At 31.8% G+C, this 69,649-nt stretch overlaps 4 protein-coding genes and 1 long non-coding RNA gene across 8 annotated transcripts; 2 read left to right on the top strand and 3 right to left on the bottom strand.

Annotated features, from left to right (window-relative positions):
• Window positions 1-5,958: 5,958 nt before the first annotated feature.
• Window positions 5,959-6,447, bottom strand: LOC137822185 (uncharacterized). Its single transcript, XM_068627086.1, has one exon. The coding sequence runs from the start codon at window positions 6,445-6,447 to the stop codon at window positions 5,959-5,961; it is 489 nt and encodes a 162-aa protein (XP_068483187.1).
• An 11,925-nt stretch (window positions 6,448-18,372) lies between these two features.
• Window positions 18,373-19,213, bottom strand: LOC137822184 (uncharacterized). The gene is made up of 3 exons (XM_068627085.1): window positions 19,147-19,213; window positions 18,894-19,063; window positions 18,373-18,783 (listed from the first exon to the last, which is right to left on the bottom strand). The coding sequence occupies exons 1-3, from the start codon at window positions 19,211-19,213 to the stop codon at window positions 18,373-18,375; spliced, it is 648 nt and encodes a 215-aa protein (XP_068483186.1).
• A 6,237-nt stretch (window positions 19,214-25,450) lies between these two features.
• On the bottom strand, window positions 25,451-27,224 carry LOC137822835 (uncharacterized). Of its 4 annotated transcripts, none has more exons than XR_016515323.1 (4): window positions 27,015-27,224; window positions 26,304-26,886; window positions 25,822-26,179; window positions 25,451-25,737 (listed from the first exon to the last, which is right to left on the bottom strand). It is a non-coding gene; the product is annotated as an uncharacterized LOC137822835 (long non-coding RNA). The 4 variants fall into 4 exon arrangements; XR_011083003.2 differs by having other exon boundaries at window positions 25,822-25,864; window positions 26,043-26,886; window positions 27,015-27,223; XR_011083002.2 differs by having other exon boundaries at window positions 25,822-26,886.
• Window positions 27,225-42,676: 15,452 nt separating this feature from the next.
• On the top strand, window positions 42,677-46,056 carry LOC137823160 (transcription factor bHLH143). Its single transcript, XM_068628309.1, has 4 exons — window positions 42,677-42,881; window positions 43,240-43,842; window positions 43,952-44,106; window positions 44,217-46,056. Exon 4 carries the CDS (start codon window positions 44,234-44,236, stop codon window positions 45,317-45,319), a length of 1,086 nt encoding a protein of 361 aa, XP_068484410.1. The 5' UTR covers window positions 42,677-42,881; window positions 43,240-43,842; window positions 43,952-44,106; window positions 44,217-44,233; the 3' UTR covers window positions 45,320-46,056.
• A 9,974-nt stretch (window positions 46,057-56,030) lies between these two features.
• On the top strand, window positions 56,031-66,940 carry ASG2 (transducin family protein / WD-40 repeat family protein). The gene is made up of 20 exons (XM_068624806.2): window positions 56,031-56,244; window positions 56,448-56,516; window positions 56,955-57,032; window positions 57,408-57,542; window positions 57,623-57,733; window positions 57,887-58,015; window positions 58,824-58,939; window positions 59,022-59,139; window positions 61,117-61,222; window positions 61,961-62,106; window positions 62,236-62,403; window positions 62,531-62,641; window positions 63,946-64,057; window positions 64,265-64,587; window positions 64,867-64,957; window positions 65,594-65,689; window positions 65,781-65,851; window positions 65,936-66,063; window positions 66,429-66,509; window positions 66,683-66,940. Exons 1-19 carry the CDS (start codon window positions 56,173-56,175, stop codon window positions 66,505-66,507), a joined length of 2,259 nt encoding a protein of 752 aa, XP_068480907.1. The 5' UTR covers window positions 56,031-56,172; the 3' UTR covers window positions 66,508-66,509; window positions 66,683-66,940.
• Window positions 66,941-69,649: the final 2,709 nt, after the last annotated feature.

Below are 69,649 nucleotides of genomic sequence, written 5' to 3'. Positions count from 1 at the left end.
AGAGGGAGTGAGATAGCCTTGCGGACTGGCCATATTTAAAATCTTCTTATCATTCACAAGCTTAGAGATACCTTTACTAAGAACTTCCTCCGCAAGACAGAAAAGTAAAGGAGACAATGGATCACCTTGTCTTACCCCTCGACTGCAGGGAAAAAAACCCACCAAACTACCACTTATTCTAATAGAAAGCATAGCTGAACGAAGAATTGTACTAATCCAACCGACAAACGAGGGGTGAAAACCGAAGCGTTTTAAAACTAATAATAAGAACTTCCAAGTCAGAGTGTCAAAAGCTTTATGAATATCAACTTTGTAAGCCACATTACCTCCTCTAACCTTTTTAGAAAGCATGTTAATAGCTTCAAAAGCAATATCAATGCAATCCTGAATCTGTCTACCCTGCACAAACCCATATTGATTAGGAGAAATGATTCTAGCAGCCACAAGTGCAAGCCTATCCGCCAGTATCTTGGAAATAATCTTAAACTTGAAATTAGCAACAGCAATTGGCCTGTAATATTTAATGGAATCAACACCATGAACCTTAGGAATAAGAGATACCACATTACTGTTCATTCCAGGGAGAACCCAATTTTGTTTAAAAAACTGTTGAACAACATTGCAAACATCTATCCCAATAATTTCCCAGCAAGAATGATAGAAAACACCACCAAAACCATCAGGACCAGGAACGTTATTACCGTTAAGATTAAAAACAACATTTTTTATTTCAGAAAAATCAGGACATTTAATCAACATCATATTCTCCTCGGAGGAAATCATCGCAGGAATATAAGTACCAATAAAATCTTCCATATTATCAGTATCCAGGACATTAGAAATAGACTCAGCATAAAGATATTTACAAAAGTCCAAAATATGATCCTCAATGATTTTAGGATCCTCCGTAACCTCATTATCAATCTGTAGACGATGAATCTCACTAGAATTATTTCTCCTTTTGACCACAACATGGAAAAAAGCAGTATTTCGATCTCCATCCTTGAACCATAACATCTTAGCCCTTTCTTTCCAAAACAAATATTGACAGTGAAGAGCATGATCAAGCTCCTCCTTAACAATCTTTTCTTGACAGAGAAGTCCATCACTACCAGACAAACTAGCAGTCTCTAAGCTTTTTTAAATACCAAGAAGGATACCCTGCTTAAGAAGAACTTCATTGTGAACATTACCAAAAGAATTTTTATTCCAGTCTCGGAGCTCAAGTTTCAACCTTTTTAACTTATGTTGCAAGATAAACATAGGACAACCAACAACCTTATTAGCCTAAGAATCATGAATAAGCATCGAAAAGAAACGAAAATTGTTAACCTTTCACAAAGAATTACTAGCAAGACTAGCAAGAATAGGGGAATGATCAGAACAATTTTTAACAAGAACCTGGTAAGTACAAGAATCTCATTCATCCAGACACAATCCATTACATAAAGCCCTATCCAGTCTTTTATGTATTCTATGCAACCCTCTCCTTCCATTACACCAAGTATAACAAGATCCAGTAAAAGGCATACAAGAAAGATCATTAGTATTAATCCAGTCAAGGAATTCATTACAAGAAACTTGATTAGGAGTCACCCCCCTTTACAGTAATCCGTCGAGAGCACAACCAAGTGGTGTTCAAGCTTTGAAGATTCCAAACCCTTTGAAGGATGTTGAAGGCTTTGCTGTGCTTGCTGTTGCTGAGCTGTCTCAGTTAGTATATGGGGTAGTTTGAGTTTTGTAATCCATTATAGATTGAATCCAAAGCATAGGCATTCTCAATCTTTTAAAAGAAAAGTGTTTTTCAAACTAAGTGAAAAACAACCGATTGTTTTGTCGAAATAATCGATTGTTTTATACTTAGATTTTTTTAGAAAAGATTGAAAATTGTTTTTAAAATGGTTGAACTGTTAAAACCAAAACAACCGATTGATTCGAGGAAACAACTAATTGTTTGTTTTGGTACCATAACAAAAAAACTGTTTTAGCTTTGACTGAGCATTAAATGTTTCTAACTGTTTACGCTCCAGTCTTTAATGCTTTGACCAATCTTTAAATGCAATGAATAAATTTGTTAAGATTTGATAACAAACATCTTTGAATAAATTCAGAAAAACAGATTTGAGTTTTAAGAACAACAATCTTTTTTGAACGCAAGTTTCTGATTTTCAAAGAATTGAGTTTGCTTAGAGATTGAGATTGATCAAAGAGTGTGAGATAGGATTTCTGCTTGTATTGATTTTAGATTTTCTTCTGTAACAAGTGTAATCCTTGTATTTGTTGAACACAGTTTCTTCTGTGTGTTTGCTGAGAAGTGTTGTGTGTTCTTGAGGGGATCAAGATCAGCATTCTTAGTGTTGGTGTGTTGGCCAAGAGAAGTGTGTGTCTTGAGGGGATCAATGTCACTTTCTTGGTTGTGTTGTAAGTGATCTAGGTTTGATTGCTTAGTGGAATTCCTCAGTGGTTTCTGAGAAGACTGGATGTAGCTCTGGGTTTAGAGTGAACCAGTATAAACATCTGTGTGCATTCTCTCTATCCTTAATCTCTTTAAATTCATTTTTGATATTTGTTTACTGGTATAAACAACCGATTGTTTCTGCGAAACAACCGATTGTTTTTCTGGTGCTGTTGTTTTTGCTTATTGTTTTGGCAAACTGAATTCCTTATCAATTGTTTCTTGAGATAATTTCATTCTTGGCTTAAAAGTTTTCGAAAAATCTCTTTAAACAATTCACCCCCCCTCTAGTTTAAAGTCATCCATTCTAACAAAAATCTCCCAGAATACACCGAAGCCCTGTGAAGAAACTAAAATCCCTCCACAAAAATCGTCTAGTCAAGTATGTGTTAGCTCCATAAACACCTGCAAAGCTAAAGCTTTTATCATGCAGAAGACAAGTTACAGAGATAAATTGATCATTAACTAAGAAACTTTGGACAAGATTAGGAACCGACAAACACCAAATATTAGAAACTTTATTAACAATAGGAGACGTAGCCACCAAATGCATATTAACAGATTTGAAAAGGACGTCGAAAGCATTAGTGTACGGCATCATGGGTTCAACAAGAAAAATCAGGAGGGGTTTATGTAGTTTAAGTAAACTAATCAACATCTCCACAATTTTGTGGTTTCCCAGTCCTCTGACATTCTAGAAAAATGAAGAGACCTTCATTGCGACGTTGTAGAAAGAACTGCCTTAGCAGTTTTCCTGGATTTACCAGTCCCCTTAGGTGGTCTCCCTCGTTTTCTTTTAGTGCGAACTGTTTCCTCCTCATTATCACTGGCATCCTCCTCCATCTCTTTGGAGTCAGCCCAAAATTTTGAAACAACCTGATTTTCAATATGATCATAATTAATTCCAATAGGCAGAATAGTTGATGCTCCAATATGAGAATCACCTCCCACATCTGTAGTTTCCAAACCATCAAGAGAAGAAAAGTGATTTTGAAGGACCAACGATATTGCTTTAACATTATAAGTGTCTAATTTCAGTAATATTTCATATTAAAATATAGGCACTTATGAGGATTTATTGCTAATTTACATATAAAATAATCCTTAATTTATGAATTTATACCTTTTTACATTTTTTATGATCTTTATTTGAATAAAAATATTTTATTCCCAAATTTAGTGTTAATTGCAGATTTCTAACAAAGATTGGAGATTTGGATTAAAGATGAATGATTTGAGCTAAAAAGATAAAGATAGAAGGTCCCATAATGGAAAAAGATGCAAAGAAAGATTGGGCCTTTTTTATGTTTTATCATTTAGCCCATTAGCGCGAAACAATAAACAACCTAACCCTAGAAAACTAGGATAAATAGAGGGCTAGAGGCTCAACCTTAGTGTGCTAGATTGAGAGGAAAACACCATAGAGTGAATTGTAGCCCAATTGGGAGAATGGAAGGTACTAGAAGTATGCGTGGCTAATTCTACCCTTTGGGATTGAGAGTAATCTGCTCAAACTCTTATGTATTGAGGTGATATCTTATATATTAATATTCTGTTCTTGATTGATTATTGATATTGTTGTTTTACTTTTAATTTTCCGTGACAAATTGAGAATCTTAAGGTATTTTCAGGGTTCGGACCTAAACAAAAATACTTAACATATTTGAGTGTTAGGAATAGACTTGAAATGTTAATTGTTATTAAACGTCTGCACTTCGTTCTAAGTTGTTCTTATAATTATGCGAGGGATCGATAGTTAGGGGACATTCTTAAGGATTTTATATGCGAGGGATCAATTTCATCTTTCTCACTCTCAAGTATTTTGATTAGCATGTCAATATTAAATTCTTTGATTGAAATTGATGCCCGTATAAAAATCATTTATATCGATTCCTCGCATATAAAATACTTAAGAATGTCCCCTAACTATCGATCCCTCGCATAATTATAAGAACAACTTAGAACGAAGCTCAGACGTTTAACAACAATTGTTTAGGTCCGAATCCTAAAAATACCTCCCGGTCAGATTTAAGATTCTCAATTTGTCACGGAAAATTAAAAGTAGAACAACAATACCAATAATCAATCAAGAACTGAATATAAGATATCACCTCAATACATAAGAGTTTGAGCAGATTACTCCCAATCCCAAAGGGTAGAATTAGCCACGCATACTTCTAGTACCTTCCATTCTCCCAATTGGGTTACAATTCACTCTATGGTGTTTTCCTCTCAATCTAGCACACTAAGGTTGAGCCTCTAGCCCTCTATTTATCCTAGTTTTTTAGGGTTAGGTTGTTTATTGTGTCGCGCTAATGGGCTAAATGATAAAACATAAAAAAGGCTCAATCTTTCTTTGCATCTTTTTCCATTCTGTGACCTTCTATCTTTATCTTTTTAGCTCAAATCATTCATCTTTAATCCAAATCTCCAATCTTCGTTAGAAATCTGCAATTAACACTAAATTTGGGAATAAAATACTTTTATTCAAATAAAGATCATAAAAAATGTAAAAAGGTATAAATTCATAAATTAAGGATTATTTAATATGTAAATTAGCAATAAATCGTCATAAGTGCCTATATTTTAATATGAAATATTACTGAAATTAGACACTTATCAAACATCCCCAAGATATTTAGCCTTTCGAGGGGAGGTATGAGGCGACTGAGATGGTACAGTCACAATAGCAGAGACCTCCACCTTAGGAACTAGTGCATTAGTATCTGCATGTGATTTAACCCTCCGAGGAGATGTAGTACGCAACGGAGATGGTACAATCACAGGAACAGATACCTCCACATGATCATCAATAAGAGTTGTTGAATTTGACTCTGAGGCCTTAGCTTGCATAACATCAAGTGAATCCAAAGTGGGAGTGGACAACCCCTGCTTGGGTGAGGACCTATCATGATCTGAAGCATCCTCAAGAGGAGGCATATCTGCAAAATCATCCTCCCTTCCACCTGTTTTATCTGAAGCAAGGTGACCTAAGGGTGACCTTACATTAACCCCACCAGTAGCATCAACTTTCAACTTATCAATGAGGCCTTCCACGAGTTTCGTCTCTGGATCTTTTTTCCTGTATTCTTTACGTTGTTTAGGAATCACGGTCCTCCCTTGTTCCCGTTCATCAGAAGATGTCTTCTGAGAAGGTTTATGTTGAGGTCCAAGAACACGACCCTGGTCATGTATCGCCCGACACTGAGCAAGCTCGTGCCCAATCATCTTACAATGAGAGCAAAATGGAGGGAGTCATTCATATTTCACACCAGCTACAAAAGCAAAGTCTGGACGTTCAACCAAGAGTTGATCGAAAAGAGGGGACAGTAGATCAATATCCACCAACACTCTAGCAAACATACCCCTATTCTTTGTCATAGTATGCTCATCCAAAGACAAAGGACTACCAAGGCCTCTAACAATGGAATATATTGTCCTTAGTTTCCAATACTCCAAAGGCAAATGGTAGATTCTAACCCATGTCTGAGCTTTGGTACTCTTCATGTAGGTGGGACAAAGTCTTTTGTCCAGGCAAACAATCTCAATAAACCAGGAGATAACTTCAGGGAACCCATCCCGAGGGCCCATCGCATGTCTTCTATAGAAGCGAACTCAAACTCATAGAAACCCTTTCCAAGAGGAATTGCTTTCCATGGTCCAAGAGCTTTACACACCGGCTGCAACTTTTTAGTTAAATCCAGGTGTGTAAGAGGTTTATCCCCCTTAGATAGAATAATCCGACCATGGAGATGGGTTTTGCAATCCTCAAGACCAGCCAAGTAATATGCCTCATCAATCCGGACAACAATCATGTCACCCTTAATACAAGGAGTAGGTAGCCGGGACAAAGGAATGTCACATGTATTTCCCAAAGCCTGAGCAAAAGTCTTCCTTTGACCGGATATAGAATATACTTTTTTATCAGGACATACTTCCCGATCCATCAAACAAGCCCATGGAATGAGGAAACTCGCAGAGCCCTTTGTCATTTTAGAAGACTAACAAGTTGTCGCCAAGAACTTACACAAGACACACGGGATAAAGATGGTAGTACAATCTTTGTTATTATTGGTGAAAAAATTACCTTATTCGATACAACTTGTGTGCAATATTTTAAAATTACACAACAAAATATAACATTTAAAAAATAAAGAGATTCAACTTTATAAATAAACAAACAAGTATTTAATTTCACCTTTTGGGTAGTTTAGAAATAGAGATCGCATGTCATAGTTGAATGAAATTGACCTTGATTTAAATAAATAAGAGTGTTGGAGATCCCACATCGACTAGAGATTAGAGTCTTTCATTGTATATAAGTGGGTGCAATCCTCACCTCATTGAGCCAGTTTTATGGGGTTGAGTTAGGCTTAAAGTCCACTTCGTAATATGGTATAGAGCCATTTCGAATCTATCCTAGCGAGTGTTTGTGTTGGGCCTATCGTGCCACCCGCTATTGGGCCGCTATCGGACCACCCATAATATATAGTCTCACGCACGAGTTGGTAGTCTCGGCGTGAGGGGGTGTGTTGGAGATCCCACATCAACTAGAGATTAGAGTCTTTCATTGTATATAAGTGGGTGCAATCCTCACCTCATTAAGCCAGTTTTATGGGGTTGAGTTAGGCTTAAAGTCCACTTCGTAATATGGTATAGAGCCATTTCGAATCTATCATAGCGAGTGTTTGTGTTGGGCCTATCGTGCCACCCGCTATTGGGCCGCTATCGGACCACCCATAATATATAGTCTCACGCACGAGCTTCTATCTATCACTCTCGGCGTGAGGGGGTGTGTTGGAGATCCCACATCGACTAGAGATTAGAGCTTTTCATTGTATATAAGTTGGTGCAAACCTCAACTCTATGAGCCGGTTTTATGGGATTGAGTTAGGCTTAAAGTCCATTTCGTAATAAAGAGAAATCTCCAACCCCCATTACTTAACTAATCCTCATCAAAGTACCTTGAGCAAATTTTCTTTTTCTTTATTTAGAGAGAAAGTTATACTTAAGTATTTTAGTCTTGAGAGAGTTAAAGTTTATACGTATTTAATAATTGATGTATGGATAATATTTAATATTGTAGTGATTTTACTTTTGTTTTTTATGTGAATTGATGTACTATAAAAAGTAGAAAATTTAAATCATAGAGTAGAACTTAGTTTATTATCCATGTTATTTGTGTGAGTTATAAGTATAGCATGCATAGCTTTTAACTCAATAATAAGATATATGAATAATTGTATCTTAAAATTTTACTTTATAAAAAATTATGATTTGGATTGGTATTAATGTAATTTTATATATTTCAGTTATATTTTATTTTTAGGTTACAGAGTTTTGAGTTTCATATAATGAAGAACAATGATCGATTCACACTTTTACGTTAATTTAACAATTAAATATATTATTGTTTTATTTTAAAATTTTGTTTTTATATATTTTTCATTAAAAAATATAATACTTTATTATTAAAAGAGGTTGTAAAATAAAAGTGAGAAAAAATTAGTATGAACTAAATAAAGAATTGAATCATGATATATTGAAAATCTATTTTTTTTTCTATATCTACCTACCATTTTTAATTATATTATTTTAATTATTTTTCAAATAATTTAATTATAATTTTTATATATTTTTTAAAACTGTCATATCAAGAATTGTGTTGTTATATATGTCTCAAACTATAATTTTTTTCATAAAAGAACTATAAGTGTTTTTAAAAATAATGGGACAAATTTTTGATTTCTGTATAATTGATGAAAATATTTTCTACTCAATAAAATATCATATGAAATGTTGATATGCACTTAGCAAATTTATTTTCACTAATAAAAAACCTATTAAAATTTTACTCATCAGAATACTTATTTCAAGTAAAAATAATCTACGAGAAAATTTGATAAATTTTGCTTAGCAAACTACTTAAAACAACTTGCTTTACTTATTTAATTTTTTTATTTAAGAGGTTGTGTTGTAAATAGTTTAAATGCATTTTAACATTTATAAGAATATGTTTATAAATTTTATATTTTATGAGTTGAACTTTTTATTTAATATTTTTTTTATTGAGGAGAATAAGATTTAATAAATTAGTAGTTATTAAATGTTATTTATTAAAAGAATAATACCTTTTTTTATTAATAATAAAAATATATTGAGTGACAATATTTATGAATGAGATATCCAACTTTTACTGATTATTTAAATATAAATGCAAATATAACATGGTGAAAATTAATGAAAGTTCATTATACCACCTTATAAAAAGTGAAAAGTCTTTAAAAAAATATAATAATTTGTAAAAACTATTGTGTCATATGATTGGAATTAAGCAAGAATTCAATTTCAATATAGTCTTTTTATAAATCATGTAGTATTTTTGATATTTTTAGTGTCTATCTCTGACAATAATGGATATTTTTAATTATTATTATTAAATAGTTATCATAATTTATATAAATTATTTTATTATTGTTACCTTGTTTTGTTTGATTACTTTGTAAAATGATCATACATTTACAATTTTCAGACAACAATCACTTTCTCTACTTCACAATTTAAAGTTTTTTAAATTGCATTACTTGAAATATATTTATGTAATTTATTCTGTAAGCCCATATATAATTATATTTGTTTATGTATGTAAACATTATTTATATATATATATATATATATTATTTTTTTATTTGTTTATTAAAGTTAAAGCAGTCCATTATATTAATACTAATGTTTATCTCTTGAGATTTACTACCAATATTTATCAAAAACTATTATCATATCTATAAATGAAGTATAGTGAATAATATATTATTTTCTTATATAAATAAAATTGTATTGTTTTTTTTAATTAAATCAATTATTATTTTGTTGATATAAATCTAAAATCATTTTTTTATATGTACTAGTTGATTTAGATTTTTCATTAAATTATAAATTAATCTAAATAAGATATGTGATATCACATTCGATCTAAAATCACAAAATATATTGTTTAAAATCACAAAACATAAAGCTTGTGAGTCTTTCTTTTTATTTGTTACCATCTTATTAGTTTATATCTATTATAAAACTTAAACTTCACATTTAAATTCTTTACAATAGTTTATAATAAAAAAATATGATTTTTAAAAAATATACTTTAATATTTTATAAAATAAAATCAACTTCTATGCAAAATAATTATTTTATAGCGAATAGAAATCAGTTACGTTTTGTTTGAATTGAAATGAGGATGAAAATATAAAATTAGATTATTTAGATTAGTGGAGAGACTAGATAGTAGATATTAATGAAAAGTTTGTTGTTGTATGGATTAATTGACAAAATTTAAAAATAAATTAACTGAGAAATTTATTAAATTATGATTTTTTTTATGCAAAATTTAATAAAAATAAGTAAAAATAAAAGATAAAAGATAATTAATTATAAAATAATTATTTTAACAAATTAAAATAGTATAAAAATTATATTAAAATTTTTAAATAGTCAACTATAATTACATATTATTTATTTTTCACATATCAATGTAAAAAATTAGAACATAATAAAATTAATTTATAATTTAACCTATTAAATTTATCTTTTTTATAAATCTAATTATAATATTAAAATAATTTATTTTATAAAATATTAAAGTTGAAATTAGTTTATTATTTATTATAATATTGCTTATGGGTTTAGGTGATTATAGGGCTTTATATTAGGCATGTAAAAATATTAAATAATTGAAGGAATATACAGAAATGTATATTTTATATGTTTTTTTACCAAGTGTGGTACAATATATTTAATATTTTAAAAACGGTTTGTTATTGTAATCTTGGACGCAACATCTAAGTTTTTTTTTTGTCCTACAACAACTGTAGCATAATCACAAATTTGGCTTGGATGTATTTGTTAGCATTTTCCCTTAATGTAAAACTTTTATTATATGATGGTACATATTGATTACACTTAAGCAGTAGTCATGAATTTCTTAAAATTGCTGGCATTATCCATACCTATAAACGAACATTCTTTTATGTTTTTATAGCTGTTTGTTTAATTTTATGTCCCCACATTACCTCGAAAACAAATAACCTATACAACCTATTTTTTCTGTTTGTTCACTTGGCTGTTGGATAGTTTGGTTCCTTATCTGGGTAGGCTTACCTTGGCTTTTTTTTAGGAATTCGAAAGGATATCAGAGCAAATGATACTCGGTAAGCCACTTATTTTTTTTTTAGCATGCGATAGAGAAAATTATTAGCAATTAATTGTTTACCTGAAATTTGCAGAGCTTTTTTTTTTGTTTTTATCTAATTGACATCTTAAACACTATACTATCCCTTCCCTTCCCATAAAAGAGCCACCATCTCTCCCTCATATAAGACAGGAAAAATAACTTAACTAGAGATATAATTTTGATATATATAAAAAAAATTGCACCCGCTTTCCGCTCTCGCACTCTCCAATTTTTTATTGCATCTATTGATATATTGTGATAAATATAGTCTACATAATAGTTAAATTTACGAATATCACGTAATTTAATTTATAAATGTCATGCAATATGATAAATTTACAAATAATAATTTTTTTAAGTAATTTACAAATGTCATGCAATATGATAAATTTATAAATAATAATTTTTTTTAAGTTTACAAATGTTCTTTAAAAATATCATGCAATGTAGTTTTTATCTCTTTTATTTAATTATAAGTAAAAAGTATATTAAACAAATTTAAATTTATAACCTAATAAACATAATTAAATTAAAACAATTAAGTCATTTTTAATACTAGTAAATCACTAATTTTAATTTGTAGTTACTAATATAAAATTTAAAATAAGGAATATAAATAATGAATTTTGAATATGAAAAAACTGTGTTTTTTTCAATCAACTTTAAATTTTAAATGTGGAGTAGTTTTTGTCGTGGAACGTTTTATTAGACGTGAAAACAAGTGAAAGAATTTTTTTTTTCATATCTTCCTCTTAAAATTTATAGTTTTTATCTCTCCTTATTATTTAGTTTATGCCTTTTTGTTACTTTTTATTTATTTCATATTGTAATTCAATTTTATATTTTTCTTATGAAAATCAAATAAATCATAATACTTAGCCATCTATTTTTTTAATCTTATAAGAATATTCAAATAAGAAAATAATAAATAAAAGTTGTAAATTTTTAAAGATAAAAGAATTATGAATGATATGTTTTATATCATTTGATTATTGTTGTAATTTAATTAATGAAGATATTTATTAACAATAATTTTATTTCTTTTGAATAATACGCAAAAAAAAAAAAAAAATCTTGAATATCAATCTTTATTTTTATTTAGTCTTCTCTTTAAAAAATAATTTAATGTTTTTTTCTTTAATATATATATATATATAGTTTGATATTTAAAAGATACAAAATATATATATATATATATTTTATTTAAATAAATATAAATACATATATAATAATATATAATAATAATAATAATAATAATAATAATAATAAAAATACACACGTACAATAGCATTGTTTTCCACTAGTTTAGCATTGTTTGAATAACATTACCATCAATAACAAAACCTATGTAGGAATGTTTAATTTAATCTGCTGCGGTTGGTTTTCATGTCTTCCTTATTCCTTTTTGCAGGTTTTCATGTCTTCCTTATTCCTTTTTGCAGGTTGAAGATGACAACCCTAATGTAGTATGGAGTGTTAGTGAAGATGACACTGAGACAACATGATTTTCGGAAAGATACCTCTTGTCTTCACAACAAGAGTGTCAAAATATTCTTGTAAGTGGTTTAACTCAGTTGTATTCATACTTAATTGTTTTGATGCAATTGATCCTTGTCTGATATGAATATGAGTTGAAATATAAATTTAAAATTTACAGTTCTTCCATGCATATATGTGATATGGGAAAACTGATTATCCTCCATTCCTGTAATATTTGATTTTACCAAATTACCAATTGAGTTACTGAGAATAATTCATCTGCTATTAGAGCATCTAAAGCAACATGTAGATTTATGTTTGTCTCATCAATGAGTTGATTCTTTTTCATTAAAATGAAAACATCCATTACAGTATTTTCACTAGGTAGCTTCGAGCAGGGTATTCTTATCTGCAATAATGTTGGATGTAATCACGTGATTAAATTTTCCAGATTATCATTTTTTTAATAAGAAAATGTTTTTTTATATTTATTTATTATGCATTTTACACTAATGGGAAGTTGCTCTTGGATGGAGAGGAGGGATCAAACTTTTAATTTGATTTTTCATGTAGATTGCTAACTATAAGTGCACATGGAAAACCTAATATGACTAAGGCATGTCAACATGGAAAACCTAATATGACTAAGGCATGTCAAGGGAATTGTTAATTCTATGATTGAGATCTTGGTTGCATCTTTGATCTCATGATGTTATCATTATTGTCGTTTCTTAAACATTTGGAAATTAAATGGCTTTAGTAATAGTCAGTATGTGTTAACAATCTTTCTAGAGTGTAGCTTTTGTAGTTCTGTACTCTAAGTTAGTCAGGTAGCTGATTAGCTATGATCACTGTTTTCTAAAGTTGGAATCATTTTTTTTTTAATTAACTGATTTTCATGTTTAATGTCAGCTTAACTTACAAAGTGGATATAAAAGATCACTTGTTGATCCTCCTAAACAAGTCCTTTCTTTGAAGTCTTGTGATATTAGTTCAACTACATTTGCTCCTTGTTGGTGGGAGGTAAATATTTCGGGTGACTAATTATGCTAATGTTATGGTAGTTTCAGTAATAATATTCCCCTCTAGATCACACAACTCATACTGTTCTCACTTTGGTGTTCATTCACACACACAAAGGTATGCTCTCACAAAATAAATGTTGGTAGGATAAAAGTAAAATTGTTATTATTTAATTCAAAGCACCCTAGAAGAACTTATAAACCCCCTTTTTGTTACAAAACTAACTACTAACTGTTTTAAAAGAGTTATATAACAAATGTCAACTCCATGAACAAGGAATTGGCCACAAGGCCCGACCCCTACACCCATTTAAAGTCTGGAAATTTCTGTTGCATTTTATAGAAGTTTCTCCAAACTGCATCTTGTGGATTTGTCTCAGTCCATTGCATCAACACTTCAGCCTATTTCGTATATTGTTGTTCTAGACAGGAATGACATATACTCATGTGATAGAATCCTCTAGTGTGTGTAAGCACAAATGATGAACATATATGTGTATATCATAATACAAAGCATTAAATAAGGATGGCCCAAGTCCATATCCGAAATATATGTATAATATGTCTAACACCCCCTTGAAGATGGAACATATAAATCATATGCATTGAACTTGCTACGTATATGGTCAATCCTAGAGCCCCTCAATGGTTTGGTGATATGTGCCAATTGGTCAGTGGAATTAACAAAGTGGTAATATATCTTTATAGAGAGAAGTAACAATTTATCTTGATATGTTTGGTCATCTCATGAAATATAGATTTCAGGTAATATGAAAAGCAACTTGGTTATCACAAATGAGGGTCACCCACACTGACCTCAAAGGAGATGTCATGTGAATAAGGTCAATATTAGAGACTTGTGTGGAAGCTTATTTACTTAGCCACACTAAACTTGGCATAACTTATGTTGTGAGTGTAGTCACTTAGTTCATGCATGATCTATAAAGGAGAGATGTATATAGGTTATGAACATAATCCTTCAATATTTGAAGACAGGTACAAGAAGGGGATTTTTGTTCAAGAGAAATGAAAAATAAATACGGAGGTGAACACTGTTGCAGATTATGTAGGGTCAATTACATATAGGAGGTCCTCCTTGGGATATTACATGTTCTTGGGTGGAAACTTGGTGACTTAGAGAAGTCAAAAAAACAAAATGTAGTTGCAAGGTCTAGTGTAAAGGTTGAATTCTTAGGTGGAAACTTGGTGATTTGGAGAAGAAGAAAAAACAAAAAAGTAGTTGCAAGGTTTGAGTTATGACACATGGTTTGTGAGTTGTAAAGGTTGAAAATTATTTTGAATGATCTTAAAGTGAAATGTGAAAAACCTATGACACTGTTGTGATAATAAATCACCTATTAGCATTGCTCGCAACCCAGTTGAGCATGATAACACCAAGCATAGAGATAAACTGACACTTTATTCAAGAAAAACTGTTGTCATTGTTTGTCACATCTCATATGGGCTTTAGTTTTACCAAGGGTCTTCCCACATAATGATTTCATGATCTTGCATTGCATGTAAGTTGGGAATGATAGATAGTTATTCACCTGCTTGGGATCATGCACTGTTTTAAAATTCAATCAAGATCTTTTTTCCTCTCATATAGCTAACCCTTTTCAAGTGTACACATGTTTGACAACCTTACATGTTTCATGAGTTTTGTAGGAAATGCAATATTACCACAAAATTGGGAATTTTATTTCATTAGAGGGGTAAGTGGGTTGAATGTCACCTACTTACCCTTTGTGTATCTTCATCATAAATCTAAACAACAGTACACAACCGAATAGGCGAGAAGACCGAATAAACTCTCCTAATCCAAACGCATCTCATAAACCTACAATTAACCGTGATTAAGTCATACTTAATAATAAACCATGATTAAGAGATAGTTGGGCCCTCTTTTAGACTCACATGAAAGTCCATAAACAGTTGAGGCTCATCCAAAAAGTATAAATATCATAAGTAACCCCAACACCAAAGGTAATTTTTCACCCTCTACTCACCTGCATATAGTATTCAGACTGACTTGATCGTCGGTTGTTTTCGCAGGTACCCATTCGGCTCGGAGGACTGGGGAGTGGACAGAAGATCATCATACCTAAAGGCCGAAAAGATTGGAAGACTTGAACTAAAGAAGTTACTTCGTGGGACCCCGACCTTGTAAGAACAGGTGGTTATCAGGGAAATATTAATGTCTCAGGAAGGAAATGACAGCAATGACTATGATGGTGGCAGTTTTTTCTTTGGATATTGCTCAGGTTGCAAATATCATTAGTATTTCTTATGCCTAAACTGAAATAAAGTAGTTTGTAATGTTAATTTTTCATTCTTCATACCTACCTGTTCTAGGTTTTATCAATTTTGCTTTCCAATTTCCCCCTGGTATATGGTGTGTTATGGAGGTGTAAGTAGTTATACACTTCAAGTCAACTTGCTCTCAAATTGTATTTTTTTACAGCGACATTCAAGCTTACACTTAATTCATGTTACATCCAGTCCTAATGGACATGAGGTTCTGCTCAGCTATAGTGGAGAGCATGCTTACCGATGAATGTAAATCATGTGTATCGCTTTGAACCTTGATTCTTCACTTCTTGTTTATTCGTTTTTGAGAAGTAGTATAACTTAACTATATAATTTTTTTTTCAAACCCACATTCTTGCACCTATATATCTACATTTTTTTTTTATCATTTATATATATATTTATATTTAATTTTAAAATTTAATTAAATAAATATGAATACAAATGCGAAGACACATCAATTATCTAAGTGTATTGATATATTGTGATAAACATAGTCAACATAATAGTTAAATTTACAAATGTCATGCAATTTATAAATGTCATGCAATTTACAAATGTCATGCAATATGATAAATTTACAAATAATAAGTTTATTTTTAAGCTTACAAATGTCATGCAATATGGTAAAACAAGTGTAACAATTTTTTTTTTCTATATCTTCCTCTTAAAATTTATAGTTTTTATCTCTTATTATTATTTAGTTTATGCCTTTTTGTTACTTTTATTTATTTCACTTTGTAATTCAATTTTTTTTTTCTTATGAAAATCAAAATAAATCATAATACTTAGCAATCTATTTTTTTAATCTTATAAGAATATTCAAATAAGAAAATAATAAATAAAAATTATAAATTTTGAAAGATAAAAGAATTATGAATGATATGTTTTATATCATTTGATTATTGTTGTAATTTAATTAATGAAGATATTCATTAACAATAATTTTTTTTTTAATAATACACAAAAAAAAATATCCTGAATATCAATCTTTATTTTTATTTAGTCTTCTCTTTAAAAAATAATTTAATGTTTTTTTCTTTAATATATAAATATATATAGTTTGATATTTAAAAAATATAAATATATATATATATCTATATTTTATTTAAATAAATATAAATACATATATAATAATATATATAATAAAAAAATACGGATACACACGTGGAAGAAAATTGTATTCCACTAGTTTAGCATTGTTTGAATAACATTACATCAATGACCTTAAAGGAAATAAAACAAAACCTAGGAATGTTTAATTTAATCTGCATCCGGTTGATTTTCATGTCTTCCTTATTCCTTTTTGCAGGTTGAAGATGACAACCCTAATGTAGTATGGAGTGTTAGTGAAGATAACACTGAGACAACATGATTTTCGGGAAGGTACCTCTTTGTCTTCACAACAAGAGTGTTGAAATATTCTTGTAAGTGGTTTAACTCAGTTGTATTCATACTTAATTGTTTTGATACAATTGATCCTTGTCTGATATGAACATCTGAGTTGAAAAATAAATTTAAAATTTACAGCTCTTCCATGCATATATGTGATTTGGGAAAACTGATTATTCTCCATTTCTATAATATTTGATTTTACCAAATTACCAATTGGTTTGCTTTAAGCACTACACCAAACAAATTCTTTTGTCATAATATGATTTTTGTATTATACTCATTATTATTATTAATGTGGGGCACGTGAAACATGCGTGGACCGCGGCTAACGCAAGCCGACGCATATGCGTGGGCCGCGGCCGACGCAAACTGGATTTAAAAAAAAAATTAAATCCATAAGTGCGTCCGTTTTGCGTTGAATGCTATTTTGCGTGGGTTTTGTGCCATTTTAGCCGACGATATTAGCGTCCATTGCTGACCCACACAAATATTTAGAAGCTAATAGCTTGTTTTCTTGTAGTGATTAAATTTTCAACGTTATCCATCTTTTTTAATAAGAAAATGTTTTTTTTTATATTTATTTATTATGCATTTTACACTAATGGGAAGTTGTTCATGGATGGAAAGGAGGGATCAAACTTTTAATTTGATTTTTCATGTAGATTGTTAACTATAAGTGCACATGGGAAACCTATATGACTAAGGCATGTCAAGGGAATTGTTAATTCTATGATTGAGATCTTGGTTGCATCTTTGATCTCATGATGCTATCATTATTGTCATTTCTTAAACATTTGAAAATTAAATGGCTCTAGTAATAGTTAGTATGTGTTAACAATCTTTCTAGAGTGTAGCTTTTGTAGTTCTGTACTGTAAGTTAGTCAGGAAGCTGATTAACTATGATCATTGTTTTCTAAAGTTGGAATCATTTTTTTTTAATTAACTGATTTTCATGTTTAATGTCAGCTTGACTTACGAAGTGGATATAAAAGATCACTTGTTGATCCTCCTAAACAAGTCCTTTCTTTAAAGTCTTGTGATATTAGTTCAACTACATTTGCTCCTTGTTGGTGGGAGGTAAATATTTCTGGTGACTAATTATGCTAATGTTATGGTATTTTCAGTAATAATCTTTATTTTTCCTCAGGATCACACAACTCACACTGTTCTCACTTTGGTGTTCATTCACACACACAAAGGTTTGCTCTCACAACACAAATGTTGGTAGGATAGAAGTAAAACTATTATTATTTCATTCAAAGCACCCTAGAAGAACATATAAACCCCGTTTCTTTTACAAAACTAACTTCTAACTCTGTTTTAAAAGAGTTATATAACAAATGTCCCCTCCATGAACAAGGAATTGACCACAAGGCCCGACCCCTGCACCCATTTAAAGTCTGGAAATTTTTGTTGCATTTCATAGAAGTTTCTCCAAACTGCATCTTCTGGATTTGTCTTCGCCCATTGCACCAACACTTCAGTTATAGATTTATTTCTTCATTTGTACGAGCTAGAATAACCAATGGTTGTGGAACAAAATGACCACCACTGTCAGCAAAAGGTAAAGTTGTAGATACTGGTTTACTTCCATGTGATGGTTTGAGTAAGGAAACATGGAAAATATTATGAATCTTAGAGTCAGTAGGTAATTCCAGTTTATAAGCCACATTGTCAATCATTTCTAAAACCTTGTAGAGACCATAATATCGGGCAGCTAACTTGTGGAAATGGGTATTGGATAAAGTTGTTTGCCTGTATGGTTGAATCTTTAAATAAACCCAATCTCCAACCTTGTACTGCTTGTCAGTCTGTTTTAAATCAGCATAAAACTTCATACATTGTTGTGCCTTAACCAGATTTGCTTGTAATAGCTGATTAATTTCATCTTGTATCTTCATTCATAGTATAGGCTATTGCTTATGAAGATGGAGTCCCTATCAGATATAATGTTTTGTGGCCAGCCATGAAGCTTGATAATATTGTCCATGAAAAGGGATGTCACCTTAGTCGCTCCAAAAGGATGTGCAAGCGACAAGGAATGAGCATACTTAGTTAAACGGTCCATAACAAAAAAAATCACAGTCATATAACAAGATTTAGAGAGGCCAACAATAAAGTCCATGGATATAGATTTCCAAGGTTTTTCAGGAATAGATAATGGTTGTAACATACCTACAGGAAATTGAAGCAAAGGCTTACATTTTTTACATATATATGACAATTCTGGACCCACTTTTTTACCTCCTTCTGCATACCCTTCCAAATGGCCTCCAATTGCTGAATCATGAAAGTGTTGGAGAATATGTTGACGCAATTCTGCATTGTCTCCCACCACTAACTTACCTTTTCTCCTCAATAAATCATTCTCAAAAGTATAATGTTTATGGGGATTTTGGGTCAAGCGAATTCTATCAATAAATTTTTGTAATTTATGATCTACTAGCCAAGAATCCTTAACTCTCTGAGTTAATTCAGAAGTTATTACAAACATTGAAGCTAACTTATCTTGGGTAGGATTTTGTGACAACACATCAGCTACTACATTGTCTTTACCTTTTTTTGTATTCAATACGAAAATCCAAACCCATGAGCTTGTCCAAACCCCAATTCTATGACAATGTTGTAGGGGGTTGTTCCAGGAAATGCTTCAAAGCCTTTTGATATGTTTTGATTACCACATATTGATCTAAAAAATAATGTTGTCACTTTTTTACTGCAAATTGAATAGCAAAAATTTCTTTCTCATATGCAGATAATAACTTATATTTAGGTCCCATTGTCTTACTTATGTATGCATTAGGGTGATTAGATTGCATAAGCACCGCTCCAATCCCTATTCTTGAAGCATCAATTTCAATAGTAAAAGATTGTGAAAATTTTGGTAATATTAAAATTGGAGCAGTGGTTAATGCCTTTTTTAACCTGTGGAAAGTTATATCAGCTTCAACACCCCACACATAAGGAATATATTTTTGTAGTAAAGGTGTTGCAATCTTACCATACCCCTGAATAAAACGTCTATAATAGCCAAACAGTCCCAAAAATCCACGCAACTCCTTTAAATTGGTAGGTTGTGGTCATTCTTAAACAACCAATATTTGTTTGGATCAGGTTGGACTCCTTGCATAGAAATTTGATGTCCCAATTACATGTGTCTTTCTAAAGCTACGATTCTTTTTATTCAAAAATAAAAGATGATTGCGTAATAAGGTCAAGGTTATGTCAATGCATCTAATATGGTTTGTCCAAGTCTTAGTATAGATTAATATATCATCAAAGAAAATCAATATGAATTTCCTTAAATAAGGTAACAAAAAAATATCATTCATTAGATTTTGAAATGTAGCAGGGGCATTGCTAAGACCAAAAGGCAAAACTACCCACTCATACAACCCACTATGAGTCCTAAAAGCTATTTTATAAACATCTGATGGATGCATTCTAACCTTATTATATCCACTTCTTAGGTCTAATTTTGAAAAATAAATAGCCTCATACAATTCATCCAAAAGATCCTCAATCAAGGGTATAGGAAATTTATTTTAATAGTCATAGCATTTAGCTTTCTGAAATCAGTGCAACAACACCAAGAACCATCTTTCTTTTTAACCAAAACCAAGAGAGAAGCATAACAACTAGAACTCTCCCTAATAAATCCAGTTGATAACAATTGTTTTATTTGTCTTTCAATTTCATTTTTCTGGTTATGAGGATACCTATAAGGTTTCAAAGAAACAGTACTACCTGTGTCCATTAAAAATGGAACCCTCAGCTTTTTAATCATACAAGTTAGTTGTAGAGTACTCCCACCAGCCACTCCTTGAAATACATGTAAAGAAACATATACTGGCGACTCATGCAACAATTTCAGACTGTGTGTAATTAAATCCATCTCCTCATTTTTGTTTGAAGCATCATTTTCCTCCAATTGATCTTAGGAAACAAAAAATAACATTTAATTTGCCCCAAACCTTACATTTATTTATATGGTTCTTATCCCATTTTTCACCACAGAATCTGCACAACCCTTTAGAGATACGTTCACTAACCTCTTTTTTTGGAAATAGAACCTACATTAATAGTCTTGTTGCCCAATCCTAAGAATGGCTTAAAGGAACTTGGTGCAACATGAGATTGTAATGTAGTAATAAGTGCAAATTTATGGTAAAATTGGGACTAATTCCCTGTTTTAAAATTCTTGTGTTGCTCCTCTAAACTTTCCATTGAAACCCCATGAATTTCCTTTGTCAATTCCTGCAATACATCTTCTTAAAGATAGGCTAACTGCACAACTTCTTGAAGTGTAGTTGGTCTATGTAAACAGACTGATTTCTCCAATCTTACCGTTAAACCTAACAAGAAAAAACTCAAAGCCATTTTGTCCGAAACCATAACTCTAGCCAACAGATTATCAAATTTTTCCAAATAATCAACTAAAGAACTTCCTTGTTTTAATCGAGCCAATTCAGCCACGGGATCATCAAAGGCACAATCATCAAATCTTTGGGTCGCATCCTTCAAGATTTGTGTCTAAGATTAATGTTGGAAATCAAAAGTCTTAATGTAGTGACACTGCCACACAAAAAGCCTTGCCCTCCATTGAAAGCAACAGTAATCTTGCTCTTTGCTGTATTGACAGCTTGTTGTAAACCTTGTAAAGATTTCTGGGTTGCTGCTTAGGAATCTGCCACCAGTTTCTCCAAAGAATCCACCCTTGATTCTAATTCTTTATTGATCATTATCTCACCTAGCAAGCTGATACCACTGTTATGGTAGTTTACAGTAATAATCTTCCTTTCCCTCTGGATAACATAACTCACACCGTTCTCACTTTGGTGTTCACTCACACACACAAAGATATGCTCTCACAATACAAATGTTTGTATGATAGAATTAAAATTGTTATTATTTAATTCAAAGCACCCTAGAAGGACTTATAAACCCCCTTTCTGTTACAAAACAAACTATTAACTTTGTTTTAAAATAGTTATACAACCGTTAATTAATTCATCCTTGTATTTCAAAATTGATGTTAGACTTTCTATATCTTGTAGTGATGATGCCTTTGCATGCTTATATGACAGAAGGATATTGCCACCTCTTAGCTCATGTCGAAAAAGAATGTCTCGTCCTCCTTCTGTTAATTATTTTTGTCCAATGCACCTTTATGATCGTGTGAGTCAGTGACTTGACTTATATGTGATTATCAATTCCTGAAGTGTTTATATTGTTGTTCTAGACATGAATAACATATACTCATGTGATAGAATACTGTAGTGTGTGTAAGCACAAATGATGAACATATATATGTATATCATACAAAGCATTAAATAAGGATGGCACAAGTTCATATTCGAAATATATGTATATATGTCTAACACCCCCTTGAAGGTGGAACATGTAAATCATATGCATTGAACTTGCTACGTATATGGTCAATCCTAAAGCCCCCCTCAATGGTTTGGTGATATGTACCAATTGGTCAGTGGAATTAACAAAGTGGTAATATATCTTTCTAGAGTGAAGTAACAATTTATCTTGATATGTTTGGTCATCTCATGAAATACTAGATTTGAGGCAATATGAAAAGCAACTTGGTTATCACAAATGAGGGTCATCCACATTGACCTCAAAGGAGATGTCATGTGAATAAGGGTCAATATTAGAGACTTGTGTGGAAGCTTATTTACTTAGCCCACACTAGACTTGGCATAACTTATGTTGTGAATGTAGTCACTTAGTTCATGCATAATCTATAAAGGAGAGATGTTTATAGGTTATGAACATAATCCTTCAATATTTGAAGACAAGTCCAAGAAGGGGATTGTTGTTCAACAGGAATGAAAAATAAATATGGAGGTGTACACTGCTACAGATTATGTAGGGTCAATTACATATAGGAGGTCCACCTTGGGATATTACATGTTCTTGGGTGGAAACTTGGTGACTTAGAGAAGTAAAAAAAAAAACAAAATGTAGTTGCAAGGTCTAGTGTGAAGGTTGAATTCTTAGGTGGAAACTTGGTGATTTGGAGAATGAGAAAAAAACAAAAAGTAGTTGCAAGGTTTGAGTTATGACACATGGTTTGTGAGTTGTAAAGATTGAAAATTATTTTGAATGATCTTAAAGTGAAATGTGAAAAACCTATGACTCTATTGTGATAATAAATCAGCTATTAGCATTGCTCGCAACCCAGTTGAGCATGATAACACCAAGCATAGAGATAGACTGACACTTCATTCAAGAAAAATTGGATGGCCTTGTCATTGTTTGTCACATCTCATATGGGCTTTAGTTTTACCAAGGGTCTTCCCACGTAATGATTTCATGATCTTGCATGTAAGTTAGGAATGATAGAGCTATTCACCTGCTTGAGATCATGCACTGGTTTAAAATTCAATCAAGATCTTTTTTCCTCTCATATAGCTAACCATTTTCAAGTGTACACATGTTTGACAACCTTACATGTTTCATGAGTTTTTGTAGAAAATGCAATATTACCACAAAATTGGAAATTTTATTTCATTATAGGGGCTAAGTGGGATTGATACTGTGTTGAATGTCACCTACTTACCCTTTGTGTATCTTCATCATAAATCTAAACAACAGTATTTTTACACACCGATGTCCATTGTTGGGTTGGGCATATTTATGTCTTAGGAGATGGTGGTGTACTACCAGATGGCCGAAAGGACTCCTAATTCGAACGCATCTCATAAACCTACCATTAACTATGATTAAGCCGTACTTAATAATAAACCATGATTAAGGGATAGTTGGGTCCTCTTTTAGACTCACATGAAAGTCCATAAACAGTTGAGGCCCATCCAAAAAGTATAAATATCATAGGGAACCCAACACACCAAAGGTAATTTTTCACCCTCTACTCACCTGCATATAATACTCAGACTGACTTGATCGTCAGAGTGTCTTTGCAGGTACCCTCATACGACTCGGAGGACTGGAGAGCGGACAGAAGATCATACCTAAAAGCCAAGAAGATTGGAAGACTTGGACTAAAGAACTTACTTCGTAGGACCTCGACCTTGTAAGAACAAGTGGTATTCAAGGAAATATTGGTGTCTCATGAAGGAAATGACATTGGTGACGTGGTGATGGCAGTTTTTTCTTTGGATATTACTCAGCAAATATCATTAGTATTTCCTATCTCTATTCTACAAAATGCCTAAACTGAAATAAAGTATTTTGTAATGTTAATTTTTCATTCTTCATACCTAATGCCCTACATGTTCTAGGTTTTATCAAATTTGCTTTTCCATTTCCACCTTGGTATATGGTGTGTTATGGACATGTAACACTTCAAGCCAAATGTTTTTGCTCTCAAATTGTATCTTTTTTACGGGGACATCCAAGCTTACACTTAACTCATGTTACATTTAGTCCTGATGGACATGAGGTTCTCCTCAGCTATAGTGGAGAGCATGCTTACCCGATGAATGAAAATCATGATAAAGTGTATCGTTTTGAACCTTGATTCTTCACTTCTTGTTTATTCGTTTTTCAGAAGTAGTATAACATAATATGTTTTTGTTTGTTCAACTTGAGATATGGGTAAATTATATAAGTTTTTTAACTTCCTGACAGTTACTTTATGAATGGGTGGAAAGGGATACATTTTTCTTGCAGTGTCATTTTATTTGGTTACGCTATGCTTGTTTTAGTTGTAACTTGTAACCTTTAAGTCACATTATCAAATACATAAGTCTAATGTGTTGTTATATGAACTCTTGTTACAAAATATTGAAACTCTAAATAATGGAATGAAGCTTGAATAGTGAATATCCTTTATTTTATTTTTTATTTTTTCTTGTGTTGTTAAGAGACTAATTGATACTGTGTTTCACAGTGTGTTTCACTTTGATGTACTTTGATGTCTTCATGATGTGAGCTACATGCTAATCCTGCATATTTTGGACTCTTTGTTTAGCTTTTTCAACTGGAACTCACAATGCATCTTTTGAAGACCTAAGCAAAAGTTCCAATTTATTAAATAATCCTTTTGAAGACGGTACTTGTTTCATTTGCCGACAGGTTTTCGTTGATGTGTCAGTTATTTTCTAAGTTTTTATTATGGTGTGGATTTGGATGCTCTCAACTATCTATAACTGTGTTACTGAAGTCACTTCCATTTTGTTATGTTATGGTTTTTATGTTTATGTAGATTTTAAAGTTGAGACAATACTTAATTTTTTTTTATTACGCATAGGAAGGACAACCCAAAGTTCAAATGAAAAATTCCAAACAAAGAAAATAATAAAATAAAAACAAAACCAATATTTTTATGTGCCACTAAAAAAAACTATTAATATAAAACTAAAGAGTCTATTTTTTCACTTTGTTTTTCTTACTACTATTTACAAAAAGTTTATCTTCATATTATTATATTTTTTTTAGTTTCTTCACAAAGAAGTAAAAAATATAAACAAATATAAAGGCTAAGTTTGGTAAGCCTATTCCACTTATGGATGAGTCCATTTAAGTATTTTGGCGAGGGAATTGAAATCCACATCCAAATAAATTAAATAATTCAGGTGGGCATATAAAAACCAAAATTGTGCACAAAGCCTTATAGTGATCACTTCATAAGCCTATCCTCATGTATAGGCTAATGCACTCATTACAATCTCTCTCTCTCATAACAAGTAAAATAATATTGAGTACATAGTACTTTGCGAATTGGTAATGCCTCCCTGTTGATAAAATAGAAGTAAAGGATCACCAGAGATCAACTACTACAGTGTTGATGTATTAAAGTGGGAAAAAAGAGACAATATAAACAAAAAAAAAAAAAAAATCAGTCTTTCCTGTATGATATCCTTCAAGTCCTGCATGGTGAGTAGAATCAGTGCAACATCAATTTGATAGTTTAGTGTAAAATAGTAAGAAATAATGAAAAACAAGTAAAATACCTTAATATCCAAGTAGTGGACAAATACTATATGCATCGTATCCCTGCATCAAAACAAAATCATTTTCTAATTAATTGTATATAATTTCAGTATCAAATGAAAAATCAGTTTGCTTTGAAGGTTCGTTGAATTTCCATATATCTTGTTTCTTAAGTGGTTCCTGTTGTTCAAGTAAAACAAGTGGTGACAAAAAACAACAGTGTCCACCACTTGAAACATGCCTAAGGAAAATTTCATGCTGGCTTCAACTTTTCATGAGCTTCCTTCATAGTCTTTTCATCTTTTTTCTTTCTCCAATTATGTCCATCTTTTCTAAAGTACCTTAAAACCTTCCGATCAAATAGAAAAAGGGAGCCACCTGTAATCACCAAATGCATGGCATGAAGCAATAATCAGAGATAAAAGATGAAATAAACTTAGAAATGCAGTCAAGTTTTAGCATGAACAACAAAACTATTAATAGCATCCTAGAAACTACAGACATGATCAGTCCATGTTTACTGGTTTTCTTGTTGCAGTCAAAGTGACAAGCTATTCATATATTGATGAGGCTAGGCGTTGGTCCATGCCTATTGAAGACACCTTCTCCAATGCCTATTGAAGATAAGAACGAAGCTGGAGAAAGCGATTGAGATCAAATGCCTCTGCTTTTTGGTTCGAATAAGATCAAATTAATGCACCAAATATGGCAGTTGAATCAAAGTATACTCATTAATTGAAATCAGTTTTCAGCAAGGTACAAATACAGAAAACTATTTAATCAAAATTTGCACTCAAACACTTCAATTCAATAATAAAAGTGCAGTTGTTTCACCCCATACAACACCACATCCATCTGTCACAAAACAATCCCACCGTTTGAATCCATTGAATTGATCGTAGCTATTGTGCGACTTGAACCCGAACCAGCCAGCTGCTCACAAAATCAACTCTGTTGCACTTCATATTTTTTTTTCCACTGAATCAATTTAACAAACATGTTATCTGCAGTTTCAACCAAACACATGTAATCTGCAGTTTCAACCAAACACATGTTATCTGCAGTTTCGACCAAACACATGTAATCTGCAGTTTCAACAAAAACATGTCAAATTGATAACAGATCAAAATGTGATTCACATTCTCATCAACAAAACGCAGAACAAAAGATAATTAGCGAAAACGAAATTACCGATGAAGAACATGGAGATTACCTTCAGAAAAACTTCTCTGATTTTGATTCACCAAACCAACTCAATCGTGATTCAAACAGAACCACTGGAAGGAATAAGTTCGCACCAAACAGCTTCAATCAGCACAAACTTGCTTTTAACATTTAAAATGAAACTTGTGGGAATGAAGAGGAAAATGAGAAGGAAGAGAAGAAAATAGGTAAATCGAAAGAAGAAAAAAGAGATAAAAAATAGAAGGAAACTAAAAGTAAAATAAAACTTAAAACGAAATTAGAATATTTTCTACTTGATGACTTATTATTGACGGATAAAAATATAACCATCATAAACATCATAATAATAATATGTAGGTTAAATTTAAAAGTGATATAGAAAATATCTTTATATTTATAATTTTATCACCATATAACTTATTATGATATGTAGATTAGAACCTTATAATAAGTAGTCATTAAATGTCTATTAGTGAAAGTTTTTCTTTAAAAAAAAATTGAATATGAGCAAATTTTCGTTTTCTTTATTTAGAGAAAGTTATACTTAAATATTTTAGTTTTGAGAGAGTAAAAGTTTATAAGTATTTAATAATTGATGTATGGATATTTTTTAATATTGTAGTGTTTTTACTTTTTTTTATGTCAATTGATGTACTATAAAAAGTTTAAAATTTAAATGATAGAGTTGAACTTAGTTTATTATCCGTGTCTTGAGTTATAAGTATAGCCATGGATAGCTTTTAACTCAAGAATAAGATATATGAATAATTGTATCTTAAAATTTCACTTTATAAAAAGTTATGATTTGGATTGATATTAATATGATTTTATATATTTGAGTTAGATTTTATTTTTAGGTTACAGAGTTTTGAGTTTCATATAAAGAAGAACAATAATCGGTTCACACTCTTATCTGACACCATAGCCATTTAACAATTAAATATATTATTTCTTTTTTATTTTTAAAATTTTGTTTTTATATATTTTTTATTAAAAAATATAATATTTTATTATTAAAAGAGGTTGTAAAATGAAAGTGAGAGAAAAAAATTAGTATGAAATAAACTTTTTCCTATAAAGAATTGAACTATGATATATTGAAAATCTAATTTTTTCTATATTTACCCTACAAATTTTAATTATATTATTTTAATTATTTTTGACATAATTTAATTACAAAATTATTTTTTATTATATATATTTTTTAAAATTGTTCCATCAAGAATTGTATATCACTTTTTATCTTGTTCTTGTTATTATCAAAGTATATATTTTTTTATAAAGAACTATAAGTGTCTTTAAAAATAATGTGACAAAGTTTTGATTTCTGTATAATTGATGGAGTTATTTTCCACTCAATGAAATATCATACCAAATGTTGATATGCACTTAGCAAATTTAACGAAAAATTCACTAATAAAAAAACTATTGAAATTTCACTCATCAGAATACTTCTTTCAAGTAAAAATAATCTACGAGAAAATTTAAACTTCGCTTAACGAACTACTTAAAACAACTTGCTTTACTTATTTAATTTTTTATATTTAAGAGGTTGATTTGTAAAAAGTTTAAATGTATTTTAACATTTATAAGAATAGGTTTATAAATTAATGAAAAATGACTATGTTATGGAGCAGAATAAGATTTAATAAATTAGTAGTTATCAAATGTTATTTATTAAAAAAAAATATTAATTAATAATGAAAATATATTGAGTGACAATATTTATGAATGAGATATCCAAACTTTTACTGATTACTTAAATATAAATGCAAATATAACATGGTGAAAATTAATGAAAGTTCATTACACTACCTTATAAAAAGTGAAAAGTCTTTAAAAAAAGTATAATAATTTGTAAAACTATTGTGTGATATGATTGGAATTAAGTGAGAATTCAATTTCAATATAGTCTTTTTATAAATCATGTAGTATTTTAAGAATTTATTTGATATTTTTAGTGTCTCTCTGATAATAATGGATATTTTTAATTATTATTATTAATAGTTAGTGTATAGGTATGGGCGAGGCCGAGGTCACCTGGCTGACCGAGGGCGAGCCTACTTGACCGAGATCAGGAGAACCTAGTTGAAACTCAAGAGATGTGGCCGAGATGTCGAGGCCGATGGCCCACCCGGCCGAGATGTCGAGGCCGATGGCCCACCCGGCCGAGACCTTAGAAGACTTGGTCGAGACCACTAGGGTCTGGCCGATGGCTGACCCATACCATGGGAACTTGGCCGACGGCCGACCCCGACTACAGTTAACGCTCAAACCAAGATCAGTGAAGTTAATCCGTCATTAAGAATTAGGTAATGCAACCATAAGCGTATCCACCTCGATAAACGGACCCAACAAGGTAGGCCCATTAGAATAATATAAATAGCACGCATCCCAAGGAGTAAGGTATGTCATTTATTACTGTTCACCTACCTGAGAGCTGACAACCCGCTTTACTGACTTGAGCGGAGTGCCTTCGCAGGTACCCCCACCATCCGGTGTTAACCGAGAGGCCGAGTGCCGAAGGAGAAGCAGGAGGACAAGAAGAATCTCAGTCCATCACCCAATCACCTGACTGACCGAAGGAAGAAGTAGAAGACTTCAATAGTTCTCTAGGTCTCATCTCCCTAGTAGGAACAATTGGTGCCCACCGTGGGGTCGAGGGAAACTAGCTAAAGGAAAAAAGTAGATGGTCTCAACCAGAAGCATGGAGAGAATGACCGAAGCCGACCAGACGATGTTGTTGCTATCTCTCCAGAGAGAGATGGTCGAGATGAGAAGGAAGACCGAGGAGGCTGCTCAGAAAAACGAGCAAGAGCTTCAAGTTCTCCGTAGGGAGAACGAAGAGATGAAAAAGAAGTTGGGGGAGGGAGGACCCTCCGTCGTACCGACGAATGTTGTCAGCAGGTCATACACCTCTCCCCCCGACCCAGATGTGGCCGAGGGGACGAGAGGCCGACCCCCTCCCCGGGAAACCGAGATGGGCGACGAGTTGTGCCTGATGAGGTCCACCCGGACCACCTTGACGACCGACCCGAACCGCTGACACCCCTTTACCAACACCATCATCGAAGTCCCACTGCCTGAGAAGTGGAAGGGTTTCAACCGAGACCGATACGACGGGTCGACCGACCCGGACGAGCATATGGACGCCTACACCACCCATATGAGTCTCTACACCTCAGACAACGTCGTGTTATGTCGGGTGTTCCCCACATCCTTGAAGAGAGCAGCCCTTAGTTGGTTCATCAAGCTCTCACCCAACTCCATTGATAGCTTTGCCACACTCGTAGCAAAGTTCGAAACCCAGTTTGCGACCAGCCGACCGCACCACCTAACCACCATCGCCCTGGTAGGCATCTGCCAGGAGAAGGGAGAGTCGCTGAGGACCTTCGTGGATAGGTTCAGTAAAGTGGCGATGAGCATCCGAAATCTGAGCCCGGACGTTGCCATGCACCACATGCTGACGGCCCTGCGTCCGGGGCCCTTTGCCGACAACCTGTGCATGCAGCCGGCCGACAGCCTGGACGAGCTGAGAAAGAGAGCTGCTAAGTGCATGCAGCTGGAAAAGCTAAGAGAATTCCGCAACCAGGCCCGTGCCGAGGCCGGTGGGGAGAGAAACAAGAAAGAAAAGGATCGCCAGGCACGGCCGAATCAAAGAAATGACCGACGCCGGGACAACCGAGACCGGCCAATCCGGTTCTCAAGGTACACACCCCTGACGACCGAGAGGGGGAGAATTCTGGACGAGACCCTCAACGCAGAGTTGATCCCTTCTCCAAGGAAGGTGGTCAACCCAAGTAACACCGACCGGAGGAAGCAGTGTCGGTACCACCAAAACGCCGGACACTCGACCGAGGAGTGTCAAGCCCTAAAGGATAAGATCGATAAACTTATCTAGGATGGGCACCTCCGCCGTTTCGTCAGGAACGGCCGAGACCCACCCCGTCGGGCGGATCCACCCAGGCGGACGAGGTCACCCCAACGCGGCCGAAATGACCAAGATAACAGGGGCGACAAGCAACCCGCAAGGGACGATCCCCCCGAAGAGACGCCCCCCCCCCCCCAGGGAGGCCAATAGGAGAGGTAACCGAGAGGTTATCAACACTATAGCCGGCGGCTTCGCCAGAGGAGGAAGCACGAACAACGCCCGGAAAAGACACCTCCGGGCGGTACATCAGGTAAACGCGGTAGCATTCCGACCGAGGATGCCACCCATCACCTTCATGGACGAGACATCAGGTTAACGCTCAAACCAAGATCAGTGAAGTTAATCCATCATTAAGAATTAGGTAATGCAACCCTAAGCGGTATCCACCTCGATAAACGGGCCCAACAAGGTAGGCCCATTAGAATAATATAAATAGCACGCATCCCAAGGAGTAAGATATGTCATTTATTACTGTTCACCTACCTGAGAGCTGACAACCCGCTTTACTGACTTGAGCGTCGGAGTGCCTTCGTAGGTATCCCCACCATCCGGTGTTGACCGAGGCCGAGTGCCGAAGGAGAAGCAGGAGGACGAGAAGAATCCCAGTCCATCACCCAATCACTTGACCAACCGAAAGAATAAGTAGAAGACTTCAATAGTTTTTTAGGTCTCATCTCCCTAGTAGGAACCGTTAGCATAATTTATATAAATTATTTTATTATTGTTAACTTGTTTTGTTTGATTACTTTGTAAGATCATCATTAATTTACAATTTTCAGAACAAAACCATCACTTTCTCTACTTCAAAGTTTAAAGTTTTTTAAATTGCATTACTTGAAATATATTTATGTAATTTATTTTGTAAGTCCATATATAATTATATTTGTTTATGTATGTAAACATTATATATATATATATGAAATTTTACTTATATTTCTCTTTCCTTATAAAGTAACAATGGTGTGTTTTTTACTATCACACTTATTATCCTGTTTATAATTTTTCAATATTATATATATATATATATATATATACTATTATTATTTTTATTTGTTTATTAAAGTTAATGCAGTCCTTTATATTAATACTAATGTTTATCTCTCGAGATTTACTGGCAATATTTATCAAAAATTATTATCATCTATACCTATATATAAAGGGGATTCCTCTTTAACTGCTCTCAAATTTTTTTCTATTTTATCCTTAGATTTTTTTATTTTATCCTTAGATTAATATTTGGTTTTATTTCATTATTTTGGTTATTGCGTCATTTTCTACTTTTTAAAAGTATTTGAAATAGATTATCGGTTTTGAATTGAAAAATATGATTTATTTTAAAATTATGAGAGAGAAACAAATATTAGGAAACGTGAGTAGAGGCCAAGTCGCAACAATTTTGAAATGTAACATCTTCTTTTTAACTTCTTTCATAAATATTTTTGTTAGTATGTTTTCTCTTAACGGAGAGTGATGAAGACGAAGAATGGTTCTGATGGAGTTATTGGAAAGAAGGCTTAACATATGCAATTCAGAGGTACCATCACTGAGTCAGACACCTAATTGAAAGGGAGATGGGCGCAACTTCGTGACTCGATCATTGGTGCACGTTACTCCTTTCCAATCGGTGCACGCTACTGCCGCTTACTAATGCCATAACATCTCCCCTTGTTCGTTCTTTTATAATAATTTATTATTTACATCTTTGTCTCCTCTTCCCTTTCTATCTTTTTTTTTCGGTTCATTCTTCTATAATAATAATTTATTATTTACGTCTCTCTTCTTTTCCTTTTCTATCTTTTTTTTTTCTTTCTGTTGGTTCTTCTATAATAATTTTTTAGTCTCTCTCCTCTTCTCTTTTTATCTTTTTTTGTTCGTTCTAATGGGATCATTCATTTTTTAAATTGTTTTTGTTCAATATTCTGTAATATAAAAATGTGTATATTTAATTGTTGTGTAATAACATAATCAGTTAGTAGATTTTTTTTTTTAAAACAAAAAGAATTTAACAAAATAAAATAAAATCAATAGATACAAGTTTATTATTATGTTAGTTTGGGATTTTATAGAAAAGGGTATTGATTATTAAGGTAGTGTTAAAAAGAGTGTTGATTATTAATGTTTTAAAATAAATAATTAATATTATTTTGAAAAATTAATATATTTTGATGTCATAGATGAAAATATTTTATTGTTAAAGATCCATTTTTTGTGAGTATCATTTTGGAAGTAAAATATTTTATTTGTTCTCACTTAACTTAATGGAGAGATTGGTAAGTTAAATTTTGTTATCACTTAACTGGCAGGAGAGTGGAGAGATTGATTATTTGTCTGTTTTAAACTGATATTCTTCTTTATTAAATAAGCATATTTTTAATTTTAAAATTTTATTTTATTTGTTGTCACTTATCTGGCAGGAAAGTGGAGAGATTGGTGCCTTTTATTAGAGAAGGGTGAAATGTTGATTTATGGACTGTTACTCTTTTTTAGGCAAAAGAGTGATATATAAAATAATTGTGAAAAAAAAATAATATAAAAACATGTTTCCAAAAATAATAAAATCTTAATTTTGAGATTCTGAAATAGTGATATATAAGTGAGAGAAATAATATAAAAACATGTTAATGTCTCCAAAATCCTAATTTTGAGATTCTGAAACTGTATTGTTGTTCTTCTGTCTCCTCAAAATTAACACAAATAATAATATATTATTTAATTTGATTAAATTTTATATTTAATTATATATAAAAAATGCGGATACACATGCGTGATACACATGCGCACGCGCCTATGTGCCCGCTAGTATCTATAAATGAAATGTAGTGAATAATATATTATTTTCTTATATAAATAAAATTTTATTGATGTTTTTAGTTAAATCAATTATCTAACAGAGTATAATATTTTGATCATATAAATCTAAAATCGGTTTTTTTTATATGTACTAGTTGATTTAGATTTTTCATTAAATTATAAATTAATCTAAATAAGATATGTGATGTCACATTCGATCTAAAATCACAAAACATAAAACTTGTGAGTCTTTCTTTTTATTTGTTACCATCTTATTAGTCTATATCTAATATAAAACTTAAACTTTACATTTAAATTCTTTACAGTAGCTTATAATAAAAAAAATGATTTAAAAAAAATCAAATTTAATATTTTATAAAATAAAATCAATTTCTATACAAAAACAATTATTTTATAGCAAATAGAAGTCACTTACCTTTTGCTTAAATTGAAATGAGGAAGAAAATATAAAATTACATTATTTGAATTAGTGAGAGTGACTATATATTAATGAAAAGTTTGTTGTTGAATGGATTAATGTGACAAAATTTAAAAATAAATTAATTGAGAAATATATTAAATTACGAAAGTTTTTTTTTATGTAAAATTTAATAAAAATAAGTAAAAATTAAAAATAAAAGATAATTAATTATAAAATAATTATTTTAACAAATTAAAACAGTATAAAAATTATATTTAACTTTTTAAATAGTAAACTATAATTACATATTATTTATTTTCCACATATCAATTTAAAAAATTAGAACATAATAAAATTAATTTATAATTTAACTTATTAAATTTATCCCTTTTATAAATCTAATTATAATATTAAAATAATTTATTTTATAAAATATTAAAATTGAAATTACTTTATTTATTATTATAATATTATTTATTTTTATTTTTTATTATATCATAATGTTAAAGTAAATGTTTTATTATACTATTTAAATATGATAGATTATATCAAAGATATAATGGTTATCTAAATATAATAATATTTATGTATAAGATATGAGATATTTGTTTTTGTTACATTTTGATATTTTTCAGTTTTCAGCGCTCCTTGTCTCTATGGTTAGAAATAAACTAAGGAGATCAAATCGAAATAAATATGAGAAAAACACAAGAAAAATTTGTATGTTATCTTATATAATATTTTACAAAAAAAAACACTCTAATTTAGTTTCCTGAGTTCCTTTTTACAGATGAATTTTTGCACGCTACAAAATAAGAGATTACGAGAAACATTTAATAAATAAAAAATTAAATAATAATTAATTTAAAAATAAATCATTAATCATTAACTAATTAAGTCAAATATTATTTTATAAACTAAAAAATTATTGGTATCTAAATAATTTATATTAATAATAAAAATTTATAAAATAATTTATAAATTTGTATATATCATTAACTAATAGACTAATTTATAATTTAAAATAGTTAGTAGTTAAAATTTAATAATTAGCATTAAGTACTAATTTAGAAACTATTTTATAATTTTTGTATTAATAATAAAAATTATTTTAAATATTAAAAATTTTAATTAATTATTTTTTTAATAAATTATTTAATAAATTTTATTTACCTATAACAAGTAAAATTTATAAGCCAAAATCTAGATTGAGAAGAGTGTCTGTCACAATGAGGTAAAAACTCATATATTGAATAGATTAAAAAGGCGTTTCTCCCATATTCTACCCATTCCCTATACTCTTTTTACTAAAATAGAAGACGCATGTTTGAAATCAGTGTAAAACACAATAAAGTCATATGTATATATTTTAGGTTGACTTGTCTAAAACAGGAGATTGATTTGTAGAGTGTAACTAACCACCCTCCTATTCAAACATTTTAAAAACCATAGCATTCCTTGTCAAAAGGGAAACTCTCCCACCACTTCAATGCCTCACTCATGGTGGAAGAGATGTGAAGTTATTGCCTTTAACTTGCAAGTTTATATTATCAACAATACTTCCTTTCCTTCCCATCTAAGGGACACAACTCAATTATATGTTCAACCATTATCTTCTGTTCACCTTTCAAAATAGACACCATTTTTTATTATTTTAATATTTAAGAATTAGGTAAAATTAATTTATTTTTGTGAATTTTTTTTTGAAAAATATATTAAAAAGTAAACTTTAAATTTAACTCCAAAATTTATCAAATAATATATATATAAATAAAAAGTCACACATGTACATGGATGATTAAAATGTTGCATATAACCAAACGCAAAGACATGATTACTTAATCGACCCACATTTTTTTGTATTAAACTTTCCATAGGCGTTTAAAGAAAACGCGATCCAATAGTTTGTTTTTGAAAAGTATGGAAGGAAGTTGTAATGAAGCATTATTTGTTTGAAGGGAAAGAAGGTGTTGACATCAAAAAAAAAAAATAGGTGGGATAAAAGTATAAGAAAGCAAATGGTATTTGGCATATAAAACAAAGGAGGAAGGGGACATGGATTCCTCCTTGCCTTTTGGTCTAACAATTTGCATTGGTTTGTGGTTATTTTTTTAAAAAAAAGGAAAACATACCAAGCTTTTTAGTGGAGAGGGCGTTGGTTGTTTTAGCTTTCCAAGCGTGGATGTTTTTGTTGGAGAATCCACAACCAAATTGGCTCCATGGTCTCATGTCCCACCCTACCCCACCATTCTCAAATGCATCATCTTAATGGCCAATGCAATGTTTTAAAAACCAAACCAAAATACACCACTTCTTCTGTTTCTTCTTCACCCATATATATATATACACTTTCGTGTGAGTTTCAGTGGGGAAAAGGCTTAAAGGTATGAGAAAGAAAATAAACACTTTCTATCTCGGTCAATGCCACCCTCTTATGTGTCACATCCTCTTTCATCCAATGCTCTTTCATCACGCCACTCATATATATATATGCAACTAATTTAGTTTAACGAAGGTTAAATATTTAAATCATAGTCATCTTTAATTATCAAAGTTGTTGTTTGTTGATTTTGGCTTAATCCCAAGTCCCACATCGGTGGGTTCATTGTTTGGGAAGGAGGTTTGAGGGTTATAAATTAAACTCTTCTCCTTCACTGTTATATATCCCAATTTGTAATATCTTCTCTCATAATAATAAAAGGGAGTTGTTTTTGCTGTGCTCGGAGATTAGGCTAAACAGGCCGAACTCCGTTAACAATTTTCGGGTGTGTTTTTCCTCTTTATCTCTTTTATTATTCCGCTTTATTTATTCAATATTATTTGTCGGGTAGCTCTGTTAGGGTTTTGTTTTAGTGGGAAAATTACCCGTTTTTCCCAACAAGTGGTATCAAGAGCCGAAGGTTCGCCTTGGGTTGTTTGAAATTATTTGTAATATTGAATATTATATTGTGAGTCTGTAATGGCAAATTCGGATCAAGAAGGGAAGGCTCTGCAAGATGCAAATGTTGCAGAAAGCAAAAGTGATGTGTTGATTGTCTCGCTTTCAGCATCATTGCATCCAGATGAGTGGATATTGGATTCAGGTTGTACCTATCATATGTGTCCCATTCGGGAATGGTTCTTTGATTTTCAAGAACTCGATGGCGGGGTTGTTTACATGGGTAATGATAATCCATGTAAGACAGTCGGGATAGGTTCAATCAAGTTGCGGAATCACGATGGATCCACCAGAATTTTGCGGGATGTACGGTACGTGCCAAAGTTGAAGAAGAATCTCATCTCATTGGGGGCTTTAGAATCTAAAGGCCTAGTTGTGACGATGCGAGATGGAATTCTTAAAGCAACTTCAGGAGCACTGGTGATGTTGAAAGGCGTGAGGAAGAACAATTTGTATTACTACCAAGGTAGTACAGTGGTGGGGACAGTAGCGGCAACAACTTCTAGCACTAAGAAGGATGCTGAGGCAACGAAGTTGTGGCATATGAGGTTGGGACATGCTGGAGAGAAATCCTTGCAAATTCTTACCAAGCAAGGATTGTTGAAAGGTACGAAGGCTTGCAAACTTGAATTTTGTGAGCATTGTGTTCTGGGAAAACAACGAAGAGTGAAGTTTGGCACTGCAATTCACAATACCAAGGGTATTCTGGATTATGTGCATTCAGATGTGTGGGGACCTGCCAAGACTCCGTCAATCGGAGGTAGGCATTATTTTGTCACTTTTGTTGATGATTTTTCCAGGAGAGTTTGGGTGTTTACTATGAAGAACAAAAATGATGTGCTTGGAATTTTCCTTAAGTGGAAAGCTCAAGTTGAAAACCAGACAGGAAGGAAGATTAAGGTTCTCCGAACAGATAATGGAGGAGAATACAAGAGTGATCCGTTCCTGAAGGTATGCCAAGATTGTGGCATAGTTCGGCACTTCACTGTTAGAAAAACACCACAGCAGAATGGGGTTTCGGAGCGTATGAACAAGACACTTGTGGAGAAAGTTCGTTGTATGTTGTCTAATGCTGAGTTAGGCAGAGAGTTTTGGGCTGAGGCTGTGACATACGCTCAACATCTCGTCAATCGTTTGCCATCATCTGCTATAGATGGCAAAACCCCGTTAGAGGTATGGTCTGGAAAACCTGCAACTGATTATGATTCTTTGCATGTTTTTGGTTCTATTGCATATTATCATGTGATTGAATCAAAGTTGGATCCACGGGCAAAGAAGGCTCTTTTCATGGGCTTTAGTCCTGGAGTGAAGGGATACCGTTTGTGGTGTCTAGAGGCAAAGAAGACGATTATCAGCAGGGATGTTACCTTTGATGAATCTGCCATGTTAAAGAAGGTAAATCCAGAAGGAGCTGATAGTACTCCACAACAGGTGGAGTGTGTTCGGAAGCAGGTGGAGTTTGAGCCGACAGTGGTGATCCCAACACGAAATACCACAAGTGACTCTCCTATGGCAGAAGAAGAGTCAGATGAGGAAGAGGTTCCTACCCAAGAATCTCAACAACAATCAGCGCCAATTGCAGTTAGAAGACAAAGACGAGATATTCAGAAGCCTGCTCGTTTCATGGATATGGTTGCCTATGCACTTCCAGTTGTTGATGACATTCCATCCACTTACCCAAAAGCCATTCTGAGTTCAGAAAGTGGTAATTGGGCGGGTGCGATGGAAGAGGAGATGCAGTCTTTGAAGAAGAACAAGACGTGGAAGTTGGCACAATTACCAAAAGGTAAGAAGGCAATTGGGTGCAAATGGGTATTTGCAAAGAAAGAAGAATTTTCTAATAAAGAAGATGTTTGCTACAAGGCAAGGTGGTTACAAGGGCCAAGTTTGAATATTGTTTAGACTTGGTTAATATTTTGCACATTTGAAGTTGGCGCCCGGAGGCGCAAATTTGAAGCACTGTAAAGTTTGTTTTTTGTTATGTTGTGAGAAGATTTGTTTTAGGTGGGACTTGAAATTAAGCCAAGGTGGAGATTTGTTGATTTTGGCTTAATCCCAAGTCCCACATCGGTGGGTTCATTGTTTGGGAAGGAGGTTTGAGGGTTATAAATTAAACTCTTCTCCTTCACTGTTATATATCCCAATTTGTAATATCTTCTCTCATAATAATAAAAGGGAGTTGTTTTTGCTGTGCTCGGAGATTAGGCTAAACAGGCCGAACTCCGTTAACAATTTTCGGGTGTGTTTTTCCTCTTTATCTCTTTTATTATTCCGCTTTATTTATTCAATATTATTTGTCGGGTAGCTCTGTTAGGGTTTTGTTTTAGTGGGAAAATTACCCGTTTTTCCCAACAGTTGTTAACTATAATATTGATTCATGTTGAACAAAATTATGCAAATTTGGGTTTGTTTACTCGTGTGTGTGCTTTAACTTTAGCATATTAAATCTACTTAGCTGTGACCCACGTACGAATGATGGGATAGGAGAGTGCTGCGTTGAACGTGATAAACAGAAACATTAGTCGCTGGAAACATGGAACACCGTGTTTACTGCGCCATAAACAAACCAATTTTATTTTATTTTCTAATCCTTAATCCTTAATCCTTGTAGAGCACGTCTTTCACTTTTCTTTTTCTCTTTTCATACATCTTTCCCACTTCTTCTAATTGGGGCAAAGCTTCTTCCTTTTTTACTTTCTTTGGCTCACATGTGCTTAATTTTAACAGTTTTATTTTAATCATACATTTTTTCTGTCACCGTTTTTTTTATAATTAATGACAACATTCTTTTATTATTTTCACGTTCATTACAAATTTTAAATAATGTATATACTGCAGTTGACTTTTGGAAATACAAGTTAAGAAGGGATATATAGAAGAAGAAACATATATTTTTATGTTATCCGAAACTCGAGAGAAATAGGGATCGAAACAGATAAACAAAAGAAGATTTTGTCAATGGCTTAAGCAAGTGCTTCGATGGAGTTAGCTCCCTCCCATTGGGACCTCTTTTTGTCGTGTTATGCCATTTTGTGGTACAATGTCGTATTATGTCTTCATGGATTTTCTCAACTTGAGTTGAGATTTTCAACGAGTTAATTAACTTTGATATGCACTTCATAATTAAACATGAAGAATGATTTGACTGAAATCATGCTGGTGTCACATTGAAAACGGATGAAGGAAGAGTAGAGAAAGAAAACAAGAGAAGAGAGTACATATTCACATGCAGTAGAGTAGAATATATGACATGTCATGTGTGTTGAAGAAAATAAAAGAAAAGGACAGGTGTTGAAATTAATGTATGTTTCCAAATGGTAAGTGCTATTATATATCAGTGCTTTACTCAGAATTTTCTTTTGCTCTTTCTATTGGTGGTTTGTGACGAAGGATGCATGCTTATAGAGTTTTTCATTAAATCTATAAGTTTACCATATTAGGATATTAAACTAATAATAGAAACAAATAACATATGCGTTTAGAATTTTTGTTAAAAAACATTTTAATAAATTAAGAAAGAAAGATATATATAAATTAATTGGACGTATTGTAATAAAGCCTCAATCTTGTATTATTTCTAAACCCTAAATCTTAAACTCTAAACGATACTAATATTTTGATTTTAAGTTGGTTAAGATAATATCGTTATGATTAATCATTATATATTATATATATCTTTGATTTCCATTCTTAAATGATATGAAATATGTTGATGTTTTAATTTGTTGGAGGTATTGTCAAAATTATTTATAGTGCATTAAAAACTCTAAGGAGACTTCAACGTGGGGATTTGCTTGTGTTGTTTAGGGGTCCACAGCAAGCATGCTCCTCACATTACAAATGTGTTACTGGTTTAATTGACATGATAAGAAAAGAGGATTATGTTTTAGGGAAAAAAAAGGCAAATAAAGTGAGCATGATGATAAAATAACATTCAGACGTGCGTAGGAATTCTTTAAATTTAATATCATCATTATTGAATAACTTATCTAAACCGAAAATGGATTTTTAAACAAGTAAAGAAAGTTGTTGATTGGGGTGGTTTATTGCTCCCTCCACTCCAAACAAAAGGGCATCAAAATATGCATATTATTGTGATTTTTAATAAGGCTACTCCTAAAATATGCCTTTTTAGTTGGGTGCCTACAGATCTCATCTGTGCTTAAGATTTCTTTCAGCTCACCAAATCATGGGTCACACCATTTTCATTTTTCTTATTGGATGCAACCATACCCTGTCACTTCACAGTCTATGTGCTGTGCTGTTGTTTCCTTTTATCTACTTATTTATTCACCCTAAGCATACTTCTTTTCACTCTACTTTCTCATCAAAGTGCTGCCCAGGAGACTCACCGGGATTCTTTTACAAGTTAATTACTGGAACATGTCAAAATTTAAAAAAATATTAAAATAAATAAATCACGATAATAGGGTACGATTTGGTCAAAAATCTGATTATACTTCTATCTTCACACCACTTATTTATTTTAATAATTAATAAATAAAATTAAACTAAAATGTTAAAAATCTCAATTCATATAAGTATCTACGAAGTTTATAAATATCCATGTACTCAAATGTAGTGATAAAAATACATCTAGAAAAAGAAACTGAAAAAATTTAAATAAATATTTCTTAAATATATATATATATATATAGAATAAATAGAAAACTATTTGACATGTGATTAAAGGTATATACTAATTAAAATTGCAGGTACTTGCTGACAAAAATATCTTAATATATAAAATGGATCGAGTAGCTACATATGTCAATGGTTGTAGATTTTGTCATCTAGATTTGAGCGTTCCGGTAAAAGATAAATTTAAAATAAAAAAGACTTGTAATGTCTAAAAATATTTTTTTATGAAATTTAGAAGTGTTAACTTTTTGCGACGGTAAAAGTAACATAGAAAGAAGACAGTGAGAGTGTAGAATATTAGAAATAGAAAGTGGATATGTGCATTTTGTGAATGGTCCAATGCATGATGCAGAGAATGGCCACGATTGAATAAAACTAACCCTTAAACTATTGCACATGTCAAGATATTTTAAGCTTGAGTCATGGTTTTTGGAAGTCAACAACACAGTATATTCTTCCACGAAGAAAAAAATTCAACATTAGTTAATGTTTTGTTCAGTAATCTTCATACTGAGAGGATTTTGACGGAACATAAAAAAGACATTGCATGTAGTATTTGTTATGTATATTGAACACAAATTATAGAACAACCATATTGAACAACACACATGGGTTAGTTGGCCCCATCACGAACCAAAAAACAATTCACATGATACAACCATCTCGCACACGCACTTTTCTTTTATCTTCATTCTTTTCTACCTACAAAGCTTGAATTAAATTGAAGTTACTGTGATTATTCATCATTGTAAACTTAATACCTTGCGTGCACTCCTCAACCCTCACGCACGCACGCACGTATGAATCAATATCAGTCCACACACAGCCACAACGCAGCACAATTATTTTCTTCTTCTCATAATTTTTTTGCCTTTTTTGGCTTTCTATTATTAATTTAATAGTTAATTATTTGAGGCACTTCAATCAAGGGCATATATGTCAATGCATGCTCTATATAATTCAACTCCCGTGCTACCTTGTGGGTTGGAGTTTCCACATCCACTTTCCACTTTGGCTGTACCCATTCACGCTTGTTCCTCTCTTCTTTGTCCTTCCTCACCCACTCTTTCACCCTTTTCACTCTTCTTCTTCTCTCTCTCTCTCTTTCTCTCTAATTTCTCACTTTCTTCATTCAACTCTACTTTCCATCTCTTCTTGCTTCTCTCTGTTCTAAGTAAGTTTTTTCATTTTATGCATACCCTGCGCTTTTCTTTCCCTTTCCTACAATAATAGTTAGCTTAGCAATTCTTCTGGAATTGTATATGGTTTTTTGTTTCCCAGGTCAAAGGATAATTGTTGGGCTATTTTTCTTTTTTAAGTTTGGTGTTTGGGAATTTTAAGGTTTTTTGTTCTTGATTTAAAAGGAAAAAGTTTAGTTCAATAATGGAAACTTACTCGTGGATTGAACTGAGTCCCACTTGCGTAGGATTCAGGATTCCTTGGAAGTTTTAGTCTTTTTGGTGGTTTGTTTTGATTGTATTGAAAAGAGAAATCAGTGGACGGTTTTTGATGTGAAAATTATGTTGTTGCAGGTTGGTGAGTGAGGTTGGGTAAAGGAGAAGGGGAGACTTTATCTTTGTGTGGGTAAGGACACAACAGCATGCGGTGGTGGCTTAGTCTTTCTGTTGACGTGTTTCGCAAAGGGATTTCGTTGAATCTGTACTGTAAAGTGATTCTGTAATTTGTGCGGCGTGATCTAAACTATCCCCATATTTCTCCTTAAGCAGTTTCCATGGGATCCAATTTCTTTGTTGTTCTTCCTTGCTACTTCCGTCAGATCAGCTGAAGGGTAGCATTAGCAAATTTTTCCAAAGACAAATTAGCCTAAAATACCATTTTCCTTCCTTTTTCTAGGAGTATTTAGTTGTTGGAGTTTGTTTAGTAATTTGGGCATAGTTTATTTGTTTAACAAAATTCAAAACCTGTTGCACTTGGTGGAGTTGATCGGATTACTTGTTCTCTGCAAAAGTGTGGTTCTTGCATTTTGAATTGAAGAGGGTTGGAAAGTAGTTATGGTGTGCCAAGCGGCGAGTCAAACGAGATTTCGGGCATTGAAACATGAAAATGGAATTGCCGGGAGCTCCACCATTATAGTTAGAGTTATAGCATGCTTTCAACCTCTCAGAGAATGCCAGGTATGTGATCCACCTCTGTATAATTGCCAACATTTTCGTTATATTGTGCACATGATCTGCCGAGGAACATATTAATAACTGTTAATTTATGTGTTTGGCTATTGTCCAGGCTGAATATTTCCGTCATTTGCTTAAACCTGTGACGTAATTTGCCTTGCTCCGTTTCGGTGGGTTAAGCTGGTTCTTTTAGTTATTTTCCTTGTTCGTGAAACAAAGTATCTTTTGTAACAAATAGCTCTTGAGTTGAAATCGTTTTTTCTTCAGGTATATTTTACGTTGTTGTTGTTATTAGTCATTCATTCAATCATTAAAAAAATGTCTTGTATTGTAGCCGTTCAATTGTATTGATTTTTATGGTATATTGTAAATGTTAGGTGATTGTTCTGATAAAATGGGAGAAGATTGTGGAACCTGGATACCAAATCTACAATTAGGATGGCAATCACCAAATTTGAATCCCCTTGATGTAGGGAAGCTAGGTGGTATGTCTGCAGCCATGAACCCGGGCGTAAATATGGTTTCTACATATCAGACAATGCCAGCTTTTGCGTCATCTGCACTATTACCCCAGTTGCAGTTAGGACATTCCAGTGAACCGGGTGGTTGGTTTTATTGTTTGCCTCGCTTTCGACAAGAATTTACCCCTGCTCCCAACTTCACCGGTGAGGGAAAAACCCCTGTTGACCATGAGAAAGGTTTTGGGGACAAAATTGCTTCATTTGGTGAATCTAGCTCACCACGGAAACAATTTCTTGTCATTGACCAGACGGCTGGTCAAACAACTGTTGTTTATAGTTCCAGGTTTGGGAGTCCCTGTGAGTGCCTTGCTTCTTGGCATTCAAAACTACATGGTGGTAACAATTGGAAGGGGGATGAACCTTCTTTTAGAGGAGATTTGAATTTGAATCATATGACTGAGCCAACTTTGGCTGACAAGGTTCATGAGAATCATGAAACTAGCATTGAAAGCGAGATGCATGAAGACACAGAAGAAATTAATGCCCTGCTTTACTCGGACAGTGATGACTATTCTACCCAGGATGATGATGATGATGATGAAGTTACAAGCACTGGGCACTCTCCTAGTACAATGACCACTCATGATAACTGCAAAACCTCTAGGGATGAAACTGTGGATAAAGTTGCGAACTCCGTTGGGAAAACCAAGAAGAGGAAGCTATCGGATGGTTATTATGATGACATACAACTCATTGATACCGCCAGTTCTCAGAATATGAACAAATCTTCAGCCACAGGTGATGACTCAGAATCAAGATGTTCTAGTAACAGCAATTGTGGATCCCTGTCTGGCAACAAGAAGATGAAAAAGGAGAAGATTCAAGATGTTCTGAGCATTCTGCAGTGCATAATTCCTGGAGGGAAAGACAAGGGACCGGTCATGCTCCTGGATGATGCAATACGCAGCTTGAAATCATTGAAACAGAAGGCTCAGGCACTCGGACTTGATGCCTTGTAAGTTGGAGAATTCTTTCCCAGACATGTCATTTGCCTATCACTAAGTAGTACTTTATAGTGTTACTTCTGTTGCTTTGCCTGGTTAATACTTCATGGAGTCCGCTAAATGAACAAGGTCGTGGTTGTTAAGGAGTTTGTGCTGGGAGCAACGTATTAAGTTTGAAATACTGAGTATATTCTGAATTATTGGCGCTCGTAGATAAAGTGGTAATTGGTACTAGTGAGTTTAATCTATGTTAGGCATTGTTCAAGGAAAGAGGGAAGTGTTCAGTGTATGAAGCGCAATAAAATAAAGGGACTTTGAATCATTATTAGTCTGTGTCTTAGTCTAAGAGAAAAGTAGCACTCACACCAGAGCATGGTAAGTGAAGCATTTTGAATCATTGAATGAGAAGGGTGGTTGGTCGTTCCAAATAAGGGTCCATAAAACGAGTGCATGCTGATATGGGGCCCAAAACCTGCTTCCTCTTTTTGTATCCTTGTCATGTTTACTCCTTTGTAGGTTGTAAACAAATGAAGAAAATTTTCACTGGCTGTGAGAGATGGAGGAAACTTGGTGCCACTGGATGGTTACAGCAGTGTAGGAAACAGATATTTGCTTTGAGTTGTGTTTACTACATTTATGGGGTTGCATTGTGTGTATCGTAATTGGTGTATGACTATGGACTACTTAAAGAGGATTGGATGATGTATCTCTTTGGTTGCATGTTATTTATTATGGATGGTGTTACTGTTGTCTTTTTGCTTGTATTTACGTCGCATGCACGCATTTATGGTATGAAAAAGTGCTGTCGGCCTTGTCAACCAAATAAGGAAGTGGTAAAGAGTTTCTCTTTAAAAATATGCAGAAAACACATTCAAAATCCATATTTTTTTTTACATCGTTGTTAGGAAAAGCTTTATAATATTGCAATTGCCTCTGCTCGTGTAATTATTATTCTTATTTGGATGATTCGTATGGTGATGAGAATTGATGCCCTGCACCATGGTGATAAAGGGGTAGGGAGGGACCACTGGTTGAATTATTAGGGAGTGCATTCATGTGTGCGTGAGAGAGAGAGAGAGGGTTGTGATGAATGAATAGTCATGAGTCATGCATGGGTAAGTATCAAACAAAACAAAGAATCTTGTACAGTGTTTTTCAACCTGCTTCATCTTCTACACCATCAAATGTCCACCATTGCTTTCAGCAACATTTGGTCAAGATTTAAAACAAAACGTCTGATTAAAATTAAAATATATTTCTTCTTAAATTAAAATAACTAAAAAAAGCATGAGAAATTTTTTACAAGGTAATTTTAATTTACAGAAAAAATGATTTTATTTTTCATTCATATTTTCCTGTTTAAAAGTTGTTGACGAGAAACTCGTTGAAATGGAATCTACATGTTTTTCCTTTCCTTTCCTTTTTAATACATTTTTTTGGGATGCCCTCCCTTTAGTCAACATTTAATTTATAACTTCACACATGTGCTCTAGAAATTCCCATTTGTTTTATTATTATATGCAAGGGTCTGTATCTACACAATTAAAAAAAAAGAGGCTCTGTCCCTCCATCATTCTTGTCATTGACATCTACTAGAGTTTAACATATTGGTTCCAATTTCACTATACATGGTTTTTGAGTTTGAAAGGATTAATTGATTTTTAGTGGTATCTGTTAACAATCCTTTATCATATTACAATTAGAAACAATAATATTTTTTTATTGATTTTCTCTTTGTAATAGTATATTTGAAGAAAAAGGATAGAACAATTATGTTGTGATAATTGAAGTAAGCTTATGTTTAAAAAATGAATTAGAGTAGGAAAAGGGTTTGGTGGATAAGGAGGCATATATTCCTGTAAGGGAGAGTCTGATAAGAAAGCGTGGGTATAGAAAATGCATGGGGTTTCATTTGCGGACAGAACAACAAATTACTTTTTGTTAAAGAAAGAGTTGTTGGTCTGAATACTTTAAACCATCACATTTGAAGAGTAGAAGGCGTGCTTCACATTATATGTAAAGTCTCCATTAGATGGTTTGGTGGGAAGGGAATCGAATAAAACTCAAAAAAGATAATGAAAGTGAATGTTCAAGAGACAATTCTCAAGTGGTCATCACTTATCACACATTTCTATTCTCATATTCTCTCTCTCTCTCTTCCTTTGCATTCATTTTTTGTGAAATTCAATTTCAGCTTCAAACAAGCTTATTCTCCTCCACTAATTTATCATCACAAATGAGGTTTTTCTCTTGCTATCATGATCAGGGACTTTTATGCTCAACTTACTTTACACAAGATTGTAAAATGGTGCCATGCATGCATTGCGATTCACTAAGCTGCACATTCTTTTAGTTTGGTGTAATGTTTATAAAAGGAAAAACAGTTATACAGAGATTAAGTTATACTGCATCCAAGCACCATTATTATATTTGTTGGGTCCTTAGAAGAAAACATTATAAAAAAATTGCATCAATGAATTATGAGAATTACATATAAGTGATCAAGAAACCATGTAATTACTCCATGTTCATACAGTTTGTTATTTTGACATCAATGACTATATAGTATTATATAGTAACATCACCTTATATTTTGTTTGATAGGTAAGATTTTTTTCCAAATTTGTTTGTTTCGTAAATTTGCACTACAAGAAAATCATGAAATAGAAACTAATTTTTAGAGATCAAAATAATTAGTTGCAACAGTAACTAAATTAGAGACAATTTTAGAAACTAAAAAAAAAATTAATTTTTAAATTAGTTTATATTATTGTTAAATAGTTTCTAAATTGGTATCTAATTAGCAACCAAGGTTTTAACTACTTGATTGCTAAAACCTTGGTTGTTAATTAGATATCAATTTAGAAACTATTTAACAATAATAAAAACCAATTTAGAAACTAAAATTTTGTTTAGTTTCTAAAATGGTCTCTAATTTAGTTACTATTGCAACTAATTATTTTGGTCTCTAAAAATTGATTTCTATTTCATGATTTTCTTCTAGTGTTTCACGTTGTTTTTTTTGGAATGATAAATATTGTAAACCATTACAAATTTGATTTTGATGGAGAACATTATTTACCAAAGTAAAATAGAATCAACACATTATTGTGATCTGAATGTCTTGGTTTTGAAATGATGTGAACGATGCAAGTATTTTTTAGTGGCATTTATGTTTGTCCGATGAAATCATTTTTATGGGTGTCATGATGAAATCGTCCATTTTCAAAATTGAGTCTGAATAAAAAAATGTAAAGTTTTTTTTTCTTAATTTTATAAAAAAGTAAAAGTTGTATAAAGTAATTAGAAAAATATTGGGTAATGTAAAAGTTGTATTGAACTTTTATACTATTTCACATTAAAAAAAATGTCTAGAAACCACGTAAAGAATAAGACAAATACTTTATTTTGAAGAATAAGATAAATATTTTATTTTGAAGAAAAATATATTATATTTAATATTGCTTTTTTTTAAAATTCAATATATTTCAGATAATATATGTTATGTTCTAAATACATTTATATAGTATTACATAGTAATATGAGGATACTAAAATAGATCTAAGTTAAAACCTAATAATTTTGATTGAAAATAAGGATGAAAATGTGGGTGAGTCATGCAAATCTTCCGTTAGCTCCTAAAAAAATACAAACACATGTTTGATATTTATTAAATTAATTTACTAATCCGTTAATCCGTTTAAGTTTGTTCCACATAGTCTATTATCTATACGGATTAATTTTGCTGATAAAAAAAAAAATCTATACGGATTAATGCTAGAATTGAAGGGCTGACTTTTGTAACATCCATTATATTTCAATAATGTTATTGAAATGAAATAACAATAATAATACTCTTAAAATACTGATAATTTAACTTAAACTATAATATTATAATATTTTTTTATGTTTTCTTATTAATAAAAAATTTAACTTTAATACATTTGTTCTTGTCGGTTGACTCGAAGTGTCTTCGTGCACCTACGTCACTCCTTCGTCCAGAATCTTTGCGTTTGTACGTGTCGTTCCTGTGTGAATGCCTGAAAACACAAGACAAAGGGCGTCCTAGAGGTCATTTGCACTCCGACGCTCAAGTCAGTACTAGGGCTAGGAAACACCAAATTGTATAACTATCACTGTGTGTTAAGTAGCACAAGGGAATAACATACCTTGCCAAATTTGTTACCTTACTATTTATAAACTGAAACTAGGGTTTCCACTTTACCCGAAATGGACATTTCTGATGGGGCGAGCCTAGCACGGTTGTTATCCTACTTTCAGGAAAACCTAGCGCATGTGGTCCCTAACTGGAGTGCAACCTCTAACGGGACCACCTGGGTGCCTCCTCGTGCACCTGATCTTTGGGGTCACCCGCCTCTAGGAATGCCCTAGTTGTTCACGTGTCATGCATGCAACTCACCCCTGGAACGTGACCCTCGCAAGTCATATCTTTCTAGTGGCTCTACACTTTGTGTTACGCCTGAACACGTCATCCACTCTACACGCATGGGCCCTCGTGATCTAGGCTTCTCCCTTACTAGTAACTAGCGTGTGATCTGGGATCCACCTCTCGTGGCCCAACTCTACTGTTTGGGTTCCGAATGTCCGATCTCTCCACACTGTCTAGTTGCACGTTGGTACATCCTGATGACCGATGTTTGACCACTCTTTGGCTCATTGACGAACGTGCTTTGCGAGATACTAACTCACGCCACTCGTGAGACCCGCTTACGTGGCACCAACATTATCATTGATAAACAATGCCCAAGGAATGGTCGGTACAATATTTATTTAATATAAATATTTGTTTAACAAATTTAAATTTTATTGTAAATATGAAATTTATAAGATGGAATAAATATGTGAAATATTAAAATAAAACTATTGTTCCAACGTTTATAAAATGTTGTTTGTTTTTTAGTATCTTGCTTATGGAGGCTTGTCGGCTTATACACCAATCAGAGGTGGGAAAGATCAAATCGAGTTTGCATTACCATGCTTAATCACGAAGCCTTTTTAATTTTAGGTGATCTTTTACTCACAAATTTAATTTACATATAATATTTCTATCGAGATGCATGTTATTCTCACCCTGGCATTTCTTCAAGGGCATTTCTATTAATACAGATTACTATTAAAAACCCCTCAATTTTAGAAACATGTATCTATTTTATGAAAGTGATCTTAATGTTCTATAAACACAGTATAAATCATTGGGATACATTTTAGGTCAATCATCGCATCTATCTACTTTGAAGTTTGAAATTTTGTCACGATTTTATCTTTTTAATAGGTTAATGAAAAAATGGACATTTAAACTACTATTAATCTCGACTTCTGAGTGATATAAGACTATATTAAACATATTGAAACAATCGGTGAATGATTCTACCGATACTATCTCTTATATTTAGGATTAGAACATTGGATTAGTATATATATATATATAAAATAATGAAAAAAAAAATGCATCTTGACTGCATATAGGGTAAAAACAGTGTTTTGTTCAGCAGAAAGTTATTATTAATTAATTATTTTAATTTGTTTTAAACATATTTTAATTAAAACAATTATTGGTTAAATACTAAGTTTAAAAATTCAATATCGAGACAAAGCTTGTTTGTATGGAGAGGGGAGGTTAAAACTCACACCAAAAAGATCAAAATGGAACGAGCTTCTCACATTTTCCGATCCGATGAAAATGGAGTAAGCTTAGGTAGGGTGATAAAATGGGGGAGTTTTTTCCTGCACCCGTATAATTTTTTTATTTTTTTTTGCGCCCCTACATTCATGTAAATTTACAAAATTAATCTGAGACTTTCAAAAATCCAAAGTCAGCGCAGACCATTTCTTCTCTGCATTTTCATGGATAGTGTTGAGAGCAAACAGGGACGGTGAATTTCCTTCCGTTTATTCTTGATTTTGGTGTATTTTTAGTGGACTTGTGTGGTTTTCGACGACAATTTCGTGGTAACTAGATTTTTTGGAAGCATGGTACGTTGGAAAAGAAGGTTAGTCTTTTTTTTTATTATTCTAGAATTGGTAATGTATGTTATTTGTAGAAATGACAGTCTGTGACCTGTTCTTGGAAAGGACAGACCTGTTCCTGAAAATGACAGTCTCTAATCATTTTAAAATATACGACACACATTTTCTGAATCATGGATTTATTATTTAAAAAGTTAAAAAAAATGTGTTATAGAAAGGATATTTGGCAGTTTCTTTCTGCACCCCTACATTTTTCTTCATGCACTTCCACAAGGTTAAGCAAAGACAAAAGTGTCCCTATATAAATTGTACATTTATTTTTTTTGTATTCCAGATTATGAAATCTGGTAAATTTTCGGATGGGCGCTTCCACTAAATTTTTGGATTGACACATCCGGTAATCTCCCATATTGATGCTTCAGGTAATACATGAATGATAGTGTTAATCCAAAATAAAAAATGCAAAACATCCAAAAACCATTCCGGATCCGTCAATCCGTAATTCAAAATATGCATTATGAATTCAGAAATCCATAATTGAAAAAAATCATTCCAGATCCACCAATCCGTAATAGAAATTAAGCTTCCAAATTCAGCAATCCATAAATCAATAATTTATGCAAACTTTGCTTCCAGAACACCCCCTCATCCAGAATGCAACATGATTCACTTCTGGATTGATGAATCCGTAGCACACTCTCAGATCCTGAAATTGTGGGGGTCAGTTTCGGAATTTACAAAATTGTGGAGGAGTAGGAAGAAAAATGTAGGGATGCAGGAAGAAACTGCCAGGATATTTTAGAATGATTTTTTTGTTTTTAATTTTCTATTTTAAAATACTTTTTGCTTACGGAACACCCAATATTCTGAAATCATCCAAAAATGTTAAGGATAATTTAGATATTTTGAAAAATATAGTGGTCTAAGAAGAAAAATGTAGGGTGTAGGAAGAAACACCCCAACAGGGGTCAGTTGGCCCGTTGCTGGGCCGCCAAAAGTGGATCGGGCCGGACTGACACTTATAGGTTATATGGACTAAATTAATAACTTGTCTGTTTATAGAAGATTGTTTCTTCATGCACCTCCATCATTTCTTTAGTCACCTCCATGAATTTTGAAATTCCCAAAATTATTAAAAAGATAAAAATAGAAGCAATATTTTATATTACAGATTACGTAATTCATAAGTCAAAAATTATCATTTCCAGATTATGTAATTCGAAACCTATTTAACCAATAACAATATCGAATTACATAATCCACAATTTATTTAAGAAAATAAACATTTCGGATTATGTAATCTGGAAGTCTCTAAAAGGTTTATTTTCTTAAATAAGTTTTGGATTATGTAATCCGGTATTGTTAGTGGTTAAATATGTTATAGATTACGTAATCTAAAAGTGATAATTTTGATTTCTGGATTATATAATCTAGTAGGTTTATTTTCTTAAATAAGTTATGGATTACGTAATTCAGTATTGTGCGTTGTTAAATATGTTATGAATTAAGTAATCTGTTACCACTTCTGGATTATGTAATTTGTAGTGTAAAATATTGCTTATATTTTTATCTTTTTATCTAAGGATAATTTTGGAAATTTCAAAGTTTAGGAAGGTGGATGAAGAAGTGATAGAGGTGCAGGAAGAAGCAATTGTTATAGAATGGTATCACTTTTAAATCTTTTTTCTAACAAATTCTTTTGCTTTTTTTTTTCGGACCTATTTATCTGATTATAGTGATGGTTATATTTTTTTACAATAAAATATAAAAACAATAATAAAATTAAATTAAATTAAATTTTAATATTACAATTAAAAAGGTTTAATGGATAACAAAATAAAATAAATTTCAATGATATTTTAATCAATCAAATTATATAAAAAAATTAATGTAAATAAGTTTTTTTATGAAATTAGATATTAATAACCACTCATAAATTTTCATTAGAATATAGTAAAAATAATAATAAAAATGTGTGTAAAATTCAATTCTTAAAAATAAAATAGTAAGTGGATGGGTTATTTTTTTAATCTGTATACAGCAAAATAATTTGATTAAATCTAATATCGAAATAAATACATTCTATCAGAATTTATTTTAAAAATATGATATATATTATTCAAAAACACAATAAATAAAAGAAGACACACTGATGACTTGTTCCTCTCACCTACAATCCAATGAGTTGACAAACTCAAAAAATTATTTTTTCTTTATTTAAATAAAAATGAAATAATTAGTCACCCTTTCCAACCCACATTGCCACTCTTAAACTTAAGTAAAGAAAAAAGTGTCGATAAAGATTGTTAAAAAATCGATAGAATTAATAATATAAAAAAATACAAACATTTATATGTTTTACATTATATCTTTACATGTTGATAAAAAATAAGAATATAAATAACTTTTTAATTTAAAAACATTTATTTTTTATAAATTTTAAAAATGGTATAAAGATCGAAGAAAAAGTAATCATATAATTTTTACTGTAACATAATATATATATATATATATATATTATAATAAATTAAAAAATAAAAAAAATGTTTTTTATTGTAAAAATATGTATTTTTGTTAATAATCAAATAAAATTAAATAAAATAATAATTAAAATAACGTAATGAAATTAAAAAAAAATAAAAATCTGAAATAGTAATTACTATAATAGAAACGGCATAATATCAAGTGTCTTAAATTTTATGTTACTTTTATGGAGAAATTTTATAAAAATATACTCTTAAATTTATCAATGATTTCTGCAAGATGTCTTAATTTAGAATTAGGAGTTAAAGCTTGAAGTATATAATTAAATTATACCATATTGTATTAATTTATGAAACATTTTGTAGTTGATCCAATTTGTCCAAATATGTAAACCAAAATAAAACTGAAGTGACCATTGTGTTATGCCATACAGGTAACTTTAATTATAATAATTTAGAATATAATTTTTTTGTCAAATAAAAATATATATCTGAAAATAAAATTCTTAAAAAGGGAAAATGTGGTGAAATTTTTAATTTGTGAAGTATTTAAGTTAAAGTGTTTATAGAAGTGAAGGAGGTGGCAATCATCCATTGCCACCACCAAGGGCGCTTACATATAACGCAACATCTACTCCTTCACACCTTCATATACCCAAACAAATCTCATTCACATCCTATTATTCTATTTTATAATTAAACTAGTGGAAACACAGCATTTTTAGTTTGTGTATTTTAAAGAAAAAAAATATTAAATTATTTTTTAAAGGAAGACCAAATAAAATTAAAGATTGATATTTGGGATTTTTTTTTATTATTAAAAAAATAAATTATTATTAACAAATATTTTCATTAATTAAATTATAACAATAATCAAATGATATAAAAACATATCGTTCTTTTAATTTTAAAAATTTATAACTTTTATTTATTTATTCTCATAAGATTAAAAAAAATAGATTATTAAGTATTATGATTTATTTGAATTACAACGTGAAATAAATAAAAAGTAAAAAAAAATCATAATGAAAGTGGAAGAAAAAAAAACAGAAAGTTGTTTAATAAGCCACAGTAGAAAAAAGAGAAAAACTAAATAATTTATATATATTTACTTATGTAATTTTGTTTTGGAAAAACAGTTTTCAAAACAAAACTATAATATCATTCTTAAATTTCTTATAAAAAGGAATATTTTTATATATAGATATAATATATTTGTATTTATTAAAATAAATTATAAATCTGCACTCTTAATATAAATACGTGAATAATAATATCTTTTATTTGATTTTAAATATTAGTTTGTCGTTTATTTGAATTATTGACAGATCTAGTTACTATATAAAATCCAATTTCTTTAAATTTTTACTAAAAATCATGCAATTTAACTATTCATATTAATAAAATCAAAATTTAAATTTAAATTTATTAGTTTTACAAAAGAATAAATTACATTGATTAAATATTTATAAAATTTTACTTAAATCTCTACTATATACAAATAATAAAAATATAATATATTGCATAAGATTTAGTAACAGTAAACCAAATAAGAAGAAGAAATAAAAAAGGAGAAGATATGAAAAAAAATTGTTTTTTTTAAATTGATAACTGCTTTCTATGACAGTATATTAGTTTTAAAAAAAATTGTTATCAAAATTCATTGAAAAAAACACATTTTCTTTTTCGTTCAAAATTCATTATTTATATTTCTTTATATTAGTAACAACAAAATTTACAAATCTTAAATATAATTGTTTTAATATAATTATGTTTATTGTGTTATAAATTTAAATTTATTTAATATATATTTTACTTGTAATTAAATAAAAGAGATAAAAACTATATTGTATGATTTTTTTAAAATTCTTTTACTATAGTGCATGACACTTGTAAACTTAAAATTAAATTTATTAATTATAAATTTACCATATTGCGAAAATTTAACTATTAAGTTTACTCTGTTTATCATAATACATCAATAAACAATTAAATAATTTATGTACCTTTTCATTTGTATTCATATTCATTTAATTAAATTTTAATATTAAATATAAATATATATATATATATATATATAAATGATAAAAATATAAAATACGAATATATGCGAAATAAAATAATTATAAAATGATAAAATAAGAATAAAATAGGAAAAAACTGTATAAAATAAAACAGTTATAATAAAAACCTATAGATAATTAAAAACCTATAATTTTTATTTATTTATGCTGTCACTGTTACACTTTCTTTTTATTCAAGACTGGCTGTAAAAAAAAAGAAACCTGGAAGAGAAGAGAAAAGAAGTGTTTGGAACGATTGATGACATTCACGGAGTGACCGAGTGAGGGAGTAATTGCTTACTATAACTTTCTCTCACGGCAGCCAAACACCGCCATGGACTCCGTTCCCTTTCGCGATGGCAACATACACGCGATTCTTGACTCACGATATCTTCACTCTCCACTGGTATTCTTCTTCATTTTCCCTATTACTCTAATTCAAAGCGTCTTCACACCACGCGATTGAGATTCTTGCAAATTCCGATTCTCAATCTGGAGCATGACGATTTTCGATGAAAGCCGTGCTCTGATTTCCGTTCAAGATTTTTGCCGTATCTTATGATTTCTTATGATTCTTGACCACGTGCATGTTCCTCTTGTTTTCTTTAGGATGTTAATCACACTTTGCAGACTCATTCCTCTCTCGTTCGGAGGCTTTCTCAAGAAAGAGAGTTAGAGGTTGGTAACGCATCTTAGTTTACTCCGGCATCGTAGTACTTTCTGTCATATGTGAACATGCAATTGGAATAGCGTGTGAATATTCTTTCAAAATGTGATTCGATCATATACATCTGTGTCTTTTTATTGGCAAGTTAAGAAATGCGAAATTAGGTGTTCTTATCTTCATCTTGATTTCTTGTTTTATCGTCACTTGCGGGTTTAGTGATTCTATCACTTTATATTTGTATATTTTGAATGCACAGAAATGCACTTATATTCATACTTATCATGTCTTTGACCAAGGTTGTATGATATATTTAATGTTTTATTTAAAAACGGTTTGCAATGTAAAACTTTATATGATGGTACATCTATTGAATAGCATTATCCATACAGTTGTTTGCTTATTTTTGTTTGTTGACTTCGCTGGTATATTTTTGCTCCTGATCTGAATAGGGCCACCTTGGATGTGTCAATGCGGTGGCTTGGAATTCGAATGGTTCATTGTTGATATCCGGATCCGATGATACTCGGGTAAGCCACTTATTTTGAATGCATTTGTATTCTAGTCTCATCTACTATATTGTAGCCATAAGATTTAACAAAATGGGAACTAAAATTATTTTCTTTGTCCATGATCCTATTACTTCCCTTTTGCACTCTACATCTACTGAAGACTTTGACATTTCTTCCGTGCTTGCATCTAGTTCTCTCAGTTGTTTGTGATTTATTTTCAAACAAAATAGACAATTATAAAAAAAAGCATCAAATTACTTAGAAAAATTCTTTGATTGTTTTGTCTGATATAATTTAGCTTTATAATTTACAATTATTGAGTCATGAGTAGTTTGATAAGTTTAGTCATAAGTGCAAATCAAGACAAATAATTGTTTATCTGAAATTTTGCAGATCAATATTTGGAGCTATTCTGGACGAAAACTTCTACATTCAATTGAGACAGGACATACTGCAAATATATTTTGTACCAAGTTTATACCAGAAACTTCTGATGAGCTTGTAGCCTCTGGAGCTGGAGATGCTGAAGTAGTATTGTGATTCTCCAATATTTATAATAAGTAATGCGGTTTTAATTTTCTTATTTCATTTATTTTTCATTTTGTCAGGTCCGGTTATTTAACTTGTCTCGCTTAAGTGGAAGTGGATCTAGCGACAATTCAATCATTGCTCCATCTGCACTTTATCAGTGCCATGCTCGAAGAGTCAAGAAATTGGCTGTAAGTTATGTGGTCCAATAATTTACCAATTTAGCATAGTTTGAATAGCATTACATCAATGAGGTTAAAGGAAATAAAACAAAATCTATGTAGGAATGCTTAATTTAATCTGTATCCTGTTGGTTTTCATGTCTTTCTTATTCTTTTTTTCAGGTTGAAGAAGGCAATCCTAATATAGTATGGAGTGCTAGTGAAGATGGGACCCTCAGACAACATGATTTTCGGGAAGGTACCTCTTGTCCTCCAGCTGGGTCTTCACACCAAGAGTGTCGAAATATTCTTGTAAGTGGTTTAACTCAGTTGGATTCATACTTAATTGTTTTGATGCAATTGAACCTTGTCTGGTATGAACATCTGAGTTGAATTGTAAATTTAAAATTTACATCTCTTCCATACATATATGTGATTTGGGAAAACTGATTATCCTCCATTTCTGTAATATTTGATTTTACCAAATTACCAATTGGTTTGCTGAGAATAATTCATCTGCTATTAGAGCATCTGAAGCAACATGTAGCATTTATGTTTGTCTCATCAATAAGCTGATTCTTTTTCATTAAAATGAAAACATCCCATTATAGTCTTTTCACCAGCAGGTAGGTTTGAGCAGGATATTCTTATTTGTAATAATGTTGGATGTAATCACGTGATTAAATTTTCCACGTTATCCGCCTTTTTTTAATAAGAAAATGTTTTTTTATATTTATTTATTATACATTTTACATTAATGGAAAATTGCACTTGGATGGAGGGGAGGGATCAAATTTTTAATTTGATTTTTCATGTAGATTGCTAACTATAAGTGCACATGGGAAACCTATATGACTAAGGCATTTTTCAAGGGAATTGTTAATTCTATGCTTGAGATCTTGGTTGCATCTTTGATCTCATGATGCTATCATTATTTCCTTTTCTTAAACATTTGGAAATTAAATGGCTCTAGTAATAGTCAGTATGTGTTAACAATCTTCCTAGGGTGTAGTTTTTGTAGTTTTGTACTGTAAGTTAGCTGATTAACTATGATCACTGTTTTCTACAGTTGGAATCCTTGTATTTTTTTTAATTAACTGATTTTCATGTTTAATGTCAGCTTGACTTACGAAGTGGATCTAAAAGATCACTTGCCGATCCTCCTAAACAAGTCCTTTCTTTAAAGTCTTTTGATATTAGTTCAACTAGGCCATATTTGGTCCTTGTTGGTGGGAGGTAAATATTTCTGTTGATTAATTATGTTAATTAATTCATCCTTGTATTTCAAAACTGATGTTAGACTTTCTATATCTTGTAGTGATGCCTTTGCACGCTTATATGATAGAAGGATGTTGCCACCTCTTAGCTCCTGTCGAAAAATAATGTCTCCTCCTCCTTGCGTTAATTATTTTTGTCCAATGCATCTTTCTGATCGTGTGAGTCACTGGCTTGACTTATATGTGATTATCAATTCCTGAAGTGTTTATATTGTTCTTATAGAGAGGAAAGACATATATTCATGTGATAGAATCCTCTAGTGTGTGTAAGCACAAATGATGAACATATATATGTATATCATACAAAGCATTAAATAAGGATGGCCCAAGCCCATATACGAAATATATGTATAATATGTCTAACACCCCCTTGAAGATGGAACATATAAATCATATGCATTGAACTTGTTACATATATGGTCAATCCTAGAGCCCCTCAATGGTTTGGTGATATGTGCCAATTGGTCAGTGGAATTAACAAAGTGGTAATGTATCTTTATAGAGCGAAGTAACAATTTATCTTGATATGTTTGGTCATCTCATGAAATACTAGATTTGAGGCAATATGAAAAGCAACTTGGTTATCACAAATGAGAGTCACCCACACTGACCTCAAAGGAGATGTCACGTGAATAAAGGTCAATATTAGAGACTTGTGTGGAAGCTTATTTACTTAGCCCACACTAGACTTGGCATAACTTATGTTGTGAGTGTAGTCACTCAGTTCATGCATGATCTAATGAACATAATCCTTCAATATTTGAAGACAGGTCTAAGAAGGGGATTGTTGTTCAAGAGGAATGAAAAATAAATATGGAGGTGTACACTGCTGCAGATTATGTAGGGTCAATTACATATTGGAGGTCCACCTTGGGATATTGCATGTTCTTGGGTGGAAACTTGGTGACTTAGAGAAGTCAAAAAACAAAATGTAGTTGCAAGGTCTAGTGTGTCTAGTGTGAAGGTTGAATTCTTAGGCGGAAACTTGGTGATTTGGAGAAGGAGAAAAAAACAAAAAGTAGTTGCAAGGTTTGAGTTATGACACATGGTGTGAGTTGTAAAGGTTGAAAATTATTTTGAATGATCTTAAAGTGAAATGTGAAAAACCTATGACTCTATTGTGATAATAAATCAGCTATTAGCATTGCTCGCAACCCATTTGAGCATGATAAGACCAAGCATAGAGACAGACTGACACTTCATTCAAGAAAAACTGGATGACATTGTCATTGCTTGTTACATCTCATATGGGCTTTAGTTTTACCATGGGTCTTCCCACATAATGATTTCATGATCTTGCATGTAAGTTGGGAATGATAGATAGCTATTCACCTACTTGAGAGGGAGTGTCGAGTTAGTAGAAAATATTTTGTTTAGTTACAAGAAGATAAGATGCTAGAGACCTTTGTATTTGTGTGTGTGTGTGTGTATATATATATATATATATATATATATATATATATAAAGCTCATGCACTGTTTTAAAATTCAATCAAGATTTTTTTCATCGCATATACCTAACCCTTTTGAAGTGTATCCATGAGTTTGCATAAACTTTTGAGTTTGAGAACCTTACATGTTTCATGATTGTTGTAGGAAATGCAATATCACCACAAAATTGGGAATTCTATTTCATTCTAGAGGGCTAACTGGGATTGATACTGTGTTGAATGCCACCTACTTAACCTTTGTGTATTCTCATCATAAATCTAAACAAAAGTATTTTTACACATGGGTTGGGCATATTTATGTCTCAGGAGATGGTGGTATTCAGGGAAATATTAGTGTCTCATGAAGGAAATGACAGTGGTGACAGTTTTTTCTTTGGATATTGGTTATATTATTAATTTTAAACAGGTGTTTTTTGAAAATGAACTTAAGATACATAGGAGTATGCATGTATTAAAAAACTGCTCAGGTTGCAAATATCATTAGTATTTCCTATCTCTATTCTGCAAAATGCCTAATGCCCTACATGTTAATTTTTCATTCTCCATCCCTAATGCCCTACATGTTCTAGGTTTTATCAAATTTGCTTTCACATTTCCACCTTGGTATATGGTGTGTTATGGACATGTAACTAGTTATAACACTTCAAGCCAAATGTTTTTGCTCTCAAATTGTATCTTTTTTACAGGGACATCCAAGCTTACACTTAACTCATGTTACATTCAGTCCTGATGGACATGAGGTTCTCCTCAGCTATAGTGGAGAGCATGCTTACCTGATGAATGTAAATCATGGTAAAGTGTATCGCTTTGAACCTTGATTCTTCACTCCTTGTTTATTTGTTTTTCAGTAGTAGTATAACATAATATGTTTTTATTTGTTTTTTCAACTTGAGATATGGATAAATTATAGAAGTTCTTTAACTTCCTGATAGTTTACTTTATGAATGGGTGGAAAGGGATACATTTTTCTTGCAGTGTCATTTTATTTGGTTACGCTATGCTTGTTTTAGTTGTAACCTTTAAGTCACATTATCAGATACATAAGTCTAATGTGTTGTTATATGAACTTTTGTTAAAAAATATTGAAACTCTAAATAAATAATGGAATGAAGCTTTAACAGTGAATATCCTTTATTTTATTTTTTTATTTTTTCTTGTGTTTTTAAGAGGCTAATTGATACTGTGTTTCACTTTGATGTCTTCCATGATGTGAGCTACTTGTGGATCCTGCATATTTTGGACTCTTTGTTTAGGTTTTTCAACTGGAACTCACAATGCATCTTTTGAAGACCTAAACAGAAGTTCCAATTTATTAAATAATCCTTTTGAAGGCAGTACTTATTTCATTTGCCGACAGGTTTTCGTTGATGTGTCAGTTATTTTCTAAGTTTTTATTATGGTGTGGATTTGGATGCTCTCAACTATCTATAACTGTGTTACTGAAGTAACTCCCATTCTGTTATGTTATGGTTTCTATGTTTATGCAGATTTTAAAGGGGAGACAGTACTTAATTTTTTTTCATTATGCAGCTGGAGTGAATGAGATGCAATATGCTTCAGGAGACGTATCAAAGATGATGACTTACTCTCCAACAATTAATGGGACAGAGTTGCAGTCTTGTGTGTCTAATGTCTCCCCTAATGGATTTACTATTAAAAAGAACATTGCTGCAAAGGTATGCAGTTTTTATTTTGTTGGGGGATGGTGAATGCCTACGTATATTTTTCCAGCAGATAAGGGCTGTAACTAAGAGATGTCACTTTAGTTTTGCATAATATTTTTCTTGACTAATTGGGTTTTACAGCTTGACAAGTGCACGAAACTGATAAAATATGCTAAGAAATCATTGGACAATGGGACGCCCTATTATGGAATTGAGGCATGTAATGACGTTTTGGATGGCTATAGCCATATCATTGGGTCTGCACTGAAACATGAATGCTTGTGCACTCGTGCTGCGCTATTGATCAAGGTTATTATTATTATTATTATTGTTGTTGTTATTTTCGGTCTTGGCATTTTGTTTTCCTCCTTTCAGTTTAGTTTTTTTATCATTTTTGCTGGACTGACATGTTTTGAATTTTCCACTATTGATCCAGAGGGAGTGGAAAAATGATGCGCATATGGCTATAAGAGACTGCTATGCTGCTAGAAAAATTGATAATTCCTCCTACAAAGCACTGTATTACATGTCAGAAGCACTGTCACAGGTAATTTTATTGTATGAACTTCAAATTTGAAAATGTTCACTTTGAAATAATGCATTATACTGGTTTTTGAGACTCGTTAAGCCTCTTATTTAAAATATGATGTCAGAGTGTATAGTTTTTTGTTTGTTAGCAGAAACAAAAGCTTCATAAAAGCGAAAAATGGAAATGTACTTATACAAGATTGAAATTGATAGTGAAAGGATTTTTTGAGCACGTGTATTCTGTTTTTATCTTCATGGAAAAAATTGTTTTTTGGTTGCATAGGGTTGCTGTAGTAGTGAAAATGGGAGAGATAATTTAGGCAGAAATACTTGTTATTGATATCAATTATTATTAATGTCTTTGGGTATTGGGGTGGGACTAGCAAAGGGATATAAAACTTAAAATCTTAAAATCTGTAACATTCCCCTGCCAACTAGGATGGCAGGTGAGAAACAAGATAGTTCAACTACTGAAAATTTGCTGTAGATAAGAAAATTGCAACTAAAGCATGAAGAGACAAGATCATAGAAATCTTGGGGTGGTAAACTGGAAGGCTTGGATACCAAAAAATCTATTTGTCCATTTTGATCCATTAACAATCTGATCCATTTAAGAAAAGATTCAATCCATTACATCCATTAACATTTTTTTTCATGGATGTATATCTAAAAGTACAAATTTTCAAAAATTTAAAATAAATTTTGAAACATTTTTGAAAAACTTTTTAATAAATAAATTGAGACAAATTCATTTTTTTTAAACTTTTAAGAAAAGTACATATAAGAAAGATTTAGTTGTGAAAAAATTGATTGGATTAATTTTAATCTGTTTCGTATTGATAGGAGGATTCATTGAATTTTGATAACTAATAGGTGGATCGTTATCCATTTATAAAATTAGATGGATGGATTTGATCCAATGTATGAAAGGGATGAATTTACTTGTGGATAGAATTGTTTTACCAACCCTATTGAAACCCAGAAGGAAACAGAGAAACCAAAGAGTATTTTGAAATTGAGACCAGTTTATCTGTGATATCTTCAATTGATGTTATAGGTGTCAACCCCAACTTGATAAAATTTTAAAGAATATCTGTACAGGATTTCAAAAAGTTTGTGCCTTTGTTAAAAGAAAACTGAGATTGAAGGCATATTTGACATAACAGTTAAAGTATGTGTTTATGTTTTGCCTTTTTTTGCCTGGAGGGACTTGTGTATGGGTCTTTTTGACTTCATGCCATTTTTTTGTCATGTATACCCTTTTATAGTAGAACCTGCCTATTAAGTTTTAAAATCCATTATACTAATGTTATTTCGTTGTAGTTGGGTAGACATGAAGATGCTTTGGATTTTGCTGTTGCTTCCCATTCACTGGCCCCACACAAATCTGAAGTTGCAGAAAGAGTGGAGAATGTGAAAAAGGATATTGCTTTAGGTATTGCCTAAAAGAAGTTTGTGACCCATTGTGGTTCTGAAACAAGCTTTATATTTTGCTTTTGTCAACCAAAGATAGAGAGTACTTAACAGTTACTTTATTTTCATAACTGCTAAAGAAAAAATCTATTTTCAAATATTTCTCTTTATGATCCGAATTATGTACTATATTTTTAATATTTTATGTTGGACCTAACTGGTTTAACAGCCGAAGCTGAAAAAAATAGCAAGGCCAATGATGGTGCATCTAGGTCTGACATTCGAGGTGGAAGAATACTATCATTAAGTGACATACTCTATGGTCCCGAGGCTAATGGTGATGTTCCACAAGATGGTCCAAGATCAGACAGGGATGATTCTGATTACGATGAGGAGTTGGAGTTGGACTTTGAAACATCAATATCTGGTGACGAGGCACATGATCTCGATTCAAATATTCTTCATGGAAGTTTAAATGTTAGAATTCACCGGAGAGGTGACTCTAGAGACAATGCAGGTGCTAGTGGCCCATGTGAATCACCTTGTTATCTGGTACATATTACTATCTTCAAATTTAATAATTGTTGGTGATTTCTCATCACTATGATCCATAAAATATTTCTCTCTTTAAATTTTATTTCCTGGGCTTTTGTAATTGCTTCATTTGATTTTATTTTTCTTTCTCTCTATTGGTTCTAATGCACAATCCTAGAATGTAATGGTTAGTGTTATGTGGAAATGGTGCAACAACATTCAAATTGCAACCTAATGAACTGATATTAAATTACTTATACATTTTGGATAAAAAAAATTCTATTGTTAATATTGCAGCCTGAACCAGCTGTTGATATGAAACGTAGATTTATTGGCCACTGCAATATTGGGACGGACATAAAACAGGCCAGTTTTCTTGGTCTAAGAGGTCTGTTATTTCTTTCATATGTGATTTTCTAAATTAGAATTGGTTCTGCATAGCGAGTCCTAATATACCAACCAAATATAAAATATTTTTTTTCTTCCGTTTCCTTTTGGTTGCTATTCCTTCTATAAAATAGACACTTAGGGGTGTTTATTTATAGATGAAGATAATAAGAGAATCAATAACAAAATAACATAAATTATGGGCTAAGTCCCTTAAACAATTGCTTTATATTGTTTGCACAGGAGAAATGTATATATACTAAAACCAGTTGGCTTTAATAGTTTTAATATCAATTGCTGAAATGGGAAGAAAAAAAAAATCTATGTATGTGGATGCAGTGGAGGCTGTCGAAAAACCGTAAAGAATCCATAAATATCCTAACTAATGGTTTTTCAGATGTTAAATCATAAGCCACAATGGAAAATATAATAGACTACCTTCAGCCCTCTTGACCCCTTATTTATATAAAATAGACTAATTCTCTCCCTATCTTATTCTTTATTCCTCTCTGTACACCTTCCTCACTTTATTTTGTTGTTGAGGCACGAGCCTAACATAAGCGGTTAGTTTTGAGTTAAAAGTTGGTCTGGCACAGTCGGAAATTTGTTCAAGATCATCTCAAATGTTTATTTGTAGGAGAGTATGTTGCCAGTGGAAGTGATGATGGCAGATGGTTTATTTGGGAAAAGCGTACTGGTAGACTCATAAAAATTCTAAATGGTGATGGATCTGGTAAACACTGTTTTCCTTATGATTTTCAGGTTTTATTTAGTCTTCTTTTCTTTGGTTGTCTGTAGCTGTTGTTTTCTTCCTGATGCTACAGTTGTAAATTGTATACAATGCCATCCATTTGATTTTGTTGTCGCAACCAGTGGGATTGATAGCACAATAAAGGTGAGAATGGTGACTATATGATGCTAGTATTTCTTGAATGGAATAAAAACTTCAATCTCTGAAGCTTTCTGAACATTATTCTAGATATGGACTCCAAGTGCTCCTGTTCCATCTTCTGTAGCTGGTGGTTCAGCCGGACCAGAAACTGGTGATGTGTTGGCTGCTATGGAAAGCAATCAACAAAAGTTATCTCGTAGCCGTAATTCTATACTGTAAGAATTTTAGACATAATTTTTTATTAATTGATGGCGGCAATGCATAGTAATGAACATGACTTGTATTTTAGTCGGTCATTCTTCTCTTAATATTGGGATGCTTTTTTGAAATACATGTCCAATTTTCTATATTACTCACCACCTTTAGAGATCACTTATTTGATAAGATCTTGATTTAAACCAAGTATTATGAAGTAGGCAGGCTGCACTTCTCATCTTTGACAGTTTGATAAGATTCATTATTAGTTTTTTATTTGTGTTACACTGATATGCTTAATTATATTGGCCTATCCCTAGTGTCTTCAGAAAGAATCAACTATTCGGAGATCTTTTGGGTTAAGTAGTGATTTTGTTCTCTGCAGGCCCTTTGAACCGTTTGGTATGCACGATTTTCCTGAGGGTTCGTTACGCTTGCGTCCATTTGAATGTGCTCAAAGCTAAAGGTTTGCTAACTTTCATTAATATGTTTGGTGCCGTCTCAACTATGTTCTCAGCATAGACAACATCAGTCGAATTGTATTTCATATGCTTTTGTCTTGCAAGTTAAATCACTGAACCTTAGTAGCATTGTACGGTACTCTATTTGGTTGACTGATAAGTGTTGACATGCATGCAGATCTGTGACCGGTGGGTACGAGCTTTGACATCCTTAAAGAAGGGTAATTTGGGAAGTTGAAAATAAATCCTGGATGTTATCCCGGACCTTTGATTTTGGTCAGATGGTATACTGTGTTTATTTCCTTCACTGTTGATGGTTCAAAACAAAAAACAAAAAAAAAGGAAAAAGTTGTAAAAATCAACTAATTGTAATGGTAGCTGCTTGGTACATTCTGTACAGTCTCTGATTTTAAATATTGCATTTTATTATATTTCATCTCTGTATAGTAAATTATCGGGAGAAATTTTCTTACTCTTTTTTAGTCTATCCTTTTCTTTTAATTTACTCAGATGCCTATATTCCTATTTATTTTTTATAAATATTTAGTTATGCTAATTATTCTATTCCTATTCTGTCTTATTTTATAACAATATCCGTAGTTATTTTTGAGAAAAACGTTTCTAAAATGATTATTTTAGTTTTAAATTATTTTAATCTTAATTTAAATTGATATTTTATATTTTTAATTAAATTAAGTGTTTGATTGTTTTCTTCAATAAATACATATATTTTAATATTTATAATTAATTTAATTATTTAATTTCTATTTACAAATGTGTATATATTTTAATATTTGTAATTATTTTATTCTTATAAATAATATTTTATTTTTTTAAAGCTTTCATATTTAGGTATCATGCAACATTTAGGTATCATGCAACTTGACATTTCATCTAAGCTGACACCTCAAGTAACAATAATAATCATTTGTCATCACATGAAAAAAATATTAAAAAATAGAAAATATAAAAAATATGGAGAGATTAGACCAAAATCTATATGTTAACATTAGTCATGGCAATAAATGCAGCATAAACCTAGATAGAATCATATTTAAGTCAGATATTAGTAAGCTCCATCTTTTGAGTTTCTTCCAATATAATTCCATAAAACTCAATAATCATAGCAGTCTGAACTTCAAGAAACGCAATATAACTCCATAAAATTCAACAATCATAACAGTCTGAACTTTAAGAAACACGGAGAAAGCACCAATAAACTTTCTCATACTCTCATGGAAAATACTTTCACAAGTAGTAAAATCAAGATACCCTTATCAGCCCCATCAGTGTTAGTTTTAATCCAATCCAGTGAAAGAAACTCTCATCTAGTAGGAAGAGGACGAAAGTATTAATCCTAAAAAATTTAATCACGTTGAAACTTTAGGCGAATTTCTTACTAAATAAGTTGAATATTTAATTATCGAAATAGCCCTAGAAACCTCAATCTTATCCTGAAATCTAGCATAATTCCTCATACACCATATCATTCAAATAGACAAACTTATCACAACAAGCCTAATCAATTTAACCAAAGGACTACCATCAGTTTGAATAAAAAAAAAGATCGTTCTTATTAGATAAATGAGAAGTAAAAAAATTTTGTCGAACCCAACTATAAATATGCAAAACATTAGAACATTCAAAAAATAAATGTTAAATAGATTCCTCATGCTTTTTACAAAGCGTACAGATAGAACATATATATAAACCTTTATTTTGAATATGTTGATATGTAGGAAGTCGTCCATAAATTTTTTTCCAAAGTACTAGAGTTTTGGAAGGCGGAATAGATGAAGGCTAAATGAATTTACCCCAACCACAAGGAACTCCTGATTCCAAGAAAAAAGTCCTAGCCGATTTAAGAGTGAAGACTCATCTAGAATCCAATTAGGAATATCCTGTTCCTCCCTAACCATGATATGATTACAAAAAATGAGGCATCTGCTGTAAAAGACAAGGGAATATTGCACAACTTGTCCAAAAATGAGAGACTATACCTGGAATGCTAGGCACCATCAGATAACCCCCACAATATTTGCTAAAGAAGTAGTAGAACACCATTTATCATTCAAAAAATTAATAAAAAGTATATGTACCAATAGTCCAAGAAGTCTATAGTACAATAAACTGCTTAATTCTAGGCCAAAGATATGAGGATCTATAAACCATTTTAAACTCGTATTTTGATTTAAGATCCTGGCTCAGAAAAAAAGACCAAGGCTTGTTGCTATAATTAAAGTTTCAAGCAAACGTAAAAAGATATGCATTATTTTCAAGACAAAGATTAATAATCTTCAAACCTTCATTCTCAAGAGGAAAACAAATTGTATCCCAATTCATGGTGGCTATGTCTTTTTTTAGAATATCACTAGTCCAAATAAAATTTTGACACAACTGCTCAACTTGGTTAAAAAGTGAAATAGGTCATTTATACATATTAAAACTATAAACTAGAAATTCATCAGTAATCATTGTATTGACCAACTAAATCCGACCATTTATGCTAAAAAGATTTACCTTTCAAAGATGTTAACTTCAATTTGACTTTATCAGTCAAAGGTTGAAGAAATCGACACTTTGGAGCACCAACAAAAATAAACACTCCTAAATAATTGAAACGCAAACAACCATGACTACAAGAAAAAATATGTTGAATTTTGGTGAAAAATCTTGCAAAATTATCCATGGTGAAAAAACTACTTGTAGAGTTATTAACATATTGACCAAAAAAATACCATATGTTTTAAGAAAAATACTCAAATTTCTAAGAGACTTAATATTCCTCTACAAAAAACAAATATGTCATGTGTTGATCAAGGATGATCTTGTGCTTTGATGTCTTCAAATCCATGGTGTTTGGTAGAAGGCTGAGTTGCTGCTTGTGTGGATGGGTTATGGGTAGATTAAATGTGCAATCTACTCTTTGTTTGAATCTAAAACTGATTTGAATCAAAACCTTTTTTAAAAAGATTGTTTTCTAAAGAAGTGGAAAACATGTTGTTTTGTTGTTTCAATCGGTTGTTTGACATTGTAGCATCTCACTAGGATTTCTAATCTCACCTAAGAATGATGAAATACAAAGTCTCTCTAGTATCTCACTAGGATTTCTAATCTCACCATTATGGTGTGTATCTATTCTCTC

Source organism: Phaseolus vulgaris, chromosome 9, assembly GCF_051622355.1.
Source record: "Phaseolus vulgaris cultivar YP4 chromosome 9, ASM5162235v1, whole genome shotgun sequence".
Lineage (NCBI taxonomy): Eukaryota > Viridiplantae > Streptophyta > Magnoliopsida > Fabales > Fabaceae > Phaseolus > Phaseolus vulgaris.
Note: the sequence above shows the minus strand (reverse complement) of the source record. Positions and strands in the feature narration are given on the sequence as shown.

What these genes read in the sequence shown, in the direction of transcription:
- LOC137822185 (XM_068627086.1), bottom strand. Translation starts at nt 6,447, where the DNA reads ATGACAAAGGGCTCTGCGAGTTTCCTCATTCCATGGGCTTGTTTGATG.
- LOC137822184 (XM_068627085.1), bottom strand. Translation starts at nt 19,213, where the DNA reads ATGCAGAATTGCGTCAACATATTCTCCAACACTTTCATGATTCAGCAA. An exon ending in ATTGGAGGCCATTTGGAAGG is followed by an intron (nt 19,064 to 19,146) that starts GTATGCAGAAGG and finishes AATTTCCTGTAG; the next exon opens with GTATGTTACAACCATTATCT. An exon ending in ATCCTTTTGGAGCGACTAAG is followed by an intron (nt 18,784 to 18,893) that starts GTGACATCCCTT and finishes CTATGAATGAAG; the next exon opens with ATACAAGATGAAATTAATCA.
- LOC137823160 (XM_068628309.1), top strand. Translation starts at nt 44,234, where the DNA reads ATGGGAGAAGATTGTGGAACCTGGATACCAAATCTACAATTAGGATGG.
- ASG2 (XM_068624806.2), top strand. Translation starts at nt 56,173, where the DNA reads ATGGACTCCGTTCCCTTTCGCGATGGCAACATACACGCGATTCTTGAC. An exon ending in GATATCTTCACTCTCCACTG is followed by an intron (nt 56,245 to 56,447) that starts GTATTCTTCTTC and finishes TGTTTTCTTTAG; the next exon opens with GATGTTAATCACACTTTGCA. An exon ending in CTGGAGCTGGAGATGCTGAA is followed by an intron (nt 57,543 to 57,622) that starts GTAGTATTGTGA and finishes TCATTTTGTCAG; the next exon opens with GTCCGGTTATTTAACTTGTC.